Source organism: Ochotona princeps, chromosome 2 (genome assembly GCF_030435755.1).
Source record: "Ochotona princeps isolate mOchPri1 chromosome 2, mOchPri1.hap1, whole genome shotgun sequence".
NCBI classification, from domain to species: domain Eukaryota; kingdom Metazoa; phylum Chordata; class Mammalia; order Lagomorpha; family Ochotonidae; genus Ochotona; species Ochotona princeps.
The window spans coordinates 111,989,593-112,061,681 of record NC_080833.1 but is presented as its reverse complement, the minus strand read 5'-3'; the positions used below and the strand labels follow the sequence as shown (position 1 = coordinate 112,061,681).

Here is a 72,089-nt window from a genome sequence, read left to right as displayed (position 1 = left end):
ATATTGTGAAGCAAATATTTTATAGATTCCACTAGTTACTGCACATACTCCGCATTGCTCTACCAGTAGGTATTGTAGGGTTTATCCGTTGTCCATGGCCACTTTAACTAGAAACGCCACAGACTTTTGTAATTTCTGTAAGACCTGGCTAATAATCTGTAGTAAGCTACCCATGGAAGCAGATTATTTTAAAGTGATTTCATGAGTATGGTTTTATCCAATTATGGTAGGATAACTCTCCAGGAAGTTTTCTTGGCAATAAAAAATTTCCAAAATATTAGAAGATGCTAAGTAAGACATGTCCACAATAAAGCAAATATTTCACTTGTCTTTTTTACCCTTTAAAGAGAAATTTGAGGCCTTTAACTGGCTCACAAAAGTCAGCAGATTTGTCCTCTACACATACATAGGAAAACGTAGGAGGTAGAAGTTTAATTCTTAACATTAAGTGACCAAAAAAGGTTTCCTTCTTATTTATCTGTGCTAGGAAAGCAAAATATCACGTAATAAGGTCCCTTCTACGTCAATTATAATTGGTCAAAGGGGATCACTCCCCCCAAACATTTTGAAATATATTTTCTAGGGAGATAAGTGGTTTATGCAATTTCTGTATCTGGCAATTGGAGAATTTTGCTTCCATATTCTGCTAGAGACTTGTATCCTTTAATTTTATCTGACCCTATGTGTTTGAATCAATGAAGATGTTAGAGGCCAGCAAATGTCTCCCATGTAACATTTCAGAACTTAGGTTCATCTAAGCTGCTAATCTTATCCTAAGGAGACCAGCAGGTAATAACTTCGACATGATTCTGAGCTTACTTGGTATGACTTAGCCAGAATCCTTCTAGGACGGTGCTTAGATTTCTTCCCTTATCTTATGATTGAAATTTCAAAGAGACACGGATGTGGTAGGAGATTTAGAAGCAGTGGATATAATCAGTTACTTCACAGACAAGAGAGCATACAATGTCACCTTGGAATGATTTGGAGTCCAAAACAATTTTCTCCGATGTTTTAGCTACTTCTTTGAAGCGAACCATGAAAGTCTGGATTTTCCAGAGTTTCAACTTTCTGATCAAGCTTGCTATAATAGCCCTGCTCCATGGTCTCTGTACAGGCATGAACTAACTTTCCAGTACTGTCAGAAGACAGAAGAGTAACTGGATTGAGGACTTGGCATACTTTAAGAGTTACTTCATATAAGTTTAAAAATAAGAACCTGATATTTAATAAGGATTTCCTCGTGAAAGCCTGGTGCATTTAATCAGCAGAACTCCTTGAACCTGGTGTGGACCTTGAACTTCAAGCAGCTAACCTAGAGTAGCTTGGTGGTTTCCTGCACTAAATGTGCTGTACCAGTGACTGCTGAAACATGAAAGCCATCCTGTAATTACTGAATCTAACTGCTTCAAGAAGTAGGCCACTGACTGTGAAAAGTGGATCCAATTTCTGAGTGATCATAATAAGACCTGTTACAAGAAGAGTGAACAGCTTGCCTAAATTAGGGATTGGTAAGGCTGGAATCTCTGTTACATATCCTCAATCACTAAGCCTCCTCTTAATGCCTTTTCCTTTTTCTTGCATGGGAATTCAGTACAGAATAAGTGACTCACTTATTAATTAGGAACTAATATTCTTATTGGTGGTGTGACTAGGATAAACCTGTGATAACCTGGCACTATTCACAACAGCTGCCACACCAGGTGCCTGTGGCCTGGGTTGCTTGTCTTGTTGCAGTACTTTTTTATCTTGACCTTTCTCTCTATGATGAAGCACCTGAAATGCTAAATTTATCATCAGGTGGAAGTCTCAAGTCCCATGCACAGTTTATAAAGTTGTACTTTTATATCGGATTGGATGCAGAATAATGCATAGCTAGATGACTCCTCAGACCTTGGAATGACAAAAGTAAAGCTTGGCTTTAGACAAGCCCACGTCATGTTCAAGCATTTTATTTGTGCCACTGATTAGGGAAGATCTGGGATCGCAGGATCTCATTTTTGTACTTGAAGACAGGGATTGTTTGTAGATCCACATCCCAGGCTTCTCTAGGTCTCCATAGAGATTGCTCTAGGATTGTGATCTGGATATGAGGTGCAAATGTCCCAGCTCCGCACATATTTTCAGAGGCTTCTACCATCACATCTTTGATCTCTAAAGGTTACAACATAGCTTGAGGCTTAATATTAAACTACTTCCAGGTATCTTTATGCTTTGTAGGAACAAGCTGCATCCAAACAATTGCTGGAACAAAAACCTACATTTGGAACTGAGACTTGTGTTTGAGATTCAGCTTAAACTACAAAGTTTATCCCTACAGTGCCAGGAGTGGAGTCTGTACACAATGGAAGATAGTACCAGTTCTTGTCTCACATGAGAGGATTTCCATATGGACCAAGCAATAATCAAAACAAAATTTATTAAAGTCAGAAATCTTGGGCCCGGCGGTGGCGTGGCCTAGCGGCTAAAGTCCTCTCCTTGAACGCGCCAGGGTCCCATATGGGCACCAGTTCTAATCCCGGCAGCTCCACTTCCCATCCAGCTCACTGCTTGTGGCCTGGGAAAGCAGTCAAGGACGGCCCAAAGCTTTGGGACCCTGCACCCCCGTGGGAGACCCAGAAGAGGTTCCTGGTTCCTGGCATCGGATTGGTGCAGCACCGACCCATTGTGGCTCAACTGGGGAGTGAAACATCGGATGGAAGATCTTCCTCTCTGTCTCTCCTCCTCTCTGTATATCCGGCTTTCCAATAATAATAAATTAAAAAAAAAAAAGAAAAAGAAAAAGAAATCTCCTGCTGCAGCAGTCAGGAGGGGAGCAACAAGAGAAGAAGGCCTGAAAATCTGGGTAGGTGACCAATTGCAAGTAGCCATATTGAGGAAATTCCTATCCCTAACTTTTCCATAGAGTTTATAGCTACAGCTGACATCTGTTTACAGGAGAAACAAATAAATACCTAGATTTTCATCAGAAAGGCACAGAGACTTTGAGAATGAAATCAAGGAGAGTGAAAACTTACAGGCAAAAGCATAAACAAAGCCAAACCAAGAAACTAAATAGACTCATTGGGGACAATACGTGAGCTAAAGTTCAGTGCAGAGATATAGGTGAAATGATACAAAACAGTAAATATTTATAATGAACAAATGTACGCACCTATGTGCAATGTGAGGAGTATAGCTAATAGTATTACATTATGTGAATATTTGGTATTTTTGCTAAAAGTGCATTCTTATGAAAATTTGCCACAAGAAAAAAAAGAGTAACTATAAAATGTTGACTATGTTAATCACATTGACAATAATAATCATTTTCCTCATTGTGCATAAAACATTATTTAATACCTCAATAAACACATTTTTTCAATGCAAAAAAATATGGAAATTTCTTGTGAGTTTAATTGACATTCCTTTATATGTCAATTGATTTTTTTCACGTGCACATTTAAGGATCTTTTCCTTATGTTCAATTGAAGAGAGCTTGATAATCATGCGTCTTGGTGAAGATCGCTTTTGATCAAGCCTGTTGGGAGTTCTGTGCCCCTCCTGGGTTTTGTTTCCCAATTCTTTCTCCAGATTAGGGAAATTTTTCTTTATTATTTCATTAAATACATTTGCAAACCAGCTTCTCTTTCTGCACCTTCTGGGACTCCCATAACTCTTAGATTTGGCCTCTTAATAGTGTCTTTCAATTCTTGAATACTTTTTTTGGCCTGATGCAGCTCTGCTTCCAGCTTTTTGTTTACTTCCCCCGATGACAGGAAATATCTTCCAATTCTGATATTCTTTCTTCTGCTTGCTTCATTCTATTTTGGAGACTCTCCATTGTACTTTTAATTTGCTCTACTATGTTCTTCATTTCTGATATACCAGCCTTGATTTGCTGTATTGCTTCCTTAAATTCTTTGAACTCTTGCATGAACTTCTCATTTTTGATCAGATCAGAAGCTTTAAAATGAGTTTTATGAATTCTGTGTCCCCCATTTTCTCGATGTCTTCCTCAGTTAACTCTGAGGTTGGCATAGAGTTTTGCTCCTTTGCAGGCGAGTTTTTGGTAATATTCATTGTGCCTTTGTCTCTTCTTTTGCTCTTGATCATTGTACTTCTGGTTAGCAGAGTCATCTCCTTGGGGCAGGTTTCTAAGCTGTGTCACCCACAGGTCTACAATGCGATTATACCTATTGCGGTTGGTACACAACTTTTTGCTTGCAGCCACTTGTGCCACAACCTCCAGTGAGTTCCAGGTCTGGGTTCTTATGTTAGATTTCCACCATGGTCTCCACAGCCCCAGCTCTTGGCTCACCACTCTCTACCTCCTGTGATACCATGCTGAGGCTGCACCGTTGTCTCTGCAACCTTTCTTCCACTTCTGGTTGGAGCAGGTCCCAGAATTAGAGAGACACCAGGTGTCCTATATAATTAGGTTGTTGGTGGCGCTGATCTTGTCAGAACCTGTTGGACGTTAGGTCTGGTTGCCACACGGACCTATTTTGACCCGTACGATGCCACAGTCGGTATTATTTTCCTGCAGGACCAGTGCATTCCACTGAACTCAGTGAGTTCTCGCAAGCTCAGCACATGCGCAGTTCACTGTTGTCCCCTGCAGTCCTCTGTTGTCCCCTGCAGTCCTAATGTCTCGCAGTGTTTCTCTGTTTTGTCTCATTTGTCTGATAGTTCCGGTTTTAAATTTACACCCTTGATCCATTTTGAGTCACACATTTCTTCCTTCTTTCTTACCCTCTTCCCTTCCTTCCTTCCCTCTTTTGTTTCTTCCTTTCTTCCCTCTTTTGAAAGGCAGAGTGAGAGACAGGGAGAGAGAGAATGCTATATTGCTCATTCATGCCCAAATGGGGACAATGGCCAGTGCTTGTCCATACTGAAGCCAAGACCCTGAAATCTCATCCAGATCTCCAAATGAGTGAAAGGGCACAAGCTGTTAGGTCATCTTCTGCTGCAAGGAACTAGACAGGAAGCTGAGCAGCCAGGACCTGAACTGCCATGTCAGCATGAGATTCTTGCTCAGGCAGTTGCTAAGCCCATTAAGCCATTGAGTTGTGTCTGTTTTTTTTTTTTTTTTTTTAAGATTTATTTATGTTTATTCAAAAGTCAGATATACAGAGAGGAAGAGAGACAGAGAGGAAGGCCTTCCATCGGCAGGTTTACTCTCCAAGCAGTCAAAATGGCCTGAACCAAGCCAATCCGAAGTCAGGATCCAGGAGCCTCTTCTTGGTCTCCCACATGGGTGCAGGGTTCCAAGGCATTGGGCAGTCCTCAACTGCTTTCCCAGGCCACAGGCAGGTCTGCTGGATAGGAAGGGGGACAACTGGGATACAAGCCGGCACCCATAGGAGATCCTGGCATGTGCAAGGCGAGGACTTTAGCTGGCAGGCTACTGCTCTAGGCCCGAGTTGTGCTTTTTAACACAGTATGATGCCTTGTTCCAAACTTATGCATGAGGAAATCCGATTTTCTCACCACCATTTGTGTTCAAATATCGAATTAAATGGTTTTAGCACATTGTCAAAGATCAGTTGGTTGCAGAGTTTGTTAATTTCTGAGGTTGCTACTCTTTTTAATTTGTCTACATGCCTGTTTTTATGTTAGTATGCTGTTTTTGCCATGATAGTCCCATAGCATATCTTAAAAATCTGATAATGTTGATGGATATTGCTTTGGGTAGCATGGAGACATTTTGACAATATTACTTCTACCAATCCATTAACACAAAAAGTCTTTGTGTATGTGTGTGTGTGTGTGTGTGTATTCTATGTCTTTCATTAGCATTCATCATTTTCATTGTACAAATTTTTTTATATCCTTGGATTAATTTATCCCAAAGTATTTAACTGCTACTTATATTTATCATGAATATAATTGCTCCTAAAATTTCTTTCACATAGAGGTCATTTTCAGAAATCATAATGACTTTTATTTGTTGATTGTGTGTCCTGAAAATTTGTGGAATTATTTCATTAGAGATAGAGTCTCTTAGTGAGATCTTTAGCTTCCCTCTCTGAATAATCATGTTGTCTGAAAACAAGTTTCATTTTAGTTGCAACTTTCCATCTGGCACAACCCTGATGTATTGCACAGTGGCTCAAGCTAATCTTCCAGAACTATATTGAATAAAAGCAGCAAGTTTGAACATTTCTATGTAATACAAGTTTTACTGTAAATACTTCTAGCCTTCCCCATTCATTATGATATTGGTAAAGGTATTGTTATATACAGCCTTTATTGTATTAAAATTTCTATTTCCATATTTATTTTAAAAACTTTTCATGAAAGGATTGTTTCATTAAGTGTTTTTCATGCTGCTAGTGAGATACTCATATGATTTATATATTTATTTCTACTGATGTCATGGATCACATTTACCATATTTTATACATTGACTGTTACTAGATCCCTGGAATAGTATCACTTGATATGTATTGGTATTTGGTTTGCTAATATTTGGAATTTTTGCATCCACATTTACCCAGAAATAATTAGTCTATAATTTACTTTATTGTTGTATCTTGGTTTGGCTTTGGCATTAATTCTTGCTTTTATACAGTGAGTTTGAAAGGGTCTTTTCCTTTCAATAAAGAATTGCAGTTAGTTCTTCAATTATCATTCAATATGATGCAACAATGAAATCATACAATCCTGGTTATTTTCTTTGTTGGGAAACGCTATTACTTATTCAATATCATTTTTAGTTCTTGGTCTAATCAAGTTTTCTATGACTTCATGAACCAATTTTGATCAATAAAAAAACATTTAGAATTATATTAGTTTGTTGTTGGTTTTTTTAATTAATTGGCATATAATTCTTCATTCTGCAACTTGATTCTTTGTAGTGTTGTAATATCAGCTGTATAATCTCCTTTCCATCTCTTACTTTATTTGACTCTTTACTTCGTTTGCCTGCTTATCAAGTTAGCAGTTTGGTTTATTTTTTTTAAGAATCAGCTGTTAAATTCATTCATCTTTTCTAATTTTTAGTTGCTGTTTTATTTATTACTCAGTTTCTATTATTCTTTCTAATAATTTTAGTTTTGGTTTGTTCTTTTTTTCCATGTACTAGATTCACTGTGAGATTATTTGCTTGCTGTATTTCCTTTTTATGAGTTATTTACTGCTAAAACTTTACTCTTTAAACTGCTTTGGTTAAATCCAAACAGGTGAGATGTTGTATTTTTCATTTTTCATTTCAATGACCTTTTAATTTCATCCATAACTCATTGTTCAATCAGGATCTTGTTGTTCACTATCCATGTATTTCTTGGATATCTTCTGGTATTTATTTCTAGCTACATTGTGTTCAGAAAAGATGCATGTTATGGCTCTGATTTTTTTACTTTGTTCAGACTTGTTTGATGCTCTGTTTTATGATCTGTGCTGAAGAATCTCTAAGGCACTGGCGGAAACAATGTATGTCCTGCAGCTGTGATATATTTGTCTATACACATCATTTCAGTCCATTTGGTCTATAGTATATGTTACCTCTGTTTTTCTTTATTGGTTTTTTGGCTGGTTGATCTGTCCACTGATAAATGTGAAGCATTACAGTTTTCCAGTATTATTATAATGGAGTTTGTGCCTGCCTTCGGCTCTGTTAATATTCATCTTAAAAGCTGGGTGCTCTGGCATTAGGTGCATACCCATGACAGCGATCCTGTCTTCTTGTTTATGGATTCCTTGATCATTAGTGACCTTTCTCTCTTTTCACAGTTTTTGTCTTAAAACCTGCCTTGTGTGACATAAACTTAAATACCCTTACTCATTTTAAATTTTCATTCACATTGAATGTCTTTTTCCATACTTTCATTTTCACTACCTTGGTGATGTTCTTTTCTGATCATATCTATTCCCTATGAGCTTCCTGTATTTGGATATATACATTTTTCTCCAAACTAGGAAAGTTTTATGCATTTATTTTGAATAAGTTTTCTAAGCTATTTCTTTTTTCCATTCTCTCAGAAACTAACAAAATTTAAATACTGGGCCTTCAAGACTATCCTAGAGATCTCAAAAGTTGTTTTCATTATTTTTAATATTTTCTTCCTCTTTTTGTATCTGAATGAGATATTTTTTAAATATATCTTTTGTATCAGGTATTTTCTGCTTCATTTTCTAACATGTTATTAAAGTTTTGAACTGCGTTCTTTATTAGACTGAATGTGCTCTTCATGTTAAATATCTGTTATTTGTTTTTCTGTGTGCTAAATTTGTGATTCGTATAAATTATTCATTTCAGAGTTTGTATGCAATTGTTTATCCATGATTTTATCTTTTTGTGCAGCCCTTAAATCATGCCTTTGCATTCATTCTCAGACATTTCATCAATTTTCTCTTGTTCATGGTCTGCTTTTAATCTATTATTGTGTTTCTTTTGGAACATTGTGCTGCCTTGATTAATCATATTTCTTACTTTTCTACATTGACTTTGCATATTTGGAGAATTACTTATTTCTATCAATTTTAGAAGATGATTTTTTTATTTATTGAGCCTTTTTTCCCTAGAAATATGCTTTTTGGCATTGGTTTCAAAGACTGTTTTGAGCCGGATACTGGCAAAAAAATAGAGAAGAAGATCAATGGAGCAGAATAGAAACACCAGATGGGAACCCAGACAAATACAGCCAAATAATCTTTGACAAAAAGACAAATGACAACCCAGGCAAATGGGAAGGTCTGTTCAATAAATGCTGTTGGGACAACTGGTTGATAGCCTGTAGAAACAAAAAGATAGACCCACATCTCTCACCATATACTAAGATCAAATCCAAATGGATAAAAGATTTAAACCTACATCCAGAAACCTTCAAACTTTTGGAAGAAAATGTTGGAAACACACTGGAACACTTAGGGGTAGGCCCTCACTTCCTAAAAAAGACTCCAAAAGCAGTAGAAATCGAGACCAAAATAAACTATTGGGACCTCATCAAACTAAGAAGCTCTGTACAGCTAGAGAAACAATCAACAAAGTAAAAAGGCAACCCACAGAATGGGAGAAAATCTTCGCGCACTACATAGGTGATAGAGGGCTAATATCCAGAATATACAAAGAACTACAAAACAACCAAAATGTCAAAACAAACAAGCCACTCAAGAAATGGGCACGGGAAATGGGCAAACACTTCACAAAGGAACAAACCCAAATGGCAAATAAACATATGAAAAAATGCTCAAGCTCCCTGGCAATAAGGGAAATCCAAATTAAAACATCAATGAGGTACCACCTAACGCCAGTAAGATTGGCCCACATACGAAAAAGCACCAACATCACTTGTTGGCGAGGTTGCGGGGAAAAGGGAACCCTACTCCACTGCTGGTGGGGCTGCAGGCTGGTACAGCCTTTATGGAAATCAGTATGGAGAACATTCAAACAACTCAAATTCAACATACCGTATGATCCAGCAATAGCACTCCTAGGAATATATCCAGAACACTTGTTTTATGAGAAACCAACATGCACTCCTATGCTCATAGCAGCACAATCAGTAATTGCAAAAACATGGAAGCAACCAAAATGCCCATTAGCAGAGGATTGGATAAGAAAGCTATGGTTTATCTACTCCATGGAATACTACTCAGCTATTAAAAAAAACAAAATGCAGTTCTTTGTGGCCAAATGGGCCCAACTGGAAACCATAATGCTAAGGGAAATGAGCCAATCCCAAAAGGTTAAATACCACATGTTTGCCTTAATTTAAGATGACACGATGTTATGTATAACAAGTTATGTTATGAATGTTATATGTTATGTATAAACTAAAATTTAAATGTCAATGAGGTGGTCACAGAAGGTGGTTAAGAACTCGCATTTGCTTTTACCATATTGGTTACTCATTACTATGTCAATTAATTCCGTAATGATGTAAATTTTTGCTGATGGTATGTTGGAGCTTTTAATTGATCGGGATGATAGTCTGCTGGCTCTGTCTTCAGACCAGAGAGGGTATACCTAAGAAGCCGTTGAACTTGACTAGACAATAAGATGCTGGACTTTCTGTTTAGTATATGCTTGCAATGGGGGAATCTCAACTGAACTTGAACTGTGGTTATGCAACAAGGTGGAGGAATCCACCATGGTGGGAGGGTTTGGGGAGGGGTGGGGAGAATCCAAGTATCTATGAAACTGTGTCACATAATGCAATGAATTAATGAATTTAAAATAAAATTTTAAAAAATTAAAATAAAAAAACAAAGACTGTTTTGGCCTTAGTTCTGGGTAAATGTGATAATATATGCTCCCTACACCTTTATTACTAGATGCATTTAAGAAATCCTGTACCTCCTCAGCGCGCCATGCGGCTGGAGTGGGGGAGGAGCTCCCGCGCAGTTTCCAGATTGCTGGAATCCTGGTTTGATGGCCCTCTTTTAGGAGTGGGAGGGTTGTCCTGGGACTCTGAGAAGCGGATCTGGGCCTCCTCAGCGCGCCATGTGGCTGGAGTCGGGGAGGAGCTAGAAGGATCCGGGCCGAGGCCTGAGCGTCTCAAACCTCAGGCAGCCATGCTACCCGGGGTGCTCGGGTGCCCTGCCATGAGTCCAGCCTAGCACAGCCAGGCTTACCACCACGTATGTACGTACATGGGGTGAGTGGCTCGCGGGCGGCCAGTGCACCATTTGGCGCCAGGCTGCACCTGCTCGCCGCCCAGCCAGGAAATTCTGTAATTTGATTCCTTTGATATGCTACAGGAGTCACTCCATGCTGAACCCACAGTTCTCTGAGTATGTGTGTTAGTCCTTAAGATTCTCAATGGCAGTAAATATTTCTCTGAAGAACCTGTAGTCACTTTATAGTGCAGATTACCAACACCAGTCCCTTCAAAAGCAAAATTCTGGGCTTGTCCAGCAGGATACCCCATTACCTGATAGGAGGAGGGATCAGCAGAGGGGTCACAGAAGGCAAGACTATGACATTGTCTGGCATTTGAGAACCATACTTGGGGCTAGAATGTGTCAGGTATGTGTGGACCAATCCCTGTGCAAACTGACCCCACTGGATGGTTTAGAAGGGCCGGAGGAGTCTATGCAGGAGGCATGACAGTCTATGGGGTGCGTTGGACTGACCCAGAGCAACCTCTGGCATACTTAACACTGGATGGGAACAGGCCTGGTTGGGGAGCTTGGGGGAGGCGTTTGCTGGGTGGAGGTTACCACTAAGGGGCGCAGGAACTGGAAGGGGGCTGAGTTCTGGTGGGGTCACAGTTGTACTCCCTTGGCACAAACATGGATTTGGACTTGACACACCATGCCGGTTAGACCGCAACACAGTGTGGTGCTCTGGAGGACCAGGGTAGATGTGGGATGGGCTCGGCTAGGTTTCAACCCCAACTGAGCCATATGAGAGCTATATGTGGGTATGGACGAGCCATGGCTGGGCTGAAACTCTCAACAGCAGGAACCAGAATGGGTTGAAGAGCGGTGCTGGCCAAAGGACCTGCTGGTATGCTTGAAACCTGACACCAGGAAGGGGTCTGATGAAGGAATCTGAACAGTTCCTCTGACAGGACACTGACCCTACAAATAAACGCAGGAAGTATGGAGGTAAACAACCCAGAAGAGGCTATGGAAAGTGACTCACCGGCATACATTTGGCTCGGGTTGGGGGCAGACCAGACTGAGTCAGTTCACATCATCCACTGGCAAATCCGAGTGCTGGAACTGTGTGGGGACCTGGCCAGGTTTGGTTGCAATAAAAACAGTACAAAACACCAAATGCCAAGGTGAAATGGCCTGTGCCAATAGGGAGTGCAGCACCCAACCAGCACACCTCCCACTGGTTTAGGTGAGGGACGAGTGTGTGATGGGCAGAGCCAGGAAGAGCTGCAATACTCATTGGTTCCAATGGAGGTCGGGGCTCAGAATAGAACCAACCCAGGGGTTACAACCACCAGCTGATCGGAGGGATGGACTGTGGCGGGCACTGTGCTTACTAGTAATGCATGTAGGAGCCTGGACTGGGAACACCTCAAAGTTTTTTGGGGGATTCCCCTGAACAAAATGGAAGAATCAAAACGTTAACCAAGAAAAGATAGAAGATGGAATAGATCAATCAACCACCTCAGCTATATGTTTGCAGCGAAAAACTGGACAAGGGGAAACTCCAAGATGGAATATGTCAATCAGTGGACTCTGCACCAGTCTCATCGTACCTGGATTGTTGCTGATGATATGTTGGAGCTTCTAATTGATCGAAGTGATGCTCTGCTGGCTCTGCCCTCAAACCTGAGAGGGCCTCCCTAAGAGGCCGTTGAACTTGACTGGACAAGTGGGATGCTGGACTCTGTATGGTGTGAGCTTTTAATTAGGGAATCTCAACGGAACTTGAGCTGTGGTTATGCATCAAGGTGAAGGAACTCACCATGGTGGAGGGGTTTGGGGTGAAGGGGGGAGAATCCCAGTACCTATGAAATTGTGTCATGTAATACAATGTAATTAATGAATAAATGAATAGAAAAAAAAAGAAATAGTGTAGAACTAACTTATACCTACGCCTCATTTTGGTCAGTAAGATTCCATGTACGCAGGTCCCACACTTTGTCCTGAGGGAGAAGAGAAATGAATTTTCCAAGTGTTGATACAAGTCTTGTTGCTGTGCCTGGCACATTGACTCTCAGCTGGTATACATGTCAAAAGTTGACATTGTGAGATCAGCGCTGTCTGTAAAAATAGAATGAGCTTACAGAATCCTAGTCACTGTGAAGATCCAGAGTTCGAAGAGAAGCAAAAATATTGAGAGCAGCAGGCAAACTCCATATATAATATCTGAGAGAGTGAATGTATTTGTGGGAGTTCTGATGGTTCTGTAATGGCAGAACAAGCTGCTTATTGGGCTGTGTGCATCAGACTTAAGACACACACAAGCAGCAGCTTCCAACACATTGTAGTTTCTGTTCTAGGGGTTGAATTCCTGAACCACGTGCTAAGCTTGGGCAGAAGACAGAAACCTGGGCCAGAGACACCAGCAAGTGGGTGTAATGTGCTGCATTTGACTGGTGTGATGGTCACAGTTTCACGCTCCTAGCAGCTGGGCTATGTGGTGTACAGAAGACCCGAGCCCGAGCATCCAGGAAGTATACTGAGTGGGACTAGGTAAACTCCATCAGCTGTTTAAGGGAAGCACAGAGCATTCAGTGATACCCAGGAAGAGTATGGTGCAGTGACTCTGGACATTATTAGGGGGAAGGGGCTGAAATCAACCAGTGTGGAGTAGTTTGAAGACCTCCTCTGTACCATTAGGAGTAGAGTGGTGTGGTTCCTGTTCTCAGTGATCCACCCAAGCAAATGAATGTAATAATCAGGATGTAGGCATACTCCCAATTGCATATTCAGATCCAACTTCAAGAACCATCCCTAGTGTGTGTAAAGAGCTCAAAGTTTTTGTGGCCAGACTGGACAGGTATACAGAAACCATGGCTTATGCCCCATGTACATGGGTAACAGCTACAAACAATGATTCAAGTGGTGGCATCCACATATTTTTCATACACACTTACTGATATGCAAAAACTATGAAGTAAAGCATTTGGGGTCATTATTGTTGCATAGCAGGTAAAGCCACCACCTGTAACACTAGCATCATGTATAGGCAGCAGTTCCTGTCCAAGTGGCTAAAATTTTGATCCAACTTCCTCCTAATATCCTGAGAAAAATGACAGAAGTCCTTGGGCCCCTGCCACCAACCTAGAGATCTGAAGTTCCTGGCACCTGGCTTTGGTCTGACTCAATCCTGGCCGTTTTGGCCACTTAAGGCTGTTCTGAGTCAGCAGACGAAAGAATTTCTTTCTCTTTCTCTCTGTCTCTAAAACAAATAAAGATGTCTTTTTAAACAGTCCATAAATGTAGGTCAATGCTCTAACCTTATTTGGTGAAATCATCAAATTACTAGGATAAAACATGTGGTAAATGCTTAATGATACTGGTCTAGGGGAAAAACACCTTGGATTCAACCCAAGAAAGACCGATGATAAAAGCAAAAATGTATAAATATAAATGAAAGTACATCAAACTGCAGTGCTTCTGCAGAGTTAATAAAGAGAAAAATCAACTAACAGAATGGAAGAAAGCACTTGTAAAAGATGAATCTGATAAAGAATTAATATCCTGAATATATTTAAGTTTCATTTTGTTCTGTATTTCATTTTTTCTGAGATATTAGAAAAAATCGTTGCCTCTGCCAATGTTTAAGATAAATTATCCATTTGTAAAATATTAATCTAGGGACATTCTTGATACAAATTTTTGATAAAACATCGATGATTTCAGCATTCTTCCACCTTAGCCTCATCATAAATTTTATGTTTACTCTACCTTCAATTTTAGTAAAATATATACTGCTCTGAAAGCTACTCTTTCAAACTGAAATCCTATTCCTGATGCCTCAAAAACTAGACACTGTCCAGACATGCTGAAACAAATTGGTACAAACCATGCAACCATTTTCAGAAGCTGTGAATCACTTTTTTCATAAGATTCAGTTTCATGAACTTTTGAAGATCCTTCATATATTCCTCCTGAGAAGTGTAAATTGTTCTTTAAAATGATCTTAATTAGCCTTCAAGATATGCAAACAAATTGGGAAGTGGCTATGCTAATTTTTTATTTATGGTAAGTTTGGAGCACATATTTTTGTTTCTTTAATTTATAATTGCACAAAGTATCTACAAGGAGCAGGACATTCAGACTAACCAAGAAAGGAGTATAATATGATCTCTTTTCAAAATCATTCTTGGGGGCTGCTGTGAGCAACAAAATAAGCCACTGCCTGCCCCAGAACCCTGTGTCAGAGCAATGATGTGAGACCTAGCTGTTTATTTTTTTACGTCATTTTATTATTATCATTTTATGATACAGTTCCATAGGCCCTTGGATTTCTCTCATTCCCTCCCCAATTCTCTCCCCCACCACTGGGTTCCCCTATATCATAATTAAAACTATAATTCTTCATACACAGTCATATGTCCATCATTCCAGGCATGGACAATGGCAGAGAGCCCAGCATCCCATTGTCAAGATATACTTAACAGTTTTATTGGGAGTCCATATTTGTTTGGAAGTAGAGATGCATACTGCATTGTATCCTCACATCTAGATATGACAGTTTCCATTACACAGTTACTATACAACCCCTGAAATGAAAACTCACAATACAAAATTAGCAACAGCAAGAAAAACAGAAATTTAGAGTGCAATGAAGTTAATTACATGCTCCCAGATATGATAGTCTCCGTTACAAAGCCACTATATGTCCCCTTAAAAGAAAAGCCACAATACAAAATCAAGAACAGGAAGAAAAAAAAAAGAAATTAACAACACCATGAAGTTAAATAACATGCCACTAAATGACTAATGTGTGTCGCTGAAGAAATGAAAAAGAAAATCAAGAACCTTCTTGAAGAAAATGATGCTACTGTATTATCTATGCATCATTAAAAAGTTTAATCAGAACAAAACGTTTTGAAGAAGTGATTCTTAAAAAAAAATCAAAATCCCTGAGATAGAATTTCCTCTGATCTTTGTTGGTGAAATGTGTTTGCTGTAGGCAACAAATAGATGGGTTTTGTTTTTTAATCCAGTCTGCTAATCTATGATATTTGATTATGAGTTTAAGCCATTTACATTCAGGATTAGAATCGCTTCTCGGCCTTTTGGCTAAGATCAAGTGTACATTCAGGATTAGTACAAATGGGTGGAATTTGGTCCTGTAATTTTAGGAATGGGTTGTTCATTGGTTTAGTCTTCTGCTGTTACTTTACTGGGATGTTCTTTGCATTTACCTTTGGTTTTGATAAGTGCTAATCCTTTTCTCTGTCAAGAGATCATCTTTGAGTATCCTTTGTAGGGCAGGTTAGGAAGAGGCATATTTTTTCAACTTTTCCTTACTGTAAAAGAATTTCACTTTATTTCCAAAGACAAAGGAAAACTTTACTGCATACATTATCCTGGGCCGACAATTTTTTGCTTTTAGAATCTGGAATGTGTCGCTCCATTCTCTTCTGGCCTGTAGAGTTTCCTGTGAGAGGTCTCCTGTGAGTTTAATTGGCATTCTTTCATATGTCAGTTGATTTTTTTCATGAGCACATTTAAGGGTCTTTTTCTTATGTTTGATTAAAGAGAGCTTGATTATCATTTGTTTTGGTAAACACTGCTTTTGGTCAAGCCTGTTAGGAGTTCTATGACCCTCCTGGATCTTGTTTCCCAATTCTTTCTAAAGATTAGGGAAAGTTTCCCTTATTTTTCATTGAATACACCTTTAATCCCCATTTCTTTTTCTGAATTTTCTGAGATTCCCTTAACTCTTATATTTGGCCTCTTAATAGTGTCTTTCAATTCTTGAATACTTTTTTTTTTTTTTTTTGCCTGATCCAGCTCTGCTTCCAGCTTTTTGTTTGTTTCCCCCTGGTGACAGGAAATATCTTCTGAATTTTGAGATTCTTTCTTCTGCCTTTTTCATTCTATTTTGGAGACTCTCCACTGTACTTTTAGTTTGCTCCACTGTATTCAAATCTGATGTATCAGCTTCCATTTGATTAATTTCCAGTGTGACATATTTCTTGAGTGCCTGCTTTACATGCTTCTCATTGTTGATAAGAAGCTTTAGAACAAGTGTTTTGAATTCTGTATCCCCCATTTTCTCAATGTCTTCCTCAGCGAACTCTGAGGGTTTTGCTCCTTTGCAGGGGAGTGTTCAGTAATACTCATTGTGCCTCTGTCTCTTCTTTTGCTGTTCGTCATTGAACTTCTGGTTATCACATTCTTCTTGGGGAACTTTTAAGCTCTGTTACTCACAGGTCTACAGTTCAATTTTACTTATTGCAGTTGGTACACAGCTCTTTGTTTGCAGCCACTTGTGCCACAACCTCCAGTGAGTTCCAGGTCTGGGTTCTTATGTTAGATTTCCACCACGGTCTCCATAGCCCCAGCTCCTGGCTCACCACTCTCCACCTCCTATGATACTGTGCTGAGGCTGCACCATGTCTGTACAACCTTTCTCCCCTTCCAGTTGGAGCAGGTCCCAGGATTAGGAAGACACCAGGTGTCCTATATAACTAGGTTGTTGGTGGCACTGATCTTGCCAGAACCTATTGGCCATTAGGTCTAAAGGCCACACGGACCTATTTTGATCAGTACAATGCTGTAGTCAGTATTACTTTCCTGTGGGACCACTGCAATGCACTGAGCTCAGTGAGTTCACTCCCAGCTCAGTGCATGTAAAGCTCACTCTTGTCCCTGCAATTTTATACTCTTTGCCACACTTTAAGAAATGACACCTAATGTGCCACTACTACAGTTCTTGATCTGCTTGTCATCATGTCTGAGGGCTACTTGGACCTATCTTGGGTGGAACCTGTAGGATGACACGTTGTTACAGTTTCCTGAGCCCAAAATGAGTTCACTCCCAGTTCAGTACATGTGCAGTAATGTCCATAGCCCTTGCCTCCTTAAACAAAATGGAACTTATTACAGCTGTAGGGGTAGACTGGGTTGTGAATCCCCCCCCCCCCCCCCCCGGTTCCAGCACTGCTCATCTGGGATCTGCTGCTTTGTCTCTGCTCCTGGTCAAATCAAACAGACCGGAAGAATGAGCAGTTCTTTGTCTGGTTTCACTACCTAAGCTCCTGTTACACATCACTTCCCACCTTGTTGTTGGTATAGTTCTGGCTGACAGTGCAATTTGGATCGCCACTTGCTGAATACTGCTGGGGTGTTGGTCATTGCAACACCACATCATTATGTCCACTGCTTTCCTGTGGTTGCCAGTCTCCAGGTACCCTTCTGCTATTGTTCTATCCTCTCCTATTTCCTGGAATGTGCCCTCTCTGGCTCACACTGGCTTATATTTCTCTGCCTGTTTAAACTTGTCCTTACCTTATTCCACCATCTTGATTCTGAGGCCTGTTTCACAGCATATCAAACTCCCTTCTGATGTTCCTAAAAAAATAATAAGTCCAAATACTCGGTCCCTTGCATGTGGGAGACCAGGATGGAGTTGTATCCACGTGATATTTTTCTTGCCTGGTTCAGCGTACTGCCACCATTTTGAGGGATAAACCAGCAGGTGGGCAGTATGATCTCTCTGCTTTTAAAACAAACAAATAAATCTTTAACAAAAATAAGTCATGTACCTATAAAGCAAATTGAGAGCCCTAATCAGAAACTAGTCTGTCAGAATCTTCATCCTTAACCTCTAGCTTCCAGATTGGTAACAAAATCAATTCCAGTTTTTCAAGTCACTCACTCTACTTCATTATATCATGTGAGCCCAATAAGAAAAACCTACTCACTCAGTTGTAAATATTAAGCCCACCCCCACAGACACAGCTGCTCCTTGGAGAGAAAAGGCAGAATAAGGACAGACTCATGACTTTCAGAGCAACATGGTAAAGGGGGTAAAATATAGATATAAGGTGCCAGAAAAGTCAGGCTCTGTTTCTCTTCTGGATTCACAAGGAGGTAATTCACCCACCTCATTTCCATAGGAAAGAAATTATTTACAGGAATTTCTCCTTCATGGAAGCTAGAATAGGACACAGTTTTAATCACCTTCATGGGACTGCCCACCCAATGACTCAGAGACGTGGAGACCTGCGATCTCACTTGTTTCTCCCACACGGTCACCACGTACTATTTCTCCACAATCCCCAAATCTGCTTTTTCCTCTCCAATCTCACAGAAAGTTCTGCTTTTGTTGCCACAATCATGATCTGTGTTCCAGACCTCCGATCTTCCTATATTGAATTCTGTGCTTCAGAATTGCTGTATGAACTGACAATTTGGTTGTATCAATCTCGTGCTTAAACTTCTTTAAATGCTTTCATGATGAAGTATCCAGATCCCTAAGCATATCAATGGGATAGGCAAAGACTTACGTGTATCAATGCCCAGAACATGAGGAAAGGTAATGCATATGAATAGAAATTGACAGACTTTTGTACTGGGCCATAGGAAAAAGACAGATCAGCACCAGGTGTAGGGAATAAAAACTGTACTAGGATTACTGCATTAACAAGGTCCAAAGCTGGCCATTCCCCAGCCTAAGGCAGCACACATTCCTAAAACAGCAAATTCAAGGAACTTCCATTATTAGCAACATATTCTCCCCCTCCTCCCTCTGGGAATGTGAGAAGCTACCTGAAGACCTCCTGGCTGGGATAGTGCTGAGTTAGCAAACAACAGCAGGAATGACCCACAGGTGAATCTCCACAAGAAGTACAATTCCACAAGTGAATAAAAGCTGCCAGAAAAAGCATTGAGTTTTTTTTTTTTCTCTCTCTCTCTCTCATGGACAACGTTTCCCTCAGGTCTTCATTTTCTTTCTTTCTTTCTTTTTTTTTTTTTTGAATAAATTTTATTTTTGATAATTGTTACACATTTTATTAGGGTGCAAAGGGTCAAGGGCTAGAGGAAAGTGGGTGAGATCATTCTTTTCCCATTCTCTTCTTTCCTTGCTGTATCTGGGGAAATGGGAGAAATAAGGGGAGAAGCCACACCCAGCCTCCCAACCGTACCGGGGTCCCCAATGTGGGACATGCTCCAAGGGTCTTGTTCAGGATCAAGCATAGCCCTACTTCTGAAAAAATTATTATCTGCATCCAGTATACATTGGAATATATAGCCCAGTCTCTCTGAATCATGTTATGTTGCTAAAAATTAACAACCCACACTTTATCAATATAGAGGATTCGTATTGCTTTTTATTCATTTCATTTACTTCTTGGTTCATCTCATTTTGTTGGATACACGCACATACACACATATGGATTCTATTACTATATTGATACTGTTACACTTTAATATAAAGTTATTTTGAATTTATTTCAGAGATTCTTCAAGCTCTGGAGACTTTGAAACCGCAAATATTCTAACTATTTTATTAGCCTCGCAGCAGGCCCAAAGGTCACGAAAGGGTAGGGCTATGGTGTTCTTCAACTGCAAGAACAACTGGAGCCAAGCCAGTGAGAGATGCCAGTTTATTGTGATGAAATTACAAGTTTATAAAGAGTAAGGAAGGGGAAGGCAGGACGGCATCTCCCTACTGTCCCACCGTACAACAATGACACTATAATTGGCTAGAAGACCCTCCAGTCATGACCCCACAGGTCACATTCCACACACAGGCTGGAAGCATGCCTCAGGTCATGGGCAGGTAAGCTGTGAGCCGTGCCCACCAGGTAGCAGGCAGAGCTCCAGAGGCAATCTCCTACATATGCCATCTCAATATATGCATGCAAAGTGTGTACGTTTGGGATAATAAACATTTCCCAGTTTTAACATTAATTTATTCCTGAAGGCTTAGAGCTCCTTTCTTCTCTTTGCTGATGAAACATGAACTAGGTTTTTATGAATTGTAGTCTTCAGATTTTTAGGCACTAACAAGGATTTTGAACTTTTGCTTTAATCTCCTGCCACCTTGTGGCAAAATATAGTACCTTCTCCACATCTCTCCGTGATAATAACAAAAACTTCAAGCAGAGGATTTGATGCTGCACATATTTCAATTGTGCACTTGCAAATATCAGCATGTTAAACAGCGTTATCTGTTTTTATTATTTTCCCTGATAAGACATGCATAGTGATAACTATTGTAGCAATTTAGTCTATTTCTTCTACAAAGCTTAATTACAAACCCAATTTGTTTTGCTGTGCCATGTTCTGCTTTTGGAATATTAAATGAAAATCATTGTGTTATTTAATCAACTCCTTCTATGGCTCATGAATCTCATTTAATCTGAGCTTCTTCTATAAACTTTCATTTAATTATCCACTTCTCTCCATACTCCTCTCCTTCTTGTTTTCTGGTTACTTAATATGCCATGCTGTTTTCATGTATTCTTAGGAAATACAGAATGCCTAGACATGTATAACTTTAATTGGCTCAACATATAGAAATGTGTATGCTTTAAGCATCCGTGTGTTTTATTTAACACAAAGAAATCTTCCCACATTATACCATGCCTGATCTGTTGATCCATGTATTGTAAAGAATCTTACAACATGTATCTACCACATCCTTTTTATGTGATTGCACAGGGGTGAAAGTCTAGTATTCTTTTAGTACCTCACACTGTAAACACATTTTGATATACGTCTAGTATTTGATATACACTAGTGTGGAATTTTGTAGATTGTCTTAATAAACAGTAAAGCTGGGAAGCAGAGGTTAAAGGGAAAAGAAGCATAAGATGAATCAGTAACCATCTCCTGCAGAAACCAGAGGCAGAACAGTGCAATACACACCATACCACCAGCTCAAGAGTCAGAAGCCATCTGTGAGAAAATCATAAAATAATAAGAACAACACAATGAAAAAGAAGAAAGAAAACAATTGCCCTCAACACATCTCCCCAGCTGCCTGCAACACATATCCCCAACTCCAAGTAGGTCAACATGAAGAAGATGCCTCCCATTTGGAGGGAGAAAAAATTGAATCCCATGACATATCCCACTGTGTTTGAAGTCATGGACAAGCAGAGTCTCATGGCCTCTGCCACCAGGATCATACTTCCAGACTCATTATGTGAATCTTCTCTCTAATACCAGGAACTCCTTGCCACCTTCCCCTAACCACGGAAAGTGAAAAAAACATTGCAATTCCACACAGTATTGTAAGAGAGAAAATTTAGGACCTTATCTTGCAGCTCAGAACCCAGGCACTACACCTAGACAAATAAGAGCTAGCACCCAATAAAACCCACATTCCTCTAATCTGGGAACAGTGTTCACAGACAAAACCTGTGTGCAAGCTTAGAGCCAAACATAAGTCTGTGCTCTTATGAAAAGACGCATTTAAGGTGCCCGGCGCGATAGTGTAGCAACTGAAGTCATTGCCTTGAACATGCCAGGCATGCCATACAGTCACCAATTCTAATCCTGGTGGCCCCATTGCCCATCTAACTCCCTGATTGTGATCCAGGAAAGCAAACAAGGACACCTCAAAGTGTTGGGATCCTGCACCCGCATGGAAGACTCAGAAGCGCTTGGCTCCTGGCTTCAGATTGGCTCAGCTCCAGCCATTGTGTCTGCTTGGGAGTGAACCATTGGACAGAAGATCTTCCTGTCTCTCCTCCTCTCTGTATATCTAACATTCCAATAAAAAGAAAAAATCTTTTTTTAAAAAATGACGCAGTTCTGTCACTTGAGTGTTCAAGAATACCAGGCAAGAATATCTGGAATGTGCTACAGTCCATCAACTGAGATCAACATCAACTGAGAGCCAGGTGTGATACATATTGTTGCTGGGCTGAGTTACCTGTGGCCCTCATAATCACTCTTCCTGAGGCCCCATGAAAACAAAAATAAAGCCATGGCACTTTGTCTTTGTGCACAACGACAGGCTGTTAAATCTTCCCACTTGGAATAATCTGATGCTCCGCAGCATTAGGAAGGTGCCTGTGGACAGTCTGTACTTATGCCAGATCAAATGAACACCTGCCTCTTGGTGAGGACTCTTTTTGACATAGGTCACAAAAGGGTTACCACTGTTTCATTCTTATAACTTGGAACAGACAGAAACCACAGTATTGTTTGGGGACAATACCAAACTGAAAATGTCCAACACTGAACTTACGCATACAGTCCAAGGTTGGACCACATATCTTGTGATTTTCCCTGAGGCTGGGATTTGAATCCAGTGATCTACTTGGGGAGTCCCTCAAGAAACTTCAGCTGGGTTGATGTAAACTTGTTTCATGTGTGTTCCAACTACCGTGGTGTCAGATTTGGTCCATCAACTGAGCACTAACTCATGTCCTGACTCTTCCAGTCAAGCTCCGAGACTGGTGGCCAGGGAAAAGCAGCAGAGGCTAGTACCCAGGATAGCTACTGCCGTTCATGTTGGAGTCCCCCATGGGGCTCCGGGCTTCAAATTCTGGGAATGGTTTACAGCCTTTGCCTAATTTCTGATAAACTGAATTTTTTTCTACTTTTTATGTGTTACTGTCTTTACTAATGGAATATTAAACAATCAAAGGATTGTGAAGTGAAATGAAAATTGACCACTATAAAAATGAGAGGAAGAAAGGAAAGAATAAAGAAGGAGGGTGCATGGGGAAGGTGGGCAGGAGGCAGGGTATGCTGGCAGGCAGCACTACGCTCCAAAATCTGTATCGTGAAATACATGAAGTTTGTTCACTTTCTATAAATTAGAGAAAAAAAATTGAAGCCACTCTGCTCATGGTGGAGTTCATAATCCAAAAACTGAACTCAAAGTGCTCCTATGATCACTTGTGGAGATGTGACATGCAAACATAACTAATTAAACACTTTAACCGCATATCTAGTTCTCACACGGACCACATGTCATCTGTGTGTTCTATGGAACGTCAAGGTTTGAAAGCGTTATTTCTCAGTGATGCTGCAGTTTAAAATGGCTCCATACAATAATATCAAAGTTCCGTCTAGAGTTCTTAAGCACAACAAGGTTTTCATGTCTTGTGAAAAAACTATGTCCCAGATAAGCTTTACTCAGTCATGAGTCACAGTGCTGTTGAGTGCGAGCTCAAGGTAATGAATCTACACTGTATTCAGCAAAGAAAATGAAATCACCAACTTACACATGACGCATTTAGGAAATAATCTCCTAGATATGTGAATCAATATCATGAAATAATTACTCAGTACAGTAAACAGCATGTTGTACTACTGGCACCAAAGGATTGTATGTCCGCATTACTTGAGGCTTGCTAAAACTTGAAATAATTTTTCAGGTAGGACTTTAGTATAAACAAATAGTGTATACAATGTAATATTTTTAAATATGCAAAATAATTTACATATCTTGAAATACAAACAAATGCAAAACGAAATACTGTACACACAGGCTAAAAAAAAAAAAAAGTTGTGAGCAGAGGCACACAGAAATCTAACCCTCCATCTGCCCTGGGAGCAATGGCTCTGTGCACGCTGATGCAGGGATCCCAGCAACTGTGAGGAACTTCAACGCCATGAGTGAGAATGCAGTGGACACCTGGTTTCTACCTCAGCTCTTCTTCAGTCCTGAAAAGTGACAATAAACTATTCCTTTTCTTCACCATCTCCTTTTCAGTGCCACAAATTTACTACATTTCAGGCATTTCCAGATCAAGTGTCCCGACCTGCAGGACACGACGCTCAAACCCTGAGGGTGGACTGGGAATGCCAGGATGCTAGCCCCCGGGCTGCTGGCCCAAGAAACACATGGACACACGTACTTGGTGGAAAAGAGTGCCTTTCGCTCTTTATTTTACTCCTCATATATATACCTTCTTCTCTAGCAGAAGAGAAGAACGGAAGGGGTTTACTGGAACTAATTATCTTCATTGAAGCAGGGAAGGAACTAATCAACTATATTGAAACAGGGGAGGAACTAATCATCTGAACAGGAACAAAGGTGGAGGTTCTATTCTGCTTGCTCTACAGAGGACATTCTGGGCTAATATCCTGCTTGCTGTGACTCTGCTTGCCCAAGGCAGGCTTTGCAATGCAACAGGCTGTCAGGTAGGCCAAGCATAAGGCCCATAAGTCTGTGGCTCCTAACAATCAAGCCCTCTCACATTTTAATTTACCTCTAAATCTACTACTACATTCACTAAATGAACACTGTAACTCACCCAATTTCACAGAGGGACACATATTCTACACTTCTAACCAGCTTTGCTATGAAAATTCTGCTGCTTGGACAGAACCACACTGATAGCAAAGGCCCAAGTATCTTGTCTTGCTTTTCATGCTTATAAATCCTAGAGCAATGCTTTTGTCCTAACAATTCTACATATTAAGTACTAAGAGCAGAAACAAGAAAAACTGTGTTTCTTCTTGAAAGGGCAGAAGCTGTCACAAGCAGGAAAGTGAGAAGACTTTTGGCAAGAAGAAAATCAAATGGCTAACAAACAACACAGATAATCAACAATGAAAAGATTCTTTAGAAACTGACTACAGATTTGACTTACACTGAACAGATTTTTATGGACAAAATAAGACATTCAGAAAAGACACTTCCCTGCATGGATATATGTTTGTGATAAGCATTTTGCCCTAGAATAAATGAAACTAACAAAAATACTTCCAAAAAGTAGAGAAAAACTAGAGAGTTACCACAGAAAATGAAGTAGAGTTGTCACAAATGTTCAGACCAGGGAGGGAATCTTTCCAATTAGTGAGTCACTTCCCTCTCTAGAAGAAGTGACAGCTGAAATGGGCCTGATGATCCAGAAGTAACTGGACAGGGACAGGTGACTTGGACCCCATTCCATTGAACTTTTAAAATTCAAATTTTGAAACAGCATAACGTAAGTCAAAATAGCAATATATGAAACATTAAGCTTGTCTGCTATCAGCAACTGATCATTGAACACAAGCAACGGCAGAAGCTGTGTAAAAAGATTCGAAGATACCATCACCATGTCGCCTCCAGGAATTCCCTGTGCCTTTGGGTTGCCGAGTTCTCGTTTCAGTGCAGAGGATTGAGTGGAGGGTCATGGTGCATCCTGAAATGAAGCATTGAGAGCCAAGATGGAAGTCACTCAGCACAGCGTGGAGGTGAAAATAGAGGAGAATAAGGAATGAGGGCTCTGAGAAGGAGAGCCTAGGAGACAGCTTTTTAAAGAGCAATCTAAGTAAGGAACAGAGAAAGTAGGAGAAATGGACATAGAAGACTCACCAGAGCTTTCTTAACCAAAACACAAGACCAGCCAGAAGAGCCAGGACCAGTATCACTGCCAGGAGAATGAAGACAATGGAATTTTGATGCTCTGTGAATGTGGGCAAAACCAGAGATGTTATTTCAAATTCATTCCCTGCTGTGCCCATTCACCTCCTGATTTATTATGATCAACTGCGTTTAGTTCAGTTGACTGTCTATATTCATCAGTCTCCTTCCATATTCTTTCTGACTTCATCTTTCTTCAAAGATGAAACCTTCAGCTAACTCCTACTGGTCCCTCATTTTCTCCTTAAAAATATGCATACACACACACACACACACACACACACACATATATATATATATATATAATTTTGAAAGGAAAATTGTTGGAGAATGAGGGAGACACAGAGAGAAAACAAAGAGAGAGACATTTTAGGGAGTCTTCCATTCACTGCTCACTCTCCAAATGTCATCAACATCCAGGATTAGGACAGACCAAAATCAGGACCAGGAACGACAACCATGTTACACACAGACAGTACAGACATCAGCACTGGGACTGTCACCCACTGCCTTTCCAAGCACCATAGCAAGGTGCTGTATCAGAAGCAGAACAGTCAGGGCTCAAACTACACTGCACTAAGGCTCCTCGTATTCACTTGCATTCCTTGGATTAGTTATTTTTTACTAATATTGAGCCTGAAATCAGAAAAATCACTCATGTTTCATCTGTCCCCTCCCACAAAGTGTTTGAAAACCAACTCCTCCTCTTTCCAGCTCGAGAACCCACTCTTCCTCACCCCAGTGAAGGATGATGTCCTGGTCTCCCAGACTGCTGTGCTGCACTCGACAGGACAGGCCAGCCGCCTCTCCAGCTGTCACCTCCAGGGTTACTCGGAGATACCATGTGCCATCAGCATTGGGCAGGACATCACTTCGTTCAGTGCCAGGCTGCTCCTGGTTACCCCGCATCCACGTCACCAGCACAGGCTTTGGGTGGAAGCCAGACACACGGCAGACCAGCAGCAGACGACCAGGTCCAGGACTGGAGCCACTGGACAACCAGGCTTCTGGCTTTACTGCAGAAAATGGGAAAACTCTTCATACAAAAATCCTAACGCCATTAGGAAGATCAGATCCTCATCTCAGTTTAGAGAGACACATATTCTACACTTCTCTCAGGTCCTTTCTTATTCTAATTTGAAGGTAACAGTGGGAAAGTCTGTAGAAAGAGAAGTGTTGGGCCCGGTTGCGTGGCCTAGTGGCTAAAGTCCTCACCTTGAACGCCCCGGGATCCCATATGGGCCCGGTTCTAATCCCGGCAGCTCCACTTCCCATCCAGCTCTCTGCTTGTGGCCTGGGAAAGCAGTCGAGGACGGCCCAAAGTTTTGGGACCCTGCACCTGTGTGGGAGACCTGGAAGAGGTTCCAGGTTCCCGGCTTCGGATTGGCCCAGCACAGGCTGTTGCGGCTCACTTGGGGAGTGAATCATGGGACGGAAAATCTTCCTCTGTGTCTCTCCTCCTCCCTGTATATCTGACTTTGTAATAAAAAATAAATAAATCTTTAAAAAAAAAAAAAAGAAAGAAAGAGAAGTGTTTTCCAGGAGGGTACACAACTTACATTGTCGCTGGAGATCCTCCTTGCCCGCATCAAGAAGTCCCAAAGTCAAACGTGGACAAATGTCACTCATAAGTTTGTGTACTGTTTCCTTGAGAAGTTTATAAAGATCATATTGTCTGCAAACAATCTGTGCCCTCCTTCCACCCTGTGGAGATGGCAACCACGAATTGTTCTCCAAGCTCAGCAAATCAGTGCCTTGATAAGCTTCCCGTGCAAAGCCCACTGAGGTCTCCTCAGACTGCAGCTCACAGCCTATTGCCACCTGCAACACAAAAGGGTCTGGGAAGCAGGAGTAATGAATTAGAAAAATAAAGAAAAAATAATAAAATGGTTAAACAAGCCAAATACAACGGAATTAAAGAGAAGTTTTTGGAGGTTTAAAAGGATAGGACAAAGTTTGATTTTATCAAGGGTCAGAGAAAGTGGAATTGCTAATAGTGGAAGAGAAAAATGGCACGACAATGCGGTAAGATAATGTAGTATGTATATAAGAAACCCTTTATGTTAAACAGTTGAAATTAATGATCGAAGATGTGTGGAATGCAACAGGTAGCAATTCCTGTATAGCCGGAGAGCTGAAAAGATTAAATAGCTGGGGAAAAAGACTTTAAAGGAAGATAATACAGTTCTGCTGACAATAGGTAAAGGATCATAAATATTACAAATTTTTACATCTTGAAGATCCAATTCCCAGGAAAAAAAAGTGCTACCCAAAAACATAGAATTCAGTTTTATTCCAGGAAGAAAAGTGTAAGAGTTATAAGATAGCGAATCTATTTGTTAGAGATGAAGAAAGTCATTGGCATCTCCACCCATCCACCTCCTCAATCATCATCAAGAAAACAGAACTCACACTCATACTGGTATTTATTCACATTCTTCTGAACTTCTCGAGTAAATGAAACAAAGTGCAAATGGAAAAGTTTCTCCATGTCTGCGAACTCCTTACTGCTGAAGTTGCCCCTGGACCAAGGCTGTAGATATTCGATGCTGTTGGAGTTTGTATTCCAACGGTGAGTCTCCAGCTCATCCAGCCAACCTGAGCCCAAATTCTGCACCCAGGAATGGTTATAAAATGATGATATTCTAATGATTGTAAAGGAGACAGGTCTCTCAAAACCTGCGAGAAGGTACAGATAGAATTGGAGAAAAGTCATTGGGGCAGAAATTTTTGTAAAAAGTGCCAGCATTGGGAGTTCAAAATCTAGAAGGAAAAGAGAAAATCTTGGTTATTTTAGCAGATATTTGCCTTCTTCTGTTTCAGCTACTTTATCAGTATGCTTTATAAAGGCACAGGGACCTAGAGGCAGGGATATATGCAATGGAACCAGTCCCAAGATACATTTTGAGGACACAATTGTATACCACACACACAAACCACACACTATTGAATGACTTAAACTTGCATACATATAGTGAAAGACTTGTACCCAACAAGGCATTTGCCAGAGCTCTTACCATCTGTGTTGTCTCCAACTAGGAAGAGAGCAACTAGAAATCCAAGTAGCAGAAACGCCATTTCATTTGCAGATGCTATTTCTCTGTTTTAAAAATCTTTAATTTCTTTAATTTCTCCTCTGAACAAACCTGCCCTCACAGTATGTCTCATCTGATCTTCTCTAGTTAACAACACAGCTGCACTGTCAGCAACAGGGAACATGTGTTCCTTCCCCAAACCCTCAGCCTCCTACTCAGGCTCTCATTTCCCCTTTGGTTCTGCCTCCACTTTGCCTTTCAGCTTCTCTACTTGTCACAAATTACCATGCTGCTCAATGCTCCACTGTGGAACAAGTCTCACAAACTACCACCAAGTTCACGATTTTCAGAGAAGACCCAGTGATCACTGATATCACAGGAACACTGAAACCTTCTGAGAAACTTTCTTCTGTTTGACATGCTTTGACACATATTCACTCAAACGGTCCCCTAGCACCTGCCAGGAACCCAGCATCCTGGTATGCTTATGAACATACAGTATTTGACAACACATTCAATCTATCTGAGGATTTTTACCCTACCTGTGCATAAAAACACACCAACAACTGTACCTGTAGACTTCTTACCAGAATAATGTGCAACACATCTGGATGGAAACAATTCTGCTTGACATACTATTTTCTAAGTTCATACGCATCACCTGATGTTTCTTCACTTAGATGTTTATCTTGGAATTTTAGTCCAATCTGCTGGAAAGTGGTAAGGTCTTAGAAAACTTGTAGAACGTGTGAAAGAATTCAGTGCACGTGCCTAATTTGTTTCTCTTAATTAAGGAAGATACTTTCAACATTAAACTATGTAAAGACACGATGAAATTTACTAATAGTCCTATATAATTCAAAATGTTGTAGAGTGATGTTTAGAGTAGATGCTTATGTGTTACTAAACAAAAAGTTTATGCTGAGCGTCCTTCTATTGTTATTTAACTATTTGTAGCAAGAGGCTAGTCAGAACTTTTGAGAAGTAAAACTGTAGATTCTGAATTCATTTATCCAAGACTCCCTTCATGTCGCTCCTTCCTAAAGTTTCAGTGATTATCTTGTCATTTGCAAGGCTTTGATGGATGACCTTACCTTCCTCATTTTGCCATTTACAGTTGCATAAATAGTTTTTAAAACTTATTTTTGCTTTTTTCTTATTAATTACATTGCATTATGTGAGAGTTTCATAGGCTCTGGGTTTTCCCCAACCCCTCCCCATGCCCTTCCCCCAGGGTGGATTCTTCCACCTTGTTGCAGTATTACAGTTCAAATTCAATCAAGATTCTTTCTTTGTAAACATATACCAAGCATAGAGTCCAGCATCTTATTGTCCAGATAAGTTGAACAGTTTCTTGGTGAGACCATCTCTGGTCTGAGGGTAGAGCTGGTAGAATATCATCCCAATCAATTATGAGTCCCAACATAACATCAACAACAATTTACAACATTATGGAATTGACATGGCTTTGAGTAACCAAGATATTAAAAAAAATGCAAGTTCTTAGCCACATCCTGTGATTAGCTCATTGATATTTCAATTTTAGTTTATATACAGAACCGGCCGCTATACCCCTTAAAATGGCTATAGGGTACTATTCAGCTGTCTCGTGTCTATTTTCATTTTAGTATTTATCCATTTGTAGTGTTGAAGCATAATTTTGCTGAACTTGGTGGATTTTAGGATAGTTTAAACTGGCTTATAACTCTAACAAGACAACAAACATACAAACAAACTAAAAAAAAAAAACTAGAATAAATAGACAACAACAAGTAAAGCTTAGAAGCAGATAGGAAAGGGCTAGCGTGGATTTACTCATACCTCACTAGGTGGGACACAAAGATTAGTCACTCCTCACCATGGTATTGAAGATTTCTCTGCACACCCCTCCTAAAAAATGTTCTGCACCTTATTTTTGCTTTTTAATACCATTTTTATTATCATGGTTTACAAGAACAAATTATCAAAAATTAATTTAGAAAAGTAATCTTTTTAAAAATAGACTTATTTTATTTGAAATGCAGGATTATGTAGAGAGAAGAAAAGACAGATAGAATCTTCCATTCACTGGTCACTCTCCAAATGGCTACAACAGCCAAAGCTGAGCCAATCCTAAGCCATGAGCCAGGAGCTTTTTCCAACTCTCCCATACATGTTAAGGGGCCTGAGGACTTGAAACATCCTCTTCTACTTTCCCAGCCCATAAACAAGGAGTTTCATCATAAGAGCAGCAATTGGGATGCAAACTGAGACCTTTCTGGGATACAGGTGGAGGTGTGGCATACTGTACCATGGTTCTGGCCCTATAAAGAAATCTTTTGATATTTTTTTATGTGCATGAACTTTTTCTTAAGTGTTTTATTGTTGTAAAATGATCTTCATGGCTCTGCCTCTTAGGTGTAAAGCTGCTCTGAACATTCATGTGCGAGTCTTTGTATGCACACACTCGCTTTCACTTCTTTAAACTAGGAGTACAATGATTGGTTGTGGATTACATTATGTTTAACTTCCAGACAATCTGACAATTTGAGTTTATTGTATTTTTTCTAATTATTATTATCTTATGATACAGTTCCATAGGCTCTGGGATTTCCATTACCTCCCTCCCCGCCAATCTCTTACTGCTCCACTGATTTCCCCCAAATTATCACAACAGTGTCGTTCCTCACAGTCATAGGTCCATTATTATTGGCATGGACAATGGCAGAAACTCCAGAATCCTATTCTCAAGTTATATTCAACAGTTTCATCGGGAGGCCATCTTTGTTTTGGAAGCAGAGATGCATACTGCATTGTATCCTCACATCTGGATATGATAGTCTCTATTACACAGTTACTATACAGCCCACAAAACAAGATTGACAACAGGAAGAAAAATTAAAATATACAATGCCATTAAGATAAATACCACACTACTGAATGACTAATGTGTCACTGAAGAAATGAAAATGAGTCAAATACCTTGAAGATATTGATGTTAATGTATGATGTATGAGTTAGTGAAGAATTTCATGAGGGAAAAATTGTTCAAAGAAATGAAAATAAAACAAAAAGCATCAAAATCCATGAGATATTCTTTCCACTGATCTTTGTGTCTCCTGTAAGCAACAGAGATGGGTTTTATTTGTGGATCCAGTCCACCAGTCAACATTTTATTAATGTATTTAAGCCATTCACATCAGGATTAGTATGAGTACATGGTGAATTGCTCCTGTCATTTTAACAATGGGCGATTCATTGTTTGATTTAGTCTTTTGTTATTATGTTACTGGGAGTTTTTCACATATGCTTTGGTTTTGGTAGGTGCTATTCTTTAATTTCATCAAGAGGACATCTTTGAGCATCATTTGTAGGGCAAGTCTGGAAGAGGCTTATTCTTTGTCCTCTTCAATGTGGAATAATTTTTTTCTCTTTTTTTAGAGACAAAGGAAAACTTTTGGATATGTATTTCTTGGCTGACAATTTTTGCTTTTAGAATCTGGAATACGTCACTCTACTCTCTTTTGATCTGTAGCGATATTTCTGAGAGATAAGCCGGGAGTCTGATTGCCATTCTCTATATGTCAATTGATTTTTAAGAGCATCTTTAAGAATCTTTTTCTTATGTGCAACCAAAGAGAGCTTGATTATCTCGAGTGGTGATGAAGATCATTTTTGATTTACCCTATTGGAAGTTCTGTGCTCCTCCTGGATGTTGTTTCACAGTTCCTCACAGTTCTTCAGATTAGGGAAATTTTCCTTTATTATTTCATTAAGTATAGCTTTAAACCCAGGTTCTCTTTCTGCACTTTCTAGTACTCCCATAGCTACTATATTTGGGCCCTTAATGGTGTCCTTGAATTCTTAAACACTTTTTTGGACTGATCCAGCTCTGCTTCCAGCTTTTTGTTTGTTTGCCCTGGTGATGGGTAATATTGTCCAATGCTGAAACTCTTTCGTCTGCCTCATTCATTCTATTTTAAGATTTTTCACTGCTTTTCTAAAAAAATTTACTGCATTTTTTCATTTCCAATAATTCTGATTGGTTTTGTTTCTGTATTGCTGTTTCCAATATGACATACTCCTTAAATTGTTGCATGTTCTTCTCATTGTTGATAAGAAACTATATAATGAGCTTTCTGAATTCTTTATCCCCCATTTCGCTGATGTATTTCTCAATTAGCTCTGAGGTTGGCAAAGGCTTTTGCTCCTTTGCAGGGGAGTCTTCAGTAATATTCAATGTGCCTCTATTTTTTGCTCTTGTTCATTGTACTTCTGGCTAGCAGATTCCTCTTCTTAGCGCTGGTTTCTCAGTTGTGTCACCCACAGGCCTACAGTTCAATTTCACTAATTGCTGTTGGTACCTGATTGGTCATTTACACTCACTTGTGCCAATCTCTCCAGCGAGTTTCAGGTTTGGGCTCTTGTGTAATGTTACATCCATGGTTACTGTAGTCCCGAATCTTAGCTCACCACTCTCCACCTCCTGTAATCCCGTGCTGAGGCTGCACCGTTGTCAGTACGGCCTTTCTCCCACTTCATTTCTGAGCAGTTCTCTGGATTAGGGTGACACTAGGTGCAATAAATAACTAGTTTGTTGGTGGTGTTGATCTTCCTGGAACCTGCTGGTATATACCAATGGTGGAGTTCTTGATGTGTTGGCCATTACTTCTGGAGGCTACTCAGACCTATTTTGGGTGGAACTTGTAGGATGCCACATCATTACAGGGCACCTAGCCTGAATGGGGCTCACTTGCAGCTTAGTGCATGCGCAGTCCTGTCCCATAGCCTTTACCTTCTTACACAAAATGGAACCCTATTCAACTCTGCTTAGAGTCTGGGCTGTGAAATCCACCCTGCTCCAGTTAAACCAGTTAGGGAACTGCTGCGCTCTCGCTGCTCCTGTTTGAAGCAAACAAATCTTCAAAAGGCAAGGTTTTTTTTCAGTGTTTACCTCTTGATTTCCTAGTAATTGCCCTTTCCTAACTGGCTGATGTTGAAGCTCCAACCACAGGTGGTTCTCCAGTTGGCACTCACTGACTGCCACTGCAGCATCTGGTCACTACAATAGTACACCATTTTCTCTGCTGCTTTCCCACTTCTGTCAATCTCCAGGTGCCCCTTTTCTGTCAGCCTGTCCTCTACTGTTTCATGCAATATGCCCTCTGTGCTTCACTCTGGTTAATGATTCTCTGTCAGATTAAATGTGTCCTTATCATATTCCACCACCTTGATTCTTCCCGAAAACACCAATCATTTTTAAAGTTAAAAAAAATGCTAAAAAACAGAAACCTGAAAAGAACTTAACTTTCATATCTATAATATTTTAAATCCCAACATTCAAAATTCTCACTTGTCTTTAATTAAACATACACTTGATATGTTACAGTAATACATTCATCAAAAACTCAAGGGAATACACATTCCTCTAAAGATAAATGTGATGCAAGTCTTTGCTTACTTGGGACAGATTTTACTCAAACCACAAAAAATTAGGCAAAATGTTGACAACACTGCAATTATTGCTTGAAAGGCAGGAAAGCTCATATAAGACTCTATTCCCTAGCTCTCACCAGAAGTTCTTGAAATTTTGGTGCCACGGAGGAAGACTAAATAAATCTTCTCTCACAATGTGCTCTGTGTAAAACTGATGCTTCCAGAGCCTGCCATCTTACATAAATAGGTGAAAAAATATTTCAAGAGAGAACAATATGGCAGAATAGGACGAGGACACATTTAGACAGATGGAAAAAGATTTGTCAAACAGAGTCCAGCAAAACAGTTCACCAGGCAAGGGCTGGGATTCCATATGGGCTCCAGTTTCTATCCAAGTGACCTTGTTTACCATCCATCTCCCTGCTTGTGGCCTGGGAAAGTAGTGAAGGGTGGTCCAAAGCATTGAGATCATGAATGCATATTAGAGACCTGGAAGAGGATCCTGGTTCCTGAATTTGGATCAGCTCTGCTCCAGCTGTTGTGCTCACTTGGGGAGTGAATCAATGGATTTTAAACCTTTCTGTCTCTCCTCCTCTCTTTTATATGACTTACCAATAAAAATAAATAAATCTTCAAAAAGTTAGCCAATGAAAAACAGAGATACTATGATCCAAAAAACAGAAGAAGGAAGGCCAATGGCAGAGGACACCTATATTGTTTTGGACATGCGGGAGCAGCAGAGACAGCAGAGCAGCACTACAGTGAACCCCAGCAGGAATTTGAACTCTGCTAGCAGCCAGCAGGGAATAGGAAGGTGAGGTGACTGAAACAGATGAGGTGAATCTCTCCATAGAATTGTGGTTCCTGCTGATTTTTCTTTCATCTGATCATGAGCAGATGCAGAATGGCAGAGCCATACTGGGCAGATATGGGAACAAGATGATTTGACAGTTTAGACTACCAACAGTGCCACATCAGGTGCCATTTTTACATCCACAACAAACCCCTAAGGGAGGACAACAGTGAGCTACTCATGCAGAAGCCAGATGCAAAATCACTTCTGACTAAAAACATGACAGTGGTCTCAAAAGAAAAATAATATCAACATTTTGACCTCTGCTGGCAGCAAGCAGAGGGTAGGAAGGTGAAATCACTGGGAACAGATGAGGTTAATCTGACCACAGAATTCTGGGTCCGGCTGATTTTTTCATTAATCTGATTAGAAGCAGAAGCCGAATGGCAGAACTCCAGTGGACAGGAATGGGAACAAGGTGGATTTCATGGCCCAGACCATCACCAGTGTCACATCAGGTGCCATTTATATATTCGTGGCAAAACCCCAGGGAGAGGACAACAGTGAGCTGCTTATGCAGAAGTCAGGGGAGAACGAAAGTCCAGCTCAAAGCATTGATGTGATCTCACCAGGAAAATATTATCAACATGGTATCCCAAGGTTCCATCCAAAACAGACCTGGGAACAGGCTCTAGCAAGAAGAGAAAGGGGGGTGGGAATATGTGCAATGATGTGTCTAAATGCAGTCACTCAGTTACTGAAGATGGTGAAATGAGCACCCAGAAGCACATGGAGTGTTAGGCAGTGCATTGGAGCCTGTGGAGAAAATCTGGTATGATAACAGAGAAAGGGTGGCAGAACAAATTGGTCACTTACTGCAAGAAGCGTGACAGCAAATTTCTGAGTAAATGGAGACTCTGGCTTAGACTGTGTCTGCCAATGGACCTTGGAAGAATTTCTTCATCATTGGATGTGCAAGATCAACAGCATGCCAGAACTAATGAAACAACTTCAACAAATCCCTTGGAGAATGCTGTATTTCAGGTGCCTTGGGATGATATCATGCGGATGAACTGTGTAACTGGGATTCACACCAGAAAGTGAATACATGCTGCAATATGCATCTCAGCTCTAGAATGAAAGGAGGATTCCCAATGAAACTGGCAAATATACTTTAACAATATATACTAGATTTTTTTACCATTGCCTATACCAACAATGCCGTGATACATTTAAACAACAGAATGTTGGGCTTGTGACTGCTGCTGAAGGACTATACTATTGCAATAATACGGGTAGAATAGTAAGAGAAACAGGGGAACTGGAGGAAGAAAAGGTAAGGGGAAGAGGGAATCCCTATACCTATAAAAACCCTATCATGGAAAATAATTATTTAAAGTTCATGGGAATATGAAATTAAAAGATAAAAGTTTATTTGGGGGAAACAAAGGAAAACTATTTCACAATCCCTTCCATAACAGCCTAAATGGCAGGAAAATTCCACAGCCCTACTGATGTGAGGTCTAGCCTTCCTGGAGAGCTGAATGTGTCTGAGGAGCTATTTTGCTTGGAAATGGAAAGCCAATTAGCAACAGCCTCTTAAAGCGCTAGACTCAGTTCACAGAGGCAGAACCACTGCTGAACACTGCTCTGACATGAGGGAAAGTCAACAGCCCCACTGTGCATAAAACCCACAAGAGCCACAGACAAGGTCTTGCTTCTTACCTTTCAGGCTGCGATCTATTGTGCCAATAGCATTTGTTGAAGAGACCAGGCTTTTTTCCTGGATTATTTTAGTTATCTTGTTGAAGATTACTTGTACATGTGTGGGCTCCCTTCTGGGGTTTCTATTCTGTTCCATTGATCTTCTTATCAGGTTCTGTACCAGTACCACACTGTTTTGATTTCCAGTACCTAGAGTATGCCTTAATGTCAATTGAAGAGATTTTGATTATGAAGTATCATGGCCAGCATCGCTTTGGTCAGCTCTGTTTGGAGCTCTGTGCCTCTCTGTGCTTCACTATTCTTGCTTCGTGGAAGGGAAGTTACCACTTATTTTTTCATTGAATATATCTTTTAATCCAGCTTCTCTTTCCATGCCGTTAGAAACTCCCATTACTCTTACGCTCTGCCTTTTAATGGTGTCTGTTTAATTCTTGGATTCTTTCCTTAGTTTTACCAATCCCTCTTTCACTTTCTGGAGCTGTTTCAGCATTATTTCAAGAGGTATCTTCCAAATCTGGGATTGTTTCTTCTGCTTCATTCATTTTATTATTGAGGCTTTCCACTAAATTTTTATTTGCTCTAATCATTCATTTTGATTTTGTTTCATTGTTGCTATTTCTTGTACCACACATTCTCCTCCATATGATTAGACTTTAGCCATGGGGTGTCAACGCCAGCTCACTGACTCTAATTCTTTGCTTTTTTCACATGACTTCTTTTGGGATACTGTCTGAACCATTGGTGTTTGGAACACAAGTAGGCTCATTCCCTCTAAATGTTCCTGTTTCTTCCTCCTTCTCACATGATCTCTTAACAATCCCCACAGGAATTCCCCTCCCCGGATAGTTTCTTTCTTTCGTCTAACTTACTCAGACTCACCAACAGAAACCTCAGTTTCCTTGTCAGAGAAACCCACTGCTTCCAACAGCCACAAGCCTCTTCTTGGGCTTCTCATTTTTCCTCCTATTCTGCCTAAGATTTCTCACACTTATGCCCTCCATTATGTTCCCTTCATATCTCTAAATGTCTCTGGACACTCAGAACATCTCTTGTGGCAAAAGGATTTCTAGACTAAGAATCAGATGAATTCTTGCATGGGACATCTGTTGAGATCATTGAATTGAAAAGACCCTGACAACATTCTGGACTGTTATCTGTGAAATTATTGAAATATGTGATTATTTTATAACTTACACTGTGTCTTCACTAAACTTCAAGTCCTATTGTGATTCCATTCTTTCTCATGAATGTGATTTTCTGTCTCAAAACTCTGCTTCTCCATCCTTCTTTCCCATTCTTTCATGCCCTGGCTGTTACTCCTCTTTTCTCTAATACCAAGGGCAGCCTCTTTTTTTTTTCCTTTTTTTTAAATTTTATTTTATTTTTTATTTTTTGAAAGGGTGTAATACCATTGTTTCCACATCAATGTCATTGTACCCTGAATCTGGGGTCAGGGAAAAAAACAAAGGGAAAAGCCCCACCCAACCTCCCACCCATCCCAGATCCCCAACGGGAGGCACGCTCTGAGGGTCCTGCTCATACAGTTTTGATAGTTCATCAGTTCCGGACTGCTGCCAATCTCTCAGTTCCAATCGCAATGAACCCTATTCAGAATCCACTGGCTGACAGTCTCTTCATGGTTGGGGTTCTAAGATCAGCAGTTCAGTTGGAGGGATCTCCAAAGAATCTTCATCTGAGATGATCCCAGGCCTGATTCTTGCGCGAGTTTGCTAGTACAGAGTCCAACACCGTCCGTCACACCAATCAGCTTATACACAGGCTGGTCGTTGGGATTGCTGGGTTCGTTCTGCTTCCAGCCCTGTCTTCCTCATGAACCAACGGGTGTTGTAGTCCAGTTCGATCCTACCCACTTCATACTCGGTCCTCACGCAAATCAGTTGGAGCTGCAGCCTAGTTGGGGCAACTCCCCATAACCCCCACCAGTTCCAGGGCAGCCTCTTGATTCACTGATATTCCATATTCATTCAATTTTATTCCCTTTTCCTTGACTAGATTAAAAAATTCAAAGCACTATTGCTTTATCAAATGCTCCCTAAATTCCCATAAGTAAACATGGACAACATAGCCATGAGGTTTATTTGTGGCAACATTGCATGTTTTTATTTTCACTGCAAAAATATGCTAGGAATTGCTGAATAGTGCATAGCCATGCTGAATCCAGCTGCCTAGAGATACAAAATCATTGACAGAAATTTTTAATGGAGAAGTGATAGCACAACAAAGATTCTGCCAGAAAAAAGACAAAGATGTGGCTGGTTGACAACAAGAGGACAACAAGCTGCTGGCCTGAATCACTCTCTTGCCAAGTCACATCAGGAAGGGTTCACCACATATCCCACCATCCACAACCTCAGAAAAGGGAGAATTCTATAATCAACTAGTCACTTTTACTGCAGTCTGGGAAACTCTATCCTCTAAACAAAATTTAGATCTGACACAGAAACTACATTGCTCCCTCCCCTCTAATTCTCCTGCAGGAAATCAGACTCTGTGAAAAACTGCACAAAACGTGGTAGAAAATAGCAAAACAATAAAGAAGTTTTAAATGTATTATAAAAAATTAATTCCCAAAAAGTTACACAGCAGATTTCTGTCATAGAGATTAAATGTGAACAGAGCCAGAGTCGGAACAAACTGCACAACAGATTAAAAACCATGTGCATTTTTGAAACTGGGAATTTGGGAACATGAGCCCTAAAGTGACACCCGCTTTCTACATATTCTAAGGGAGTTTCCCCTTGCTTCTGGAGACTAAAATGAGCAGTAGCACTTAACCACTCTGCTGCCACCCCTGAGAGATCAGGAAATTGATTCCCTACAGCTTACAACAACACAACAGTAACAACTCATTAAAAAAAGATTTAGTTTACTTTTGTTCGAAATACATGTCAGGCAGATAAGGAAATACAGAGAGAAAGATCTTGAATCCACTGGTTCACTCCCAAAATGGCCACAATGGATAGCAATAAGTTGGACCAAACCCAAGAACCAGGAGCCTATTCTGTATCTCCCATATGAGTACAAGGTTCTGCAGACCTGGGTGATCTTCCACAGATTTCAAAGGCCATACACAGGGAGCTGGATTGGAAGTGGAGCACTGGGAAACAAACCAGTGCCCAAATGAAATTCTAGCATGCGCAAGGTGAGGATATCATCATTGAGCCATTGGGTTGGTTTGGCCTAACAATCAATTCTTACATTCTCAATCTCACTAGTATCCACACAGTAGGATTGGAGAATAATTTACTTGCACTTGACCTCCCTTAATTTACATCTGTCATTATAAAATCTCTTGAGTAACCTATAATCACCCTGGAGGGGTACAGCAGAGTTCAGTTCACACACTCCAATCTGGGAACTAGGGCTATTGCTGGTAAAAGCCACAAAAGCAGATGCATTCTTTTAGAAGAAATTCAGAAAGATCCCATCCACATCTCACGATCCTAGAACCACAGGAATTGGTGGCAGATGCTCAAACGTCACTCAAGCTTGCCAGTGAGATAGCCACCATTACATCCTTTAGAACCAAGATTAAGACATCACTCACAGAATCCCCTGGGAATGACACCAAACTCTGTGTGGTTGAAGATACACTCCCCGTGAAATCCACATTCAACTCTATCACCACAAACTACAAATTAGACCACCTTGTCAACTACAGACACAAATGACATTGAATATGGCAAAAGAAATCATTCAGAATCTACCATTTTAGAATCACCTAGAGTCAAGGCCAAAGCAGCAAATATTGTCTGATAAAAGTCTTCCCTACTGGGAATTAAAAGCAACAACAGTAGTCAAACACTGACAAGAAAAACATCCTAGTAACTCAGAAAAGAATAGTCAAGAAACATGCTAGCAATGGGACTGGAGGACACTGTGCCAAACTTCCAAAACGAAATTAAAGCGTTGGGGGTGGGGAACATGTGGAGGAAAAGAGAAGAAAGTGTTCATGAATTCTGAGATGGGCAGTCATGGAAGGAAGATTGGCACTTTTCTCAAGTCACTTGGAGAGTGCAGAGAGATACTTCCATAAGTCCAGGTGAGTCACTCCAAGGGATAAACCCCAAGGATCTCTCCTCCACTGAGGAAAGTGGTTAGTCAGAAATAAAAGTAAAGTGCAACTCAGTGCTCGGATACCTTATCAGGTGGCTGGAGTCTGGAATTCACCTGGAAGTTCTGGATCACACAGAGAAGTAGTCTTGGTCACAGACCATGCATCCTCGGTGAGGTTTCATCCAGTCACACACATCTCATCCACAATGTCATTCCAGAAAGAAAAACAGAGGGGATAGAAAGAAGAAGCAAGAAAGAATGATCATTGCTGATCTTGTACTCACAGTCTGGGAAGGGAATCCCAGATCAGCCTCCTTCTGCATAGTCTGCAACATGTAGGATGAGAATAATCAGGACACATAGCTTTTCACAAGGGTACGGGCATGCCAAAACATCAAAGTCCATTTTAAACCAAAAGTTTTAATCTGATCAAAATATGTTATCAGCAAATCTGCAAAAGTCTTAGATATTTTAATTTATTTGAGTAGTCTAAAACAGTTAGTGTGTAATCTGTGAGCAGATCTCACTGGCTAATAGGCAAGTACTTGAACACAACATTTTGCAGACCTAATCAGCATGCTTAATACTGTGGCTTCCATTAAATAAAAGTATCCACTAAACACTAGGAAAAATCATGTAAAATTTTCTTTGTAACATTAGTCCTTTTAAATTTATTCATACATATATTTGTATATATATGTAATATGTAAAACTTGATGCTGTTATTACTACAGATGGCTAAAATAAGGGGGTTGTCTCATAAGGAAGGATTTTCAGTAGCAGAGACTAGCAGGAAGCAAAGTTTAGTCAGATAGTACTTCTGACAGACCAGGTGGACAACTCATCAGAACAGTCAGAGTGTGTAGACAACATTCAGACTCGGGTTTATACGAGAAATAATTTGTAACCTTTTCTCCTTTCCTACATCCTCTCCCACTGTGAAATGTGTAAAATAATCTCAATGCTTTATTACCAAATATCAAATTAGACGGTTTCCTTGGTACAAAACCAGAAAAAATTATCCTCGTTATCTCCAGGAGCACAGGCTGGGACCACTTATAAAACTACCGGACATGGAGAGGACCTTAATGTGCTAGGCTAGACTAGTTTCACAGTATAACTCTAAGGTTGTTACTTTGCTTTCCACAGGGACATCCCATACTTTCCCACTCTACCCTTCCACATACATATGCTCATGTCTGCCCTCCTACTAACCATCCTCACACATTTAATGGGGGTAGAATAGGTGAAAGCTTATATTCTATGGCTTCTTCCTACTGGCGTGAGGATAAAGAGCTGGTTATGGGTAGTCTTCCTTTCCTGCCCTCTCTATGCTCTGTGAAGGTATCATGGAAATACAACTCTCAGCTCTGGACACAAAGACCATTTGTGAATGGGCCAGAAAAGACTCTCTCTCTCTCTCTCTCTCTCTCTCCCTTTCAGTAATTCTAACTTTGAAACAAAAATAAGCAATGTTTTTGATGTGCCAAATAAGATGTCACAGGGAAGCTCACATTAAAGGAACTCTCAAAAATATTCAATAGCACCACCACAAACTAAAATATTGGAGGGTGATGTAAACTTAGGAAGGTGTGTAAAAGCTCAGGAAAACATAAAACATATTTTATATTTTTATGTCATGGGAAGGAATCAACCTTTCAAACCATTCTTACAAAGAATAAATAGCAACTTAATTCTGGATGTGTATACCATTTAAATTACAGTGTTCTAAACAAATGCTTATGATTTCTTATTCCTTTCTTATATGTCAATTAGTGCAGTCGTCATGCTGGTTGGGCAGCTATCGTGCAGGTGTAATTACCTCCACAATGTTTCAAAAGTCATATATTACTGAATTTCACTGGCCTAGGAAAGAACCAATACCACAGTTTAATGTGCAGTTTATATCAGATACATACCATATTGCTTTCACACCATCATAAGACAAAAATCTAGCATAGATCATAAATGTTGGACATTGTGCCTGTTTCTCTGAGACCAAACAATAACATGGCTCTGGGAAGGTATTATCTTAATCATTTGAATGCAAATGTATACCAAAAATTAAAAGTTTTCATATATTTTAGAAATGTAAATTTTGTGAATCTTCTTTCTTCTCTATTTTCTTATTTGCATAAGGAAAAAATTTTTTTAATTTTCTGTAACCATGTGGTTGCAGCTACTTCCCCTGTATTGGAAGAAAAGATGTTGTATTTAAGCCACTCGGTGCCTCTATATAAACAAAACTACAAAATCAAGTTTACACTTCTGGAAAAATCTTGGTACTCCCTACAGGTGCTAACAGCCTCCTAGGACAAACATGAAATTCCAAGAGCCACACTTCAGTAGTTTTCCTAACTCTTCAAGAATTCCCTGTTGTCAGTCGAACTCACTGTTATGAAATTATGCAATAGATATCATTTACTTGTACTATCAAATGTATAATTCTGTATTTAATTGATAAAAGAGTTGCAAAGTAAATTGGGCATATGACAGAATATATAAGTAATAGCTGATGCTGCTCAAAAGCAACTTAAACCAATGCCATATAAATGACATACAGGGAGACCTGGAGTCTGGTTCATTCCTGTATACATTATATGATGACTCTCCCCCGTCATCACTGCACATCGTGTCACATTGTGCAGAGCAGCTTTTCCCAATTTCACCAGAGGCTGGCATACTCATCTAACTTTTAAAAACTTACCAAAAACCCAGCCCAAGGATACCAACATTTACTGAAAAACAAATTCATGAGAACATTGTTCTCTGCCTCAAAGAAGTATTCTACAGCTTTTCTTTTCTGTTGAAAGAAATGTCCTTGTGACCTGGATCTGGCAGAGCTAAGCGACTTAGCAGCTGCATCTTCTAGACACTGTGTCTGTGCTGCTCGTGTTAGGAAGCTCCCAAAGTCTGCAACCCACATCTAGCCAGTTCACAGAACATCATGGTACTTAAAAAAAAAATCACTCCATTCTAAGTTTTATTTTACTTTGTTGGTTAAATGTTCTTCTGGGCTTTCATCCTGTAGTACTATAGTTTATTATAATAGTATGTATTTGTTTTACACTTCTAAACTGGTTTCAGAACTAAAAAGGTTTTATTAATTTAACTGTAGGTTTGTGGGCAGCTTTTTGATGTGGGGTTCTTAACCCGATTTTAGGTTATGAGGATGTTGCAAGCTTGCTTTAATACTACTGCCACCAAGAGGTAAAACAGAAGCTTAACCCAATCTGTAATGTGATGATTATTTTTAGAATACTGACATTTTCAGTGATTCTGCAATTCCAAATGTAAGTATTTAAACGATATTGTGTATTTTTGCTATATTTCCTGAGGAGGCATCTGTTGTGCAATCCATTAATTATGTTACCTTATTTTATAAAACATAAACAAATGTTTTCCAATTTTTTTGGTGTACTGTGCTTTGCCTCAAAATTCCAATGTACAAATTATTAAGTTAATCCCACCTCATTCCCTGTGGTCCATGGATATCACTTAGCCTCTGCTGAGGCTTCTCCATTGTCTGTACAATCTTTCTGCCACTTCTGGTTAGAGCATTTCCCAGGCTTAGGGAGACACCAGGTGTTATATATAACTAGGTTGTTGGTGGTGGTGATCTTGCCAGAACCTGTTGGAAGTTAGGTCTGAGGGCCACACGGACCTATTTTGAGCCGTTTGATGCCATAATTGCTATTATTTCTCTCTGGGACCATTGTAATGTATTAAGCTCAGTGAGCTCTCAGCGAGCTCAACACATGTGCAGATCACTGTTGTCCCTGCAGTCTTACCACACTTTTAAGAAATGGCACCTATATGCCACAACTAGCATTCTTGATATGCTTGCCATCAGGGCTGAGGTCTACCTGGTTCTATCTTGGATGAAACCTGTAGGATGCCACATTGTTGCACTTCACTGAGCCAGAAATGAGTTCACTCCCAGCTCAATGCATGCACAGCACTGTGCATGGCCTTGCCTCCTTGAAAAAAATGGAGCCTGTTACAGCTCTAGGATACAGACTGGGTTATGATATCCACCCTGTTTCCTCACTGCCTCTCTGGGGTCTGCTGCTCTGTCTCTGCTCCTGGTCAAATCAAACACACTAGCACGATGGGCAGGTCTTTGTCTGGGTTCAACTCCTGAGCTCCCAGTAGATGTCCCTTCCCACCTCATTGCTGGTGGAGTTCCGGCTGCAACTGTAATTCATATCAGCTCTGGCTGAATGCCACTGGGATATCAGTCACTGCAGCACACACTGCTGTACCCGCTGTATTCCTGTGTCTGTCAGTCTCCAGGTACCCCTCTGCCATTGCTCTGTCCTCTCCTATTTCGTGGAATGTGCCCTTTCTGATTCACACTAGCTAATGTTTAGCCATCTGTTTAAACATGTCCTTACCTTATTTCACCATCTTGAGTCACTGATTTTAATTCAGTATATTTGTGCTGTGGAATAAGTGCCTAACAACTAACTATGAAATAACTTGTAAATCCTAAATAATTCAAATGTACTCAGGCTTGACATATATAGCAAGGCAGAATTGCATGTCCATCATTATTAAAATATTGGCTAATAAATATATTTGCTATATTGTATTGATAATCTCAAAAATGAATATGCAAACTATTTCCATGATCACTTGTGACATGCAAAAAATAACTAAATAAATAATTCTAATTGTGTAGCTTCATTCTCACACTGAACACGTGTCTCTGTGCATTCCATGGGACAACATAGTTTATTTCTCAGTGATGTTGCAGTTTAAAATGGCTCCATGCCATAATATCAAAGTTCCGTCTAGAGTTCTTAAGTATAAGAAGGTGTTCGTGTGTCTTGTGAAAAAACTATGTGCCAGATATGCTTTGCTCTGTCTTGAGTTATACTGCTGTTGGCTGCAAGCTCAATATTAATGAATCTACATTGTATTCAGCAAGAAAATGAAATCACCAACTTACACATGACTCATTTAGGAAAATAACCTCTTAAATATGTGAATCATGTTATAAAAGACTTATCAAGTGCAATAAACAGCATGTTGTCTCACTGGAACCAAAGGAATGTATGTTATGTCCGCATTACTTCAGGCTTGCTAAAACTTGAAATAATTTTTCAGGTAGGACTTTAGTATAAACAAATAGTGTACACAATGTAATATTATAAATGTGCAAAATAATTTACATATCTTGAAATACAAACAAATGTAAAACAAAATAGTGTATTCACAGGTTAAAAAAAAAACCAGTTGTGAGCAGAGGCACGCAGAAATCTAACCCTCCATCTGCCCTGGGAGCAATGGCTCTGTGCTCACTGGTGCAGGTATCCCAGCAACTGTGAGGAACTTCACCGCCATGAGTGAGAATGCAGTGGACACCTGGTTTCTACCTCAGTTCCACTTCAGTCCTGAAAAGTGACAACAAACTATTCCTTTTGTTCACCATCTACTCTTCAGTGCCCAAATTTACTGCATTTCAGGCTTTTCCCAGATCAAGCCCTCAATTTTTAATTTACCTCTGAATATACTAATACATTCACTAAACGATCATTATAACTCCTCCACTTCACAGAGGACCCCATATTCTACACTTCTAACCAGCTTTGCTGTGGAAATCCTGCTGTTTGGACAGAACCACACTGATGCAAAGGCCCGAGCATCTTGTCTTGTTTTTCATGCTTATAAACCTGGAGTAATGCTTTTGTCCTAACAATTCTACATATTAAGTACTAAGAGCAGAAAACACGAAACACTGTGTTTTGACTCCCAACCTTGGGGCTTGGGGGCGGCTGGCACCCTCTCAGGGTTGGAGACCCTAGGGGGTGCCCCAGCCGGGCCAGGTGCGAGAATGGGGACTCAGCGGGCCAAGACCATTGCTGCAAGGCAGTGACTGAGTCCCTGGCTTTGGGCAGCCAGTGAACCAAATGGTGCCAGGCTCTGCCTGCTGGGTGCCCAGCGGCAAGATCTGAGGTTTTTTTGATTTGAAATAGCTGCTTAGGGACACCCATGAATAAGGCCAGCTTTAGTGTGTATGAAAAGGTGATGGAACGGGTGCACCGGGCAGTATTGAGCAAACCTTAGCCCACAAGTAAGACTGGAACCCAGGATGGAGCACAGGACATGCCCAGCTAGGTTTTTGCACCAACTGGTCTGCATGAGCCTTGGATGCCAAGCCACAGTGTCTAGGGCAGGGGTCGCGACACGTGATGGGCTGTGCCAAGCTGAGTCAGAGCAACCACTGGCATGTGTGCAATCTATTGTTGGGAACAGGCCCGGTTGGGGGGGCTTAGAGGACTCTCCAGCTGGGTGAAGGTTCCCCATCAAGGGGCACACGAGCTGGAATGGGGCTGCGTTCTGGTCAGGATATAGTTGTAGTCTCCCTTGGCACAAGTGTGGACTGGGACAAAACACACCAGGCTGGACCAGACTGCAACACCGTCTAGTATTCTGGAGGACCAGGGTAGATGTGAGACTGACTAGGCTAGGTCTCAACCCCCTACTGAGCCATGTGTGAGCTGTATGTGGGTATGGACGAGCCGTGGCTGGGCTGAAACATCCAACAGCAAGAACCAGAATGGGTTGAAGGTCAGCTAGGAAAAGCCACTGTTCCTGCTAGGACAGGAGGGGAACTAAGTAGTGCTGGCTCATAGACCCACTGGTATGTGCGAAATCTGGCACTTGGAGGGGTTTTGATGGAGGAGCCTGGGCAACTCCTCTGGCAGGACACAGACCCGGCAGGTAAGCGCAAGAAGCATGGAAGGATACAGCCAAGAGGTCATGGAAAGTGTCCCACTGGCATACATTTGGCAAGGGTTGGGCATACCAGGCTGAATCAGTTCACATCACGCACTGGCAAATCCGAACACCAGAACAGAGTGTGAGTGGAGCCAGGTTCGGTCGAGACAAGCAGTACACAACACAGAATTCCAAGGTGAGGCTGCCTGTACTGGATTTGACTGCAGCACCCAACCAGCACACGTGAGAATCAGGAAAGGAGGGGGCAGAACCGGCAGGGGAATAAGGGGTGGTTCCCTTGCTGAATAGCTACTCCCACTGGAGAACATGAGCTGGGATAGGGACAGACCAGACTAGGCAGGGCTGCAGCACCTGTGCGCCTCATGTGGACCAGATCAGGGAAGAACCAGACTGGGCCGATTGTTCCTACTGGTGCAATCTACAATTAGAGTGGGTGAGGGTTGTTGGGGCTTGGCCACAGCATCAGCTGGCAGAAGCTGGCACTGGGGGCTAGTTCTGTCAAGTTAAACCACAAAACCACCTGGAGAGTGCATAATCCGGGAGGGGGAGTGGCCTGGGAGGGAAATAGTGGGCTCATCTCTCTTAGGTTGCTACCCCCATGGGAGGGCACGAAAACTGGGACAGGGGCTGGGGTGGCTAGACAGAGAGACATCCAACAACATCCGTGAAGGCTGGATAGTTGAGCTGGTTAGATGGGACATGGTTCTCATACCTATTGACATGTACGAGAGCAGAAGGGGATGTGGGACAGACTGGACTGCTCTGCCACACATACTGGCAAACCAGGGCAGTGGGCGGGCCTGGTGGGGTTATTGTGGGTCACTCTGCTGGAGCTGCAGCCCCCACTGGCTTATGCAAGGGCCGAGTATGTGCTGGGCAGAACCAGGCTGGACTGCAAACACCCATTGGTTCCAGTGGAAAACAGGGATGGAAACAGAACCAGCCCAGCAACTGCAACCTCCAGCTGATTGGGGAGATGGACTATGCCGGGCCCGGTTCTCACCAGTACATACAAGAATCTGGTCTGGGGACACCTCAGACAAAGTTTCTTTGGGGATCCCCCCAACTGAGCTTTCAGACTCAGAACGCTAACCATCAAATGACAGAGGACAGAACAAGTCAATCAACCGCCTCAGCATATGTTAGCAATGAAAATACTGGGCAAACGGAAACTCTAGGGTGGACTGTGTCAATCCGTGGATTCTCCAATGACCACATCGTGCTTGGAGTGGTGAGAGTGGCAGCAATTCAGACCCTTTGAATTATCAAAACCACTATGCCAGCTCTACCTTCAGACCAGAGATGGTCTTCCCAAGAAACTGATGAACTTATCTGGACAATAAGATGCTGCACTTTATGCCTGGTAGATGCTTGCAATGAAAGAATCTCAACTGAATTTGAACTGTCGTAATACAATAGGGTGCAGGAATCCATCACTGGGGGTGTGGGGGGTTTGGGGAGAAGTGGGGGGAATTCCAGTGCCTATAAAACCATGTCACATAATGCAATGTAATCAATTAAATATATATATATATATAAAGAAACACTGTGTTTCTTCTTGAAAGTGCAGAAGTTGTCACAAGTAGGAAACTGAGAAGACTTTTGGCAAGGGGAGAATAAAATGTCTTACAAACACTACAGATGATCAATAATTAAAAGAATTTTTTAAAAATTGACTACACATTTGGCTTACACTGAACAGATTTTTTTTACTTTATTTTTTGTATTTTTTATTTATTTATTATTTTAATTCATTAATTACATTGTATTATGTGACACCGTTTCATAGGTACTTGGATTCTCCCCACCCCTACCCAAACCCTCCCACCATGGTGGATTCCTCCACCTTGTTGCATAACCATAGCTCAAGTTCAGTTGAGATTCCCCCATTGCAAGCATATACCAAACATAGAGTCCAGCATCTTATTGTCCAGTCAAGTTCAACGGCTTCTTAGGTATACCCTCTCTGGTCTGAAGACAGAGCCAGCAGAGTATCATCCTGATCAATTAAAAGCTCCAACATACCATTAGCAAAAATTTACATCATTACGGAATTAATTGACATAGTAATGAGTAACCAATATGGTAAAAGTAAATGCGAGTTCTTAACCACTTTCTGTGACCACCTCATTGGCATTTCAATTTTGGTTTATACACAACATATAACATACATAACATAACATGTTATACATAACATCATATCATCTTAAATTGAGGCAAACATGTGGTATTTAACCTTTTGGGATTGGCTCATTTCCCTTAGCATTATGGTTTCCAGTTGGGCCCATTTGGCCACAAAGAACTGCATTTTGGTTTTTTTAATAGCTGAGTAGTATTCCATGGAGTAGATGAGCCATAGATTTCTTATCCAATCCTCTGCGGATGGGCATTTTGGCTGCTTCCATGTTTTTGCAATTACTGATTGTGCTGCTATGAACATAGGAGTGCATGTTGGTTTCTCGTAAAACAAGTGTTCTGGATATATTCCTAGGAGTGCTATTACTGGGTCATACGGTATGTAGATTTTGAGTCTGGAAACACAAAAAACCACGAATAGCCAGAACCATCCTGAAGAACAGGAAGTTAGCAGGGGGAATCACAGTTTCAGACCTCTGGACATACTATAGGGCAGTGGTTATCAAAACAGCCTGGTACTGGCACAAAGATAGACAGGAAGATCAATGGAGCAGAAAAGAAACACCAGACGGGAACCCACACAGATACAGTCAAATCTTTGACAAAAGGACAAACAATAATCCTGGCAAATGGGAAGGTCTGTTAAATAAATGCTGTTGGAACAACTGGTTGATACCCTGTAGAAACAAAAAGATAGACCCACATCTCTCACCATACACCAAGATCAAATCCAAATGGATAAAAGATGTAAAACTACATCCAGAAACCTACAAACTTTGGGAAGAAAATGTTGGAAATACTCTGAAAGATCTAGGGGTAGGTCCCTACTTCCTAAAAAGGACTCCAAAAGCAATAGAAATCAAGACCAAAATAAACAAATGGGACCTCATCAAACTAAGAAGCTTTTGTACAGCAAAGGAAACAATCAATAAAGTAAAAAAGCAGCCCACGGTATGGGAGAAGATCTTTGCACACTACATAGGTGATAGAGGGCTAATCTCCAGAATATACAAAGAACTACAAAACAGCCAAAACACCAAAACAAACAAGCCTCTCAAGAAATGGGCAAACATTTCAAGAAGGAACAAACACAAATGGCAAATAAACATATGAAAAATGATCAAGTTCCCTGGCAATAAGGGAAATCCAAATTAAAACATCAATGAGGTACCACCTAACGCCAGTAAGACTGGCCCACATGAATAAAAGCACCAACAACACTTGTTGGCGAGGTTGCAGGGAAAAGGGAACCCTACTCCACTGCTGGTGGGGCTGCAGGCTGGCACAGCCTCTATGGGAATCACGGAACAGACTTTTATGGACAAAATATGACAATACTTTTCTGCACAGATATGTGTGTGTGGTAAGTGTTTTGCTCTTGAACAAATGAAACTAACAAAAATATCTTCAAAAAGTGGATAGGGAGTAGGGAGTTACCAGGCAAAATGAAGTGGTTGTCAAAAATGTTCAGACCAGGGAGGGAATCTTTCCAATTAGTGAGTCACTTCCCTCTCTAGAAGTGACAGCTGAAATGGGCCTGATGATCCAGAAGTAACTGAACAGGGAAAATTGACTTGGACCGCATTCCATTGAACTTTTAAAATTTGAATTTTGAAACAGCATAACATAAGTCAAAATAGCAATAATGAAACATTAAGCTTGTCTGCTATCAGCAACTGATCTTTGAACATAAGCAATGGCAGAAGTTGTGTTCAAAGATTTGAAGATACCATCACCATGTCGCCTCCAGGAATTCCCTGTGCCTTTGGGTTGCCGAGTTCTCATTTCAGTGCAGAGGATTGTGTGGAGGGTCATGGTGCATCCTGAAATGAAGCATTGAGAGCCAAGATGGAAGTCACTCAGCACAGCGTGGAGGTGAAAATAGAGGAGAATAAGGAATGAGGGCTCTGAGAAGGAGTGCCTAGGAGACAGCTTTGTAAAGAGAAATCTTAGTTAGGAAACAGAGAAAGTAGGAGAAATGGACATAGAAGACTCACCAGAGCTTTCTTAACCAAAACACAAGACCAGCCAGAAGAGCCAGGACCAGTATCACTGCCAGGAGAATGAAGACAATGGAATTTTGATGCTCTGTGAATGTGGGCAAAACCAGAGATGTTATTTCAAATCCATTCCCTGCTGCGCCCATCCACCTCCTGATTTATTATAATCAACTGTATTGAGTTCAATTGAGTTCTATATTCATAAGTCTCCTTCCGTCTTCTTTCTGACTTCAAGTTAAAGATGAACCCTTCAACTAACTCCCATTGTTTCCTCATTTTCTTTTTAAATAGATAAATATATAGAAAAACATATATAGATATAAATATAGATGTAGACATACATATAGATATGTAGATATACACACATACACCTAGGAACAATACTCTAGTGACTAAAATCCTCACCTTCATTGGGATCACATATGGGCACCAGTCATTCCCCAGTTGCTCCAATTCCCATCCAGCTCCTGCTTGGACACGGGAAAGCAGGGGAGGTCTGTCCAAATCCTTGTGACCTTTCTGTCTTGTGGGAGACCTAAAAGAGGCCCCTGGTTCCTGGCTTTGGATTAGCTCAACTCCATTCTGGCCACTTGCGGAGTGAGCCAGCAGGTGGGGTTGACTATTTCTCTGTGTCTACCTCTCTCTCATTCACTCTACACATCTGATTTTGCAATGGAAATAAACACTTAAAATTTAATATATATATATTTGTAATTTTGAAACACAGACTATTCGAGAAAGAAGAGACAGTGAGAAAAAGGGAGAGAGAGGCATATTAGAGAGTCTTGCGTTCCTTACTCTCCAAATGTCATCAACATCCAGGATTAGGACAGACCAAAATCAGGACCAAGAACAACAACCATGTCACACAGGGGTAGCAGAGACTTAAGCACTGGGACTGTCACCCACTGCCTTTCCAGACACCATAGCAAGGTGCCATTATCAGAAGCAGAACAGTCAGGGCTCAAATTGGCACTGCACTAAGGCTCCTCGTATTCACTTGCATTCCTTGGATCAGTTATTTTTTACTAATATTGAGCCTGAAATCAGAAAAAATCACTCATGTTTCATCTGTCCCCTCCCACAAAGTGTTTGAAAACCAACTCCTCCTCTTTCCAGCTCAGGAACCCACTACTCTTCCTCACCCCAGTGAAGGATGATGTCCTGGTCTCCCAGACTGCTGTGCTGCACTCGACAGGACAAGCCGGCCGCCTCTCCAGCTGTCACCTCCAGGGTTACTCGGAGATACCACGTGCCATCAGCATTGGGCAGGACATCACTTCGTTCAGTGCCAGGCTGCTCCTGGTTACCCCGCATCCACATCACCAGCACAGGCTTTGGGTAGAAGCCAGACACACGGCAGACCAGCAGCAGACGACCAGGACCAGGACTGGAGCCACTGGACAGCCAGGCTTCAGGCTTCACTGCAGAAAATGGGAAAACTCTTCATACAAAAATCCTAACACCATTAGGAAGATCAGATCCTCATCTCAGTTTAGAGAGACACATATTCTACATTTCTCTCAGGTCCTTTTTTATTCTAATTTGAAGGTAACAGTGGGAAAGTCTGTAGAAAGAGAAGTGTTTCCCATGAGGGTACACCACTTACACTGTCGCTGGAGTTCTTCCTTGCCTGCTTCAAGTAGTCCCAAAACAAAATGTGGACAGGTGTCACTGATAAATTTTTGTATTGTTTCTTTGAAAGTTTTGTTAAGATCAAAGTATCTGCAGAGGTTCTGGGCTCTACTTCCACCCTGTGGAGATGGCAACCACGAATTGTTCTCCAAGCTCAGCAAATCAGTTCCTTGATAAGCTTTCCGCGCAAAGCCCACTGAGGTTGCCTCAGACTGCAGCTCACAGCCTATTGACACCTGGATCTCAAAAGGGTCTGGGAAACAGAACACATAAATTAGAGGAATAAAGAAGAAAAATACTAAAATGAAATAAAAACAAGATACCACGGAAGTAAAACAGAAGTGTTTGGGAGTTTTGAGGGAATAAGAGTTTGGTCTTATCATAAATCAGAGAAAGAGGAATTGCTAAGAGTGGAAGGAGAGGAAGAGAAGAATGTCATGAGCAATGGGAAAAAATATCAAAGATTACATAATATGCATAAAGGTAAACTACGTGAAAGTGTTGAAAATAGCAATTAAAGATGAGTGGAATATAATAGGTTACAATGATTGTATAGCCAGAGAGGGTTGAAAAGACTGAATTGTGGAGAGAAAACACACTTTAAGAGGTCTTGAATGAATGAAAAAGCTATGTGCATGAGGTGGGAACTCAGTTAAAAGGGGGTGCATAGGACACCTCCAATGGAAGATAGTACTGTTCTCAATAAAGAAATAACACAAAGTTTTTCATTTTTGAAGAATCAATGTACAGCAAAAAGTGCTACCCAAAAATATGCGGTTCAGTTTTATTCCAGGAATAGTGCAGGAGTTATAAGAGAATTCATTTAATAAAGCTAAAGAGCGTGATTAACATCTTGACCCATCTCTCTCCTCTTTCATCATTGAGGAACTAGAACTCACACTCATACTGGAACATATTGACATTCTTCTGAATTACTCGAGTTGATGTAACCAAGTACAAATGGATATGACGTTCCATGTCTGCAAACTGCTTATTACTGAAGTTGCCTCTGGACCAAGGCTTCACATATTTGATGGTGCTGGAGTTCATTTCCCAGCGATGAGTCTCCAACTCATCCAGCCAACCTGAGCCCAGATTCTGTACCCAGGAATGGTTATAAAATGATGCAATTTTAATAAGTTGGAAGGAGATAGGTCTGTCAAAACCTGTGGGAAAGAACAGATATAATTGGGAAAAGTCGTTGTGACAGAACTGTAAAGGAAAGGTACCAACATGGGGAGCTCAAAATCTAGAAGGAAAAGAGAAAATCTTAGTGAGTTTAGCAGATATTTGTCTTCTTCTGTTTCAGCTACTTTATCAGTATGCTTTATAAAGGCACAGGGACCTAGAGGCAGGGATATATGCAATGGAACCAGTACCAAGGTACACATTGAGGACACAATTGTATACCACACACACACACACAGCCACACACTAATGAATGACTCAGACATGTACACATACGCAGAAAGAGTTGCACCCAACAAGGCATTTGCCAGAGCTCTTACCATCTGTGTTGTCTGCACCTAGGAAGAGAGCAACTAGAAATCCAAGTAGCAGAAATGCCATTTCATTTACAGATGCTATTTCTCTGTTTTAAAAATGTGGCTCTTTGATTTCTCCTCTGAACAAACCTGCCTCCACAGTATCTCTCATCTGATCTTCTCTAGTTAACGGAAACACCTCCACTACCTGTGATGTGGAACATGTGTTCCTTCCCCAAACCCTCAGCCTCCTCCTCAGGCTCTCATTTCCCCATTTGGTTTTGCCTCCACTCTCTGCCTTTTAGCTTCTCTACTTGTCACAAATTACCATGCTGCTCAATGCCCACCTGTGGAACAAGTCTCAGAAACTACCACCAAGTTCTCTATTATTAGAGAAGACCCATGAATCAGTTATATCACAGGAACACTGAAACCTCTGAGAAAACTTACTTCTGTTTGGCATGCATTGACACATATTCACTCAAACAGTCCCCTAGCACCTACCAGGGACCCAGCATCTGGAAATGCTTATGCATACAGTACTACTCAACATATTCACTCTATCTGAGGAGTTTTACCCAATCTAGGCATAAAAACACACCAACAACTGTACCTGTAGACTTCTTATCATACACTAAGATCAAATCCAAATGGTTAACAGACCTAAACTACATACAGAAACCTACAAACTTTTGGAAGAAAATGTTGGAAATACACTGCAAGATTTAGGTGTAGGCCCTGACGTCATAAAAAGGACTCCAAAATCACTAGCAATCAAGACCAAAATAAACAAATGGGACCTCATCAAACTAAGAAGCTTCTGTACAGCAAAGGAAACAATCAACAAAATAAAAAAACAACCCACAGAATGGGAGAAGATCTTTGCGCACTACATAGGTGATAGAGGGCTAATATCCAGAATATACAAAGAACTCCAAAACAACCAAAATACCAAAACAAACAAGCCTCTCAAGAAATGGGCACGGGAAATGGGCAAACATTTCAAGAAGGAACAAACCCAAATGGCAAACAAACACATGAAAACGTGCTCAAGTTCCCTGGCAATAAGGGAAATCCAAATTAAGACATCAATGAGATACCACCTAACGCCAGTAAGACTGGCCCACATACAAAAAACACCAACAACACTTGCTGGCGAGGTTGTAGGGAAAAGGGAACCCTACTCCACTGCTGGTGGAGCTGCAGGTTGGTACAGCCTCTATGGAAATCAGTATGGAGAACACTCAAACAACTCAAAATATGCATACCATATGACCCAGCAATAGCACTCCTAGGAATATATTCAAAACACCTGTTTCACAAGAAACCAACATGCACTCCTATGTTCATAGCAGCACAATCAGTAATTGCAAAAACATGGAAGCAGCCAAAATGCCCATCCGCAGAGGATTGGATAAGAAATCTATGGCTCATCTACTCCATGGAATACTACTCAGCTATTAAAAAAACCAAAATGCAGTTCTTTGTGGCCAAATGGGCCAAACTGGAAACCATAATGCTAAGGGAAATGAGCCAATCTCAAAAGGTTAAATATCACATGTTTGCCTCAATTTAAGATGATATGATGTTATGTATAACATGTTATGTTATGTATGTTATATGTTGTGTATAAACCAAAATTGAAATGTCAATGAGGTGGTCACAGAAGGTGGTTAAGAACTTGCATTTACTCTGGGGAGGGGTTCGGGCCTTGGGATTAGGGGGCAACTGCCGCTCCTCACAGTGTGGCGGCTGTGGGGGGTGCCCCTGCCTGGTCGGACCCAATGCTGGGGGCTCACGCCAAAGACACTGCCGCAAGGCAGTGAACGAGTCCTCAGCCTCATCCAGGACCCAAGAGAGCTCATTCCTCAGGGTAAGTGCGCCATGAGGGAACTTGGAAACTGGCTTAAAATTCCTAGCTCCACCCAGCTGCTAATATCTGGCAGCTAGGTGAGTTTGGGAGGGGTTCGGGCCTTGGGATTCGGGGGCAACTGCCGCTCCTCACAGAGTGGCGGCTGTGGGGGGTGCCCCTGCTGGGTCGGATCCAATGCTGGGGGCTCACGCCAAAGACACTGCCGCAAGGCAGTGAACGAGTCCTCGGCCTCATCCAGGGTGGCCAGTGCACCATGTGGTGCCAGGCTTTGCCTGCTGGCCGCCCAGCCGGGAAGCTCTGGGGTAATGGATGTCCGAATTGCTGCTTAGATAGCTCTAGGGTGACCCCACTGTTTCTGGGTTCTGAGTCAATCCTAAAGATTCCCAACGCCAGTGGCTCTTCTTTTGGAGAACTTCTAATCACTCAATAATGCTGAGCTTTGAACACCTATAATGCAGAAGATAACCCCCAGATTGTCTAGCAGGATATTTTTTTGCCTGACATGATGTTGGTTCAGGAGACTGGTCACATTAGGCAGGTCCATAATTTTAACTAGCACTCTAGAACCTTATCCTGGGGTGGACTCTGTGCAGGATGTGTGGGCCACACCCTGTAGAAAGTTTGGCCCCACTGGTAAACCTAAATTTTAGGTGCTTATGGACTAAGCTAGGTGTGACCAAGGAGCCTGCCATCAATCACAGGTAAAGGGATCCGCCATAGACTGGACTGGGCAAGGCAGCAGCACCCAAATGTGCATCCTGAATAGGTTGTGGGGTGGGCCGGGCTGCAACATTCACCAGCTCATACAAGGCCAAATGGGAGGCCAGAGTACACCGGGCACTGGCCTAAAAACCAATGGCATGTATGTAAACTGGGTTTGGGAGTGGATCAAGTGGAGGTACTTGGGAAGCTCCCCTGGCGAGTCATAGCTCTCGCTGGTGAACACGCCGTCCAGATCTGGGGGTCGGACAAGCAGGGCATAGTAGCTCCAAAATGTGTAAATTGGTAATGGAACGTAATATACTGGGCAGGACTGAGCAAACCTTTGTTTACAAGCAAAACTAGAAACCAGCATGGAACACAGGTCATACTGAGTTAGGCTCTTGCACGTACTGGTCCTCAGAGCAACCACGGGCAGTTGCATGATTTACAGCTAGGAACAAGCCCAATCGGGGAGGTAATGGGACACCCTAACAGGGTTGAGGATCCCCATCAAGGGGCGTATGTGCTAGAATTGGGGCTGCGTTCTATCTAGGAAACAGTTGCAGTCACCCGAGGCACTAGTGTGGGCTGGGATTGGATGCACCAGGCCAGTTCAGATCCCAACACCATCTGGTGTCATGGAGAACCAGGGGGTAGATGTGGGACTGACTAGGCTGGGTCTCAACCCCCTACTGAGCCATGCGTGAGCTGTATGTGGGTATGGACGAGCCATGGCCGGGCTGAAACATCCAACAACAAGAACCAGAATGGGGTGAAAGCCAGCCAGGAAAAGCCACTGTTCCTGCTAGGACAGGACGTGAACTGAGTAGGGTTGGCTCAAGGACCCCCTGGCATGCGCAAAACCTGCCATTGGGAGGGGTTCTGATGGAGGAGCCTGGGCAACTCCTCTGGCAGGACACAGTCCCTGCAGGTAAGCGCAAGAAGCATGATAGGAAACAGTCCAGAATAGGCCATGGAAAGTTTCCCACTGGCACACATTCAGCATGGGTCAGGAGCAGACCAGGCTGAATCAGTCCATATCACCCACTGGCAAATCCGATCACCAGATCAGAGTGTGGGATGAGCCGGGTTTGGTCGCGACAAAACCAGTACACATTATGGAATGCCAGGGCGTGGTTGCCTGTACTGGATATGAATGCAGCACCCAACCAGCACACGTGAGATTCAGGAAGGAAGGGAGGGGCAGAACTGGCGGGGGGATTAAGGGGCTGGTTCCCTCGCCGGACAGCTACTCCCACTGGAGAGCGTGGGCTGGGATAGAGACAGACTAGACTATGCAAGGCTACAACACCTGTGCGCTGCATGTGGAATAGATCAGGGAAAAGCCAGGCTGGGCTGATTATTCCTGCTGGTGCAAGCATAAATTAGACTGGGTGAGGGATGTTTGGGCATAGCCGCAGAAGCTGGCACTGGGGACTAATTTCTGTCAAGTCAAATCACAGAACCACCTAAAGAGTGCATAAACCGGGACAGAGAGACCTGGGAGGGAAAAAGTGGGTTCCCCCTTCTTGGGTCACTAGTCCCGTGGGAGGGCATGAAAACTAGGACGGGGGCTGGGATGGCTAGATAGAGAGGCACTCAACAACACCCTTGAGGGCTGGATGGTTGAGTTGGTTAGATAGAACTAAGCTTTAATACCCATTGACAAGTGCCAGAGCCAAATGGGATGTGGGACAGACTGGACTAGTCTGCTACACATACTGCCAAACCAGGGGCAGGCCGGGTGAGGGTTATCGTGGATCACCCCAACTAGGCTGCAGCTCCCACTGGTTAGTGTGAGGGCCTAGTACGTGCTGGGCAGAACCAGACTGGACTGCAGCACCCATTGGTTCCAGTGCAGCTCGGGACTGAAGGCAGAACCAACCCAGCAATTGCAACCACCAGCTGATCGGGGTGATGGACTGTGCCGGGCCCTGTGCTTGCTAGAACATGCAAGAAACTAGTCTGGGAATACCTCAAAGTTTCTTTGGAGATCTCCCCAATTGAACTGCTGGACTCAGAACTCTAATCAAGAAAAGACAGAAGACAGAGCAGATCAATCATTCATCTCAGCTACATGTTAGCAGCGAAAAATGGGGCAAACGGAGACTTTGTGATGGACCATATCAATCAGTGGGCGACCTCATTGAGCGAAACTGGCAGCGATTCATAACTGGAGAACTATTAACACCACTTGAGCACATTCTCAGAGCATGCCCCACTTCTGGGACTCGGGGTGGGCGGGAAACCGGGTGGGGCTTCTCCCTCAATATCCCCCTTTACCTCAGATACAAGATGGAACAATATGGACATGATGGTATTGCCCACTTCCCTATCCCCCTGAACCTTTTTTTTTTCTTTTTCTTTCTTTGACTGTAATTAACTATGAAAAGATTGTCAACAACAACACAATAAAATAGATTATAAAAAAAAAAGAACTTGCATTTACTCTTAACATATTGGTTACTCATTACTATGTCAATTAATTCCATAATGATGGAAATTTTCGCTAATGGTATGTTGGAGCTTTTAATGGACTGGGATGATACTCTGCTGGCTCTGTCTTCAGACCAGAGAGGGTATACCTAAGAAGCCGTTGAACTTGACTGGACAATAAGATGCTGGACTCTATGTTTGGTATATGCTTGCAATGGGGGATTCTCAACTGAACTTGAACTATGGTTATACAACAAGGTGGAGGAATCCACCATGGTGGGAGGGTTTGGGTAGGGATGGGGAGAATCCAAGCACCTATGAAACTGTGTCACATAATACAATGTAATTAATGAATTAATAATAAAAAAATACAATATAGTGAAGAAACTGAAAAAAAAGATGATATGATGTCAATAAGAAAAACAGTATATGTAAAATGTAACATTATATCAACCTCAAACAGCCTATCTCACATGCAATAAGATAATGTGATGTAATCAATGAACCAACAATCAATGTAAGACAGACTGCTTAGGATCTACATCAAAGAACTGTAAAACCTAATATACTTTTAATACCATATGTTATCTCATAGCAGGGTGGGAGAGCGGAAAAATCTTTCATCCCCCTAGAATATGTAAGGAAGATGTGAAATATAGTCTACCAGGATCATAACTGGTAACTCATAGGTGGGACACAAAGATTGGTTACTCCTCACTAGGGTATTGAGGATTTCTCTGCACGCCCCTTCTAAAACTGTTCTGCACCTAAACTGTTGCCATAAGTCTTGTTAGAATTTCAAGCCAGTCTAGACTACCCGAAAAAAAAAAGCCACGTTCAGCAAAATTATGCTTCAATGCTATATAATGCTAAATACTATAATGAAAATAGACACGAGACAACTGAATAGTAATCTATAGCAATTTTAAGGTGTATAGAACCCGGTCATGTATAAACTAAAATTGAAATGTCAACAAAGGTGTTACAGGATGTGGATAAGAACTTGCACTTTTTTTTAAATATGTTGGTTACTCAATTCTTTGCCAATTAATTCCAAAACATTGTAAATTGTTGCTGATGTTAGGTTGGGGCTTTTAACTGATAGGGTTGATACTCTGCCGGCTCTACCTTCAGACCAGAGATGGTCTCTCCAACAAGCCGTTGAATTTGTCTGGACAATAAGATGCTGGAATCTATGCTTGGTATATCCTTGCAATGCAAGAATCTCAACTGCTCTTAAACTGTGGTAATGCAACATGGTGGAGGAGTACACCATGGGGGAGGATTTGGGGAGGGATGGGGGGAATCCCAATACCTAAAAACTGTCACGTGGGGCCCGGCAGCATGGTCTAGCAGCTAAAGTCCTCGCCATGAATGCCCAGGGATCCCATATGGGCGCCGGTTCTTATCCCGGCAGCTCCACTTCCCATCCAGCTCCCTGCTTGTGGCCTGGGAAAGCAGTCAAGAACAGCCCAAAGCTTTGGGACCCTGCACCCGCGTGGGAGACCTGGAAGAGGTTCCTGGTTCCCGACATAGGATCAGCGTGCACCAGCCTGTTGCAGCTCACTTGGGGAGTGAATCATCGGACGGAAGATCTTCCTCTCTGTCTCTCCTCTTCTCTGTATATCTGGCTTTCCAATAATAATAAATCTTTTAAAAAACTGTGTCATGTAATTCTATGTAATTAATAAAAAATTAATAAATTAAAAGGGCCCGGCACCTTGGCCTAGTGGCTAAAGTCCTCGCCTTGAATGCTCCGGGATCCCATATGGACACCGGTTCTAATCCCGGCAGCTCCACTTCCCGTCCAGCTCTCTGCTTGTGCCCTGGAAAGCAGTCGAGGATGGCCCAATGTGTTGGGACACTGCACCCACGTGGGAGACCCGGAAGAGGTTCCTGGTTCCCGGCTTCAGAGGATCGGCACAGCACTGGCCGTTGCGGCTCACTTGAGGAGTGAATCATCGGACAGAAGATCTTCCTCTCTGTCTCTCCTCCTCTCTGTATATCCAACTTTATAATAAAATAAATCTTTAAAAAAATAAATTAAAAAAATAATGTGCAACACATCTGGATAGAAACAGTTCTGCTTGACACGCTATTTTCTAAGTTCACATGCATTACCTGATGTTTTTCCTCACTCAGATATTTAGCCTGGAATATTAGTTCCAATCTGCTGGAAAATGGTAAGGTCTTAGAAAACTTATAGAATGGATGAAAGAAGACAGTGCACGTGCCTAATTTGTTTCTCTTAATTGAGGAAGAGATCTTCAACACTAATCTATGTAAAAACATGAGAAATGTACTCATAATCCTGTATAATTCAGAATGTCGTATAGTAATGTTTAGGATAAAAACTTGTGTATTACTAGACACAGAGTTTATGCAAAGCATCCTTCTATCACTTTTCAACTATTTGTAGCAAGAAGCTGGTCAGAATTTTTGGGAAGTAAAACTGTAGAGATTCTGAATTCATTTAGACAACATTCCCTTCAAGTTACTCCTTCCTGAAGTTCAATGATTATCTTGCCATTTGCAAGATAATCATTACCTTCCTCATTACCTTCCTCATTTTGCCATTTACAATTGTTTAAATAGTTTTAAATAGGTTTTTTGCTATTCAATATCATTTTTATTATCATGGTTTACAAGAATAAATTACCTATAATTAATTCAGAAAAGTAATCTTTTTGGAAAAAAGGGTTTTTTTTTTTTTTACTTGAAAGCAGAATTACATACAGAGAAGAAAAGACAGAGAGAATCTTCCATTCACTGGAACAGCTGCAACAGACAAAGCTGAGCCAATTCTGAGCCATGAGCCAGCAGCTTCTTCCAGCTCTCCCATACACGTTAAGGAGCCCAAGGACTTGAAACATCCTCTTTTACTTTCCCAGGCCATTAACAGAGAGTCTCATCATAAGAGGAGCAATTGGGACACAAACTGGGATCTACCTGAGATACAGACATAGGTTTGTTGTACTGTACCATGGTTTCAGCCCTAGAAAGAAATCTTTTGGTATGTTTTTTATGTGCATGAACTTTTTCTTAGATGCTTGATTGACTTACAATGAAGTTCCCGGCTCTGCCTCTTAGCAGTAAAGCTGCTCTGAACATTCATGTGCAAGTCTTTGTATACACACACACACACACACACACACATACACACACTTTCACTTCCTTAAACTAGGAGTACAATGATTGGTTGTGGGTTATATTATGTTTAACTTCCAGATGATCTGACAATTTGAGTTTATTGTATTTTTTCTAATTATTATTATCTTATGATACAGTTCCATAGGCTCTGGGATTTCCATTACCTCCCCCCACTCCAATCTCCTACTACCCCACTGATTTCCCCCAAATTATCACAAATTGTAGTTCCTCACAAACAGTCATAGGTCCATCATTGTTGGCATGGACAATGGCAGAGACTCCAGAATCCTATTCTCAAGTTATATTCAACAGTTTCATTGGGAGTCCATCTTTGTTCTGGAAGTAGAGATGCATACTGCATTGTATCCTCACATCTGGATATAATAGTCTATTACACAGTTACTATACAGCCCACAAAACAAGATTGACAGCAGGAAGAAAAATAGAAATATACAATGCCATGAAGATAAATAACATACTACTGAATGATGAATGTGTCACTGAAGAAATGAAAATGAAAGTCAAATACCTTCTTGAAGATATTGATGTTACCTCAGGCAAAGTTTCTTTTAGGATCTCCCCAATCAAACTGCCGGAATTGGAACCCTAACCATGAAAAGACAGAGGATATAACAGGTCAATCAACCACCTCAGCCATATGTTAGCAGTGAAAACAGGGTAAACAGAGACTCTAAGATGGACTATGTCAATCAGTGGACTCTTCAATGACCTCATTGTGCTTGGAATGGTTAGATTGGCAGCAATTCAGAACTGTTGAACTATCAAAACCGCTTGAGCAAGACCCTCAGAGCATGCCCCACATCAGGGACCTGGGATGGGTGGGAGGCTGGGTGGGGCTTCTCCCTTAAAACCCCCTTTACCTCAGATGCATGAAGGAACCAATGTGGAAATAATAGTCTTACCCACTTTCCTGTAGCCCTTGAACCTGTTTACCCTAATTAAATATGTACAGATTGCCAAAAATATAATAAAAATAGAAAAAGTTAAAAAAATTAATAAGGTAGGATAAAATGTGAAAAAAAAGATACTGATGTTACTGCATGATATATCAGCAAAGAATTACACGAAGGAAAAAAAACTGTTCAAAGAAATTAAAACAAAACAAAAAGCATCAAAATCCATGAGAGATTCTTCCCACTGATCTTTGTGTCTCCACAAACAAATCCCATCTATCTGTTGGGATTTGTTTGTGGATCCAGTCCACTAGTCAACAACATTGCATTGATGGATTTAAGACATTTACATTCAGGATTAGTATGAGTAGATGGTGATTTGCTCTTGTCATTTTAAGAATGGGTAACTCATTTGATTTAGTCTTCTATTATTATTTTACTGGAAGGATCTTCCCATTGGCCTTTGGTTTTCATAGGTGCTATTCCTTTTCTTCATCAAGAGGATATCTTTGAGTATTATTTGTAGGGCAAACCTGGAAGAAGCACATTCTTTGTGCTTCTCTTTAATATGGAATAACTTTATTTTATTTTCACAGACAAAGGAAAACTTGGTCGGGTACATTATCCTGGGCTGACAATGTTTTGCTTTTAGAATCTGGAATACGTCACTCCAGCCACTCTCAGAGTTTTTTCTGAGAGTTCAGCTGTGAGTCTGATTGCCATTCCTCTACATGTCAATTGATTTTTTCTCCATAGGCACGTTGAAGGACCTTTTCTTATGACTCATTGAAGAAAGCTTGATTATCATGTGTCATGGTGAAGATTCTTTCTGGTGAACCTTGTTGGGAATTCTGTGCCCCTTGCTGATGTTGTTTCACAGTTCTTTCTCCAGATTAGGGAAATTTTCCTTTATCATTTCATTAAGTACAGCTTTAAATCCAGGTTCTCATTCTGCACTTCCTAGTATTCCCACAGCTCTTATATTTGGCCTTTTAATCATGTCTCTTAATTCTTAAATGCTTTTTTAGCTTGACCCAGCTCTGCTTTCAGGTTTTTGTTTGTCCTGGTGACAGAAAATATTTTCCAATTCTGAAATTCGTTCCTCTGCCTCATTCATTTTATTATTAAGGTTTTTCACTCCTTTTTTAAAAAAATTTACACTGCTGCATTTTTTCATTTCCAATAATTCTGCTTGGTCTTGTTTCAGTGTTGCACTTTCCTATGTGACATATCCTTAAATTCCTGCATCTGCTTCTCATTGTCGATAAGAAACTATACAATGAACTTTTGAATTCTGTATCCCCCATTTATTCAATGTATTTCTCAGTTAACTCTGAGGTTGGCAAAAGGCTTTGCTTCTTTACAGAGGAGTCTTCAGTAATATTCAATGTGCCTCTAACTATCTTTTTGCTCTTGTTCATTGACTGATGTTTCCAGAGCCTGCCATCTTACTTAAATAGGTTAAGAATGTTTCAAGAGAGAGCAGAATGGCAAAATATGATGAAGACACATTAGGAAAGATGGGAAAATATTAGCTAATGCAGGTATAGCACAATAGCTCACTTTGCAAGAGCCAGGATCCCATATGGGCTCCAGTTCATGTGCCAGTGGCCCCACTTCCCATCCAACACCCAGCTTGTGGCCTGGGAGGCAGTGGAGGCAGTGGAGGCAGTGGAGGCAGTGGAGGATGGACCAAAGCCTTTGGACCCTATGCTCACATGGGTGACCTGGAAGAGGCTCTTGGCTTGGGTTTTGGATCAGCTCTGGCTGTAGTGACTACTTGGTGAATGAACCAGCTGATCGAAGAACTTTCTCTGTGTCTCTCCTTTTTGTAAATAAGACTTTCCAAAAAATAAGTAAAATTTTAAAAATATTAGCCAAGGAGAAACAGAGATGGTATAATCCAAGGAAATAGGAGAAGGCAGGCTAATGGCAGAGGGACACCTAGATACCTGTGGACATGTGGGAGCAACAGAGACAGCAGAGAAGCACTAAAATGAACCCCAAGCAGCAATTTGAGTTCAGCTGTCAGTCTGCAAAGGGTAGGTATGAGAGATTCCTGGGAATGAATGAGGTGAATCTGACCATAGAATTGTGCGTCCTGCAGAAATTTCTTTAATCTGATCACAAGCAGAAGCAGAATGGCGGAGCCATACTGGAGAGGTGTGGGAACAAGATGGATTTCACAGCCCAGACCATCACCAGTGCCATATCAGCTGCCATTTTTAATTTCTGCAGCAAAACACCAGAGAAAGGACAACAGTGAGCTACTCATGCAGAATCCAGAGGCAAACTCACTTCTGGCTCAAAGTATTGCATTGGTCTCACCAGAAAAATAATGTCAAAATGGTGTCCCAAGAGTTTCAGCCAAAAGAGGTCCGGGTTGTTCCCAGACCTAATGGCAACAGATTCTAGCAAGAAAAGTAAAGGAGAAAAAATCTGTGCAATGATGTATCAAAATGTAGCCACTTCACTTACTGAAGTTGGTGCAACAAACAGCATATGCAGATGCTTATGGAGGATTGGGCAGTCCATTGGAGTCTATGGAGGATGTCTGGTATGATAACAGAGAAAGGATGGCAGAACAAATTGGTCAACCATCTCAGAGAAGCTTGGCAGCAAATCTCTGAGGGAATGGAGACACTGTCTTGGACTGTGTCTGCCAATGGATGTTGGATTTCCTTATCCTTGGATCTGCAAGAGCAACAGCATGTCAGAACTACCGAAACAACAGGAACAAAACCCTTGGAGAATACTCCATTTCAGGGAATGATATGGGAATGATATAGGTTGGCTGCTCTCCATCCCTGGAAATTGGGGTGTAGAAAGGCTGGATGTGGATTCTCTCTCTATCCCGCTTCCTTCAGATACAGTAAGAAGAAAAAGAAGGTGTAAAATAGTGCTCCACCAACTTTCCCCTAGTCCTCGACCCTTACCACTCTGAGCAACTGTGCAACCGTCATCAAAAATGAAATTTAAAAAGCAATCTATGAAATGAATGATACTAAGAACCTTGTGATCTAATCTCAGGTAAAGAAATTGTATATCTACACCATGGGTTACTATTCTATTATTAGAAAGAATGAAATTCTACCATTTGCAACAAATGGTCTCAACTAGACACCATTATGCAAAGTGAAATAAGAAATCCCCAAAAACAAATATCATATGTTCTTTGTGATATAAGGCAACATTCATGCAAACTGCAAAACAAGTGGATATATAGATATGCATGTATGTGACACAGATGTTCATTGATGAAATGTATATCTGGGAATTACACCAGAAAGTGAACATATGTTGCAGTATGCATCTCAACTCTGAAATAAAAGGATTCCCATTGAAACTGGCAAATATACTTTAACAATATGATACTAGATTTTATACCATTGCCTATAAGAACAAGTCCATGATACAGTTAAACAGCAGAATGTTGGATTTGTGTCTGCTACTGAAGCACTATACTATTGCAATTATATGGAGGAAACAGCAAGAAGAATTGGGGAATAGGGAGACAGGAAAGGGAATAGAAAGAGGGAATCCCAATAGCTTTAAAACTCTGTCATGGAAAATAATTTTTAAGTGTTCATGGGAATATGATATTAATGATAGAAGTCTATTTTTGAGAAAACAGGGAAGATTGCTTCACAATCCCTGCCACAGAAATCCAAATGGTAGGAAAATTCCACATCCCTACTGATGTTAAGTCCAGCCTTCCTGGAAAGCTGAATGTGTCTGAGGAACTATTTTGCTTGGAAAGGGAAAGCCAATTAGCAACAGCCGCTCAAAGTGATAGACTTAGTTCACAGAAGCAGAGCCACTGCTAAACATTGCTCTGACATGAGGGAAAGTCAGCAGCCCCACCGTCACACAAAACCCACAAGAGCCACAGAAAAAGTACTTTCCAGGTGTGAGAGCAGACTCACTGCATCCCGTGACTGGTAGTTCTGGGCATAAGCCAGATTTGCACTTACTCAATCTGTGTAAACCAGGGGGATTCCTTCAGTTTCTTTGGGACTAGCACAAGTGACAACCCATAAAAATTGAGAGGATCAGGCCTGAAGGAGTTCCCTCTGTACCTCCTAGCTCATGTGCTGAAAACCCAAGGAACAAGACACAACATCACCCTTGTATGTCATGTGAGAACTGAGGCTGTTTCATCTGTGCATTGAAAAATTGATAGTGTTGCGGTGAGTATTACAATCTCTGGAGTGACTAACTCCCCTCGTGGTATCTTAGAACTCTTCATTGCTCCACTGCATTCTGGGAACAATCACCATCCCCAAAACATTGGGAGAACTGGATAATGACCATATAGCCCTCTTCAGCACAGAAAAAGACCTTACACCTAGTACCCATGACTTCCTGCATTGATTAGTCCTCATTTTCTCTTCTACTACTTGAATTAGCTCTTTTTTTATTTTTTTAGGAATGAACAGGTCATTAAAATAGAAAATTAACAAAGAAAAATCTCAGGTTAACTGTACCTAGAACAAATAATTATAAATAGTTTCTACAAAATATTCCACCCAATAGCTACAGAGCATGTGCTTCTCTGAAGAGAGCGTGAGATGTACTCTCATATCATATGTAGACTTTAAAACAAATGTCACTTTTTAGGACTAGTTATAACAAAAGTGGTTTGGCCCACAATGATAAAAAAAAACAGAAAACACTATCAAGGAAAAAATGAAAATTATACATATATTAAGTTATTAAAATTATTGCTAAATACTGGTATATAACTATGATTTGAAAAGTAAATTTTTTTTTTATGTAGATTATCTCATTTATTTTTGAAATACTGGTTTATTGTTTTCTTTTTTTTTTTTTTTTTTTTTATTAATTATTATGCATTATGTGACAGTTTCATATGCTCTGGGAATCCCCCCACCCCTCCCTACACCCCTCCCCCCTGGTGGATTCCTCCACCTTGATGCAGTATTACAGTTCAAATTCCATCAAGATTCTTTCCTTGCAAACATATACCCAGCATAGAGTCCAGCTACTCATTGTCCAGATGGGTTGAACAGTTTGTTGGGGAGACCATTTCTGGTCCAAAGTCAGAGCTGGTAGAATATCATCCCAGTCAATTAAGAGTCTCAATATAACATTAACAGCAATTTGTAACATTATGGAATTGACAAGGTTTTGCGTAACCAGTATGTTAAAAAAAACAAAACAAAACAATACAAAACAAAAAAGAAGCAAGTTCTTAACCACAACCTATGATTAGCTCATTGACATTTCAATTTTAGTTCATATACAGGACCAGCTGCTATATACCTTAAAATGGCTATAAGGTACCATTCAGCTGTCTCGTGTCTGTTTCATTTTAGTATTTAGCCATTTGTTGTGTTGAAGTCTAATTTTACTGATCTTGGCAGATTTTAGGATAATCTAGACTGGCTTGTAACTCTAACAAGACATTTGTCAGCAGTTAAGGTGCAGAACATTTTTTTTTTTTGGGGGGGGGGTGTGCAGGAAAGTCCCCAACACCATGGTAAGGAGTGACTAATCTTTGTGTCCTACCCAGCGAGGCATTAGCCAATCCATGCCAGCTCTTTCCTGTCGGATTTCAAGCTCTACTTTTTGTTGTTTGTCTATTTATTTTAGGTTTTTTTTTTAGTTTGTATGATTGTTTGTTTGCTGTGAGGGGTTTTCGGAGCGATCCTGATGGTCATTGCAAGGGAGGGTGGGGGTCCAGAGGTGGAGCCAGGCTCGGTCCAGAGAAAGCTCTCCTCCCTGGTCCCGAGGGACGTTTATTGTTCTTCTGTTTCTGCGGACCGCTCAGGGCTTCTGGTTGTCATTCCGATGACGTTGGTTTCTGCGCGGTAGTGTTTGGACTTCTTCCATCCCCTGCGGGAGCTCCGGTTAGGGGTGGGTGACCTCAGAGTACTCGGCCTCCGAGGGCATCCAATTCCCTGTGGCCTCCTTGGCAGTTGGGATATAGTCCTTGTTGCTCGTATTAGTAGTTTGTGGTGAAGGTCTGGGAGTCTTCATGGTTGGGATCCAGGCTTTCTCCTTGCCATCTGCTCTACCCTGGAGTGCCCCCCTGCTCCACGCACATGACCTCCTGTTAAGAGGTTGTCAGGATCGCACCCGATTCCCCCCTCATGCATTGGTATAGTAGTTTTACTATTGTTTAGTGCTGCTTTGATTCTGTTGTCTATGAATTACCAGATTTGATCATGATAGGCTATATTATACTTTTTCCTCACTCTTTTTATGGTCCTGAAAGGCTTCCCTGCACTCCCCCCCATTACGGATTAACATAACGTATTGAGGGTATAGTAGGTTTTACAGTTTTTCGATGTAGATCTTAAGTATTCTGACATTAATTGTTGGTTTATAGATTATATCACATTATCTTATTGTATTGGATACAGGTTGTTAGAGATTGCAATAATATTACAATATACAGGTACTATCAGGTTGTCATCTTTTCATCTCAGATTAAGGCAAACATGTGGTATTTAACCTTTTGGGATTGGTTCATTTGAAAAGTAAATGTTTAAGCTTTTTCTTTTTCATTCTTTTTTTAAACATTTATTTTATTTTTATTGGAAAGTCAGGTATACAAGAGGAGGAGAGACAGAGATTTTCCATCCGCTGATTGATTCTCCAGGTTGCCACATCGGATGGAGCTGAGCTCATCTGAAGCAAGGAGCCAAGAGCTTCTTCAACATCTACCACATAGGTGTAAGGTCCCAAGACTTTGGACCATCCTCAACTGCTCTCCTTCACCACAAACAAGGAGTTGGATGGAAAATGGGGATGCTAGGAAACGAACCGGCACCCAAATGGGATCAACTGCATCGGGCCCTCTTTTGAATTTTTTTTTTCAAAAAATGTGGAAATAATAGTCTTACCCACTTTCCTGTAGCCCTTGAGCATTTGTGCCCTAATTAAATATGTAAACTTTGTCAAAAATAAAGAAAAATAAGTAAATATTTTTCACTGTACAGTTTCATAGACACAGGTATGTTCCTCTCCATCTCATAATCTAAATTCACTTTCTCCCAATGTTATTACAATAGTATAGTTCTTCAACAGTTGCAAGTCCAACAGTCCGCTATGTAAGTGTATCATGGCATTGTAGGTATAGGAAAGGGTAGAAAATCTAGTAAGCTACTGTCAAGGTATATTTAATAGTTTCATTGGGGAAGGCCCCTTTATTTGAGAATGGAGATGCACACTGCAATATATTTTCACATACCAGTACACTAGTCACAATTATTAAGTTCATTTATTAGAATATATATATGTGTTTATCTGATTTCTATTGACCCTGTATTTGTGCGAAGGGTGTTTTATATCAGACAAAACATAGGATATTTGTCCTTTGAAGATTGGCTTATTTCTCTGAGCATTGTGATCTCTGGTTGGGACCATTTGGTGCAAATGGTAGACTCCTGTTGTTTTTAGTATCTGAATAGTATTCCATGGAGTAGATATATCACGGTTCCTTTATCAACTCCTTTTTCAACAGACATCTGGCTTGTTTCCTTATCTTCATTATTGTGGTTTCTGCTACAATTATAGGGTTGCAGGTCACTTTGTCACATGCAGTTACTTCCTTTGATAAATTCCCAGGAGTAAGATAGCTAGTTCATATGGCAGATAAATTTTCAGTTCTCTTAGAACACTCTGTGCTAACTCCCATAGTGGCTGCACAAGCCTACATTCTCACCAACAGTGAAGGAGGGGACATTTTTCTACTAAAAACCGATAGGTGTTGTTAGCAAGCTAGTGAATGTAAACCAGTCTCACCGGAATTATGTGGAACCTCAATGTAGTTTTTATTTGTATTTCCCTGTTAGCTAGGGAACTTGAGAATTGTTTCATCTGTCTATAAGCCATTACCATTTGTTCTTTAGAAAAACGCCTGTTCATTCCCTACACCCATTTCTTCACAGGGTTGTTTGTTTTGCTGTTGTTGAGTTTCTGAAGCGCTTTGTAAATCCCGGATAATAGTCCCCTATTGGTTATGTAGTGTGTAAAATTTTCTCTCATTCTGTTGGCAGCTTCTTCACTTTGTCAATCATTTATTTTGTTCTACAGAAACTTTTAGTTTGATGTAGTCCCATGTGTTTTTTGAGGGGCTTTGACTGCCTGTGCTTTGGATGACTTTTCTAAGAAGTCTTTCCCCATTCCTAAATCTTGGAGAGTACTTTGCATGCTTTCTTCTACTATTCTGATGATTTCTGGGTGCAGATTTGGGTCCTTAATTGATTTAGAGCTGATATTTTTATAAGAAAACAGGTAGGGGTCTTGATCTCAGGCTGC

The 72,089-nt window shown here is 41.0% G+C and overlaps 2 protein-coding genes across 2 annotated transcripts; both read right to left on the bottom strand.

The window, feature by feature from the left end:
• Nucleotides 1–25,626: 25,626 nt before the first annotated feature.
• LOC101530945 (T-cell surface glycoprotein CD1a-like) lies at nucleotides 25,627–28,756 on the bottom strand. Its single transcript, XM_004589245.2, has 5 exons — nucleotides 28,696–28,756; nucleotides 28,091–28,357; nucleotides 27,238–27,516; nucleotides 26,416–26,694; nucleotides 25,627–25,721 (listed from the first exon to the last, which is right to left on the bottom strand). The coding sequence occupies exons 1-5, from the start codon at nucleotides 28,754–28,756 to the stop codon at nucleotides 25,627–25,629; spliced, it is 981 nt and encodes a 326-aa protein (XP_004589302.2).
• A 22,843-nt stretch (nucleotides 28,757–51,599) lies between these two features.
• Nucleotides 51,600–54,810, bottom strand: LOC131478132 (T-cell surface glycoprotein CD1a-like). The gene is made up of 5 exons (XM_058655986.1): nucleotides 54,750–54,810; nucleotides 54,141–54,407; nucleotides 53,216–53,494; nucleotides 52,752–53,030; nucleotides 51,600–51,694 (listed from the first exon to the last, which is right to left on the bottom strand). Exons 1-5 carry the CDS (start codon nucleotides 54,808–54,810, stop codon nucleotides 51,600–51,602), a joined length of 981 nt encoding a protein of 326 aa, XP_058511969.1.
• Nucleotides 54,811–72,089: the final 17,279 nt, after the last annotated feature.

What these genes read in the sequence shown, in the direction of transcription:
- LOC101530945 (XM_004589245.2), bottom strand. Translation starts at nt 28,756, where the DNA reads ATGGCGTTTCTGCTACTTGGATTTCTAGTTGCTCTCTTCCTAGTTGGA. An exon ending in AGTTGGAGACAACACAGATG is followed by an intron (nt 28,358 to 28,695) that starts GTAAGAGCTCTG and finishes ACCTTCTCGCAG; the next exon opens with GTTTTGAGAGACCTGTCTCC. An exon ending in GGAGGATCTCCAGCGACAAT is followed by an intron (nt 26,695 to 27,237) that starts GTAAGTTGTGTA and finishes CATTTTCTGCAG; the next exon opens with TAAAGCCAGAAGCCTGGTTG.
- LOC131478132 (XM_058655986.1), bottom strand. Translation starts at nt 54,810, where the DNA reads ATGGCATTTCTGCTACTTGGATTTCTAGTTGCTCTCTTCCTAGGTGCA. An exon ending in CAATATGTTCCAGTATGAGT is followed by an intron (nt 53,495 to 54,140) that starts GTGAGTTCTAGT and finishes TCTGTTTCCCAG; the next exon opens with ACCCTTTTGAGATCCAGGTG. An exon ending in GGAAGAACTCCAGCGACAGT is followed by an intron (nt 53,031 to 53,215) that starts GTAAGTGGTGTA and finishes CATTTTCTGCAG; the next exon opens with TGAAGCCTGAAGCCTGGCTG.